This window comes from Notolabrus celidotus, chromosome 14, assembly GCF_009762535.1.
Source record: "Notolabrus celidotus isolate fNotCel1 chromosome 14, fNotCel1.pri, whole genome shotgun sequence".
NCBI lineage: Eukaryota > Metazoa > Chordata > Actinopteri > Labriformes > Labridae > Notolabrus > Notolabrus celidotus.
The window spans coordinates 15,064,389-15,136,477 of record NC_048285.1 but is presented as its reverse complement, the minus strand read 5'-3'; the positions used below and the strand labels follow the sequence as shown (position 1 = coordinate 15,136,477).

General features: G+C 39.5%; 1 long non-coding RNA gene across 2 annotated transcripts; it reads left to right on the top strand.

Moving 5' to 3' along the window:
* The first annotated feature begins 13,387 nt into the window (after positions 1-13,387).
* LOC117825570 lies at positions 13,388-62,102 on the top strand. Of its 2 annotated transcripts, none has more exons than XR_004633870.1 (3): positions 13,388-13,576; positions 46,685-46,739; positions 61,770-62,102. It is a non-coding gene; the product is annotated as an uncharacterized LOC117825570 (long non-coding RNA). The 2 variants fall into 2 exon arrangements; XR_004633869.1 differs by lacking the exon at positions 61,770-62,102 and adding an exon at positions 49,087-49,581.
* The last annotated feature ends 9,987 nt before the right edge of the window (positions 62,103-72,089 follow it).

Below are 72,089 nucleotides of genomic sequence, written 5' to 3'. Positions count from 1 at the left end.
ACATAAAGCAACTCCCTTAGCGCTGGCACACACCGCTGCAGGTGTGCATACACACACATACACTCACACACAGCAGGGCATGTTTGTGAGGGTTGGTGACATCCAGTAACTCATCCCAGTCTGATTGGCCTTAGTGGAGGGGCATTGTGGTCAGCAGAATAGAAAGTGCTTACTCCAGACTTTGTCGAGGTTTCTTTTTTGTTGGTTGCAGATATGAGTGACAGGAGGGTTAGCATAGAACCCCATGGGTCACAGAGCCAGAAACAGAAATGATATTGCTTTTACAGTGTGTGTTTCTGTGTGTGATGTAAAAAGAGACACACACACAAAGAGCAAGAAGTGTCAGGTAAACAGAAAATAACAGTGGAAGTCTAATTAATTTGCTGAATTTGTCATGTTTCTCGGGGAAGTAAGAGTGGAAATTAGGAACCTCCATTTGGTGATGTTAAGCTTAGATAAATGGCAATTTTTGCATATCGTACCGTCAACATTCTGAAAAACTACTCATTAGAATAATTTATTCATAAAAGTTGAAAAAATGTCCCTTTGATTCCATGGCTGAATTACAGGGAAAGCGTATTTGTTTGAAGTGGAGTTGTATGAGATACTTGTTAATGATAACAGAAATTAACATTTTTGCCACAGTGTCAACAGGAAGAAGTGAAAGATGCTGAGCTCCTTCCGCAGTTTGATTGCTGTCCCTGGCAACACTTTGCTGTCAGGAAATACCACACTGTTGCTCTGGGATATCAACCAACCAGAATCAAGTTTTGAACATAGCTGGGTAAGATTATGTATTAGCGAAGAATAAATGTTAAAAGTACAGTTTTGAACATTTAACATTTGTGTATGGATCGAAAAAGTTAACACTGTTAAGGATCTTGACTTTTAAGAAAAACTGTCAGTCAGATTTAATCGTAAAAACCAAAGAGAATATCAATCAATCTTTATTCGTATAGCGCAAAATCATAACAAACATTATTTCAAGAAGCTTTTACAAACAGGTCTAGACCACACTATATGTTAAATTATTAACAAAGACGCAACATCAAGACAGGATACGATTCAGTCCCCTCTTGTAGACTGGACTCAATCTTATCTGATCTTAATCCACCATGAGCATTGGACCTCACATTATTTAGCTAGTTTCAGCGTCAAGGAAAAGTGTCCTTTTAACAGGCAGAAACCTCGAGCAGAACCAGACTCATGTTAGACAGCCATCTGCTTCGACTGAGTTCGAGTTGCGAAGAGGGTTAGAGGAGATTGAGAGAGAGAGAGAGAGAGAGAGAGAGAGAGAGAGAGAGAGAGAGAGAGAGAGAGAGAGAGAGAGAGAGAGAGAGAGAGAGATGATAGTGATAAGACAGATGATAGTGATAAGACAGATGATAGTGATAAGACAGATGGTTGTAGTAGTAGTAGTAGTAGTAGCTGTTGCTGCTGGAGTCTGGAATGTCCACAGCAGCAGGACGTCTAGAGTGGCGATCAGAGGAACCTACGAGACAATGGAGCTCAGGGACCCCAGAATGGTCTATGGTTAGTCACTTTAATGGGACAGGGAGAGTTAAAAAAAGTGATGGGGGGGTTGAGATAGGACCCTAGTGTGTCAGTGTGCCAATTCCCCTGGCAGTCTAAGCCTATAGCAGCATAACTAAGAGCTGGTCAAAGCCTGAGCCAGTGCTAACAATAAGCTATATCACCAGTCAGGGTCTGCCTCCCAGACCCTGACTGGTGGATGATTCCAAAGGAGGGGGGCCTGATAACAGAATGTTCTAGATAACTAAAACATAAGTGACATATTTGTTTCCTTAGTCCATGAGTTGGGACAAAACAATCTGAAAACAATTCAATAATTTGCATTAGGGGTGTTTACGTCAGAAACAAGCCACTTGTTAGGGACAGTTCATCATGTCTTTCAAAACTCCTGAATATTTTACCCTTGCCAAAGTACGTCTAGTCTCATTTAGAGTCATGTAATTGGCCCAAAAGTTGAAATATTCATCAGGCTCGTAACATCACCATTTTACTGCAGGGAGAGGATGAGCTCTGGAAAAGCCTTCTGCTTTCCCCTGAAATTCTTCATCTTTAATAGGGGATAACACTTGCTGTGGAACTTAGTGGCTTTTCATGTTTTTGGGAAAATTGTCACGTCATGTTGCTAAACTCTCCAAGCAGCCTAAGCAGTATTTGTGAATTAGAAGAGAAGCAGAGTGGAAATGGTAGACCTGGCCACAGGAAATATTTTAGCGAAGGTGTTATTTTATTATTTTTTTATAGAAAATAAGTCTCCATGAATGTAAATGTGTGAATGTAATTAAACCTGAACCTGAAGCACAGTGTGTGTGTGTGTGTGTGTGTGTGTGTGTGTGTGTGTGTGTGTGTGTGTGTGTGTGTGTGTGTGTGTGTGTGTGTGAGTGTGTGCGTGTGTGTGTGTTGGTTGGGTGATTGTTACTTGGGGGTTATTGCTATGTAATTGCAACCTGGTGCTGACAGTGCTGATTCTTACTGTAATACTTTTATTTATATAGAGAAAACATTTTTTTTAAAGAGCTTTGCATAAAGAATAAAATATACACATTCATACACAAGTACACATCATTAACCATAAAATCCAATTAAATAAAACAACAATACTTTCAAAAGAGCCCACTTCAAGCGCTTCTATACTACATGTCACATTTATCCATTACAAACACTGAAACACTGATGAATCTGAGTATTCATTAGTGTATTAAAACCTCTGACATTATGCTGCGTATGAAGGGGCCAGGATGACAGAACCTTTTCTGTAATTAGTAACATTTTAATGCACCTTCTGTGTTCAAGGGTGGTGGGTAAGAGATGTTGGACCAACACTTACTTTGCCTTAATGGCTGAGCTTCTTCTTTATTTTGCCCCAATTAATAGTTAGAGAGGCCTGAGCGATGCAATTAAATGGCACAGCTGCCAACAAGGTCCAAACAAACAGCAGCCCCCTTTATTGGGGAGAAAACAAGTGACCAGTTTCTTGTCCAAAACAACTACAATGTAAATATATATTTAAAATGTGACAAAAAAAGGTGCAAGGATTTAACAAATACATAAACCATGCAAAGTTGAAAACACACAAACCCAGAAGACATGTGACAAAGAGAGAAAATGCCTTAGAGAGAAGCTCTAAGTGGCAAGGGACTTTGGTGAAACATAGCGTATGAAGTGAACAATAAACAAAGGAGCTTTGGGGCTGGGGGGATAAGGTTACTGGTGGTTGGGGACTGGTTGTTTCTTTACCAGCTTCAGCTTGAGGTGAGCACCCTGCAGCTGACCCTGCCATTGCTGGGACTTCTGGAGCCTGTGGGTCGTGACTGTTCCCTGACCTTCTTCTTATACCTCTCCTGTCTGATGTTTATTTGTCATTGCCTGAATCAGAGTCATGGTTGAAGGGTTGGAGCAACTGTAAATCTCCCAGCTAAACTTAGCCAAGCTAAATGGTTATTGGATTGTACTTTAAAGGTGACATATCATGCAAAATTGACTTTTTAATGGTTCTTTACCTGAAATATGTGTCCCTGGCATGTCTACAAACCCCCCGAGAATGAAAAAAATCCATTCTGCCCCTGTTTTGATTTCTACACCTTTCTGTAAATGTGTGTGAAACGAGCCGTTTCGGACTTCCGTGTTTTTGTTACGTAACAACAATATCCGGTCTGTCACGGAGTCAGAGCTCGGCGCTTGTTCAGCCCATAGACTGTATAAAATAATACTGAATCCCTCCCCCGTTTTTCATTACCTGCACAAATGTGTGGTAACAAGGAGCTTAGGAGGGAGGCATGCTAGTTGTAGGCTGTCTTAATAAACACAAAGGTCGGTTTTACTCCCCACGTCTGCAGATTTGAAGATCTAGTGGATGATTTTTATTTGTCATGGATAAGTGCTAGAGCTAGTTAGCATAGCCACATAGCTATATGTTCGTAGCTGTAGCTGTAGCTGTAGCTGTAGCTGTAGCTGTAGCTGTAGCTGTAGCTGTAGCTGTAGCTGTAGCTGTAGCTGTAGCTGTGTACCAAGACACACGTCGACATACTGACAAATAAAACAACAAGAAACACTAAATCTGTGACCAATCCTTCATAAAAGGTCCTGCTGCCTTTCTGGCAGAGGTCGGTTTTACTCCCCACGTCTGCAGATTTGAAGATCTAGTGGATGATTTTTATTTATCATGGATAAGTGCTAGCGCTAGTTAGCATATCCACATAGCTACATGTTCGTAGCTGTGTACCAAGACACACGTCTACATACTGATAAATAAAACAACAAGAAACACTAAATCTATGACAAATCGTTCAGAAAGGTCCTGCTACAGGCGCCTCTCCGTCAGGATCAGATTCAGAGGGTTGAAGTAACGTGATCTCTGAGCAGCCGTGTGTATTCAGCCAACATGTAAACATTAGATCAACGTGTTGGAGAGCCGAGGCACATCCACTTCCGGAGGGGGCGTGGTCAGAGGGAAAACAGAGTGTTCTGATGAGGAATGAAGAAGAGGACTTTTCAGGCATGCCAAAATCTGATTTCGAAGTGTTTTTTTGAGCATAAACTTTAAAGACATGTTTTGGGGACCTCTTAGACCAATATATATTGATGAAAAAAGCGTGATATGTCACCTTTAAGTGATCACGAGTCTTTCTGATCACGGTCACCCATTTACACATTCAGACACTCATGGAGGAAGCTCTTTTAAGTTGCCCATCATAATTAACGAATCCTGTTCATATGTAGTCACACGCCACTAGCTCTGGCTAGGACACTTTGGCATGTAGACTGTGGGAGGTGGGAGGAAACAGCTAGCCTTCTGCTTGAGAGATGATCAACTTTACTGCTAAGCTACTCCAAAACACATTATCTGACTATCTGATTATAACATATAAGCAAGGGGCAGCCTCCGGTCTTAAAATATAAAGCCCATGTGGAAGTGCTAAAAACTACATGGAGCATCCACACGAGGCTAGCTGCAGAAACACCGGAAACCACATACACACCCATTCTAAAAAGACTATTTTTGCAGCAATAATAAACATGTTTACAGCCTGGTTCAATAAACGGTTTAAGTCTGAGTAGATAATCTCTATCAGCACTGTACAGGGGATACATTTTTTTATAACTTGGTATTTTCGAAGATATGAAACTTATGAGTTTTGCCCAAATAAGGACACGGCCGACTTGATTTATAGGAGGTAACCCTGTAGCTGTTAGCGAAAAGGCCAGCCTCTTTACCTTACACTAGCGAGGACAACTTTTTTTTTTTAAGTTTATTTGATAGGACAGATGAAGACAGACAGGAAATGTGGGGTGTAGAGAGTGGGGGAGGACATGCAGAAAATGGTCACGGCCGGGAGTCGAACCGGTGATCTCTGCGATGGGGATTGTAGCCTCTGTATGTGGGGCGCTTAGACCGCTAGGCCACCAGTAACCCTGGTCAAAGTTTGATTGGGTTAAGCATTTCCATTATGGCACCCACTGACAATTGGCTTTAAAACAGTGCTCAGGAACAGATGGGTGACGTCACAGGTACCAGGTCCATTTTTATACAGTCTATGCATAGAACCCAGTTTGAACAAAATCAGTGGATATAACATTTAAAGTTGAGTCCTCCAGCTCTTGAGCCATTCATTCCCCAATTGCTTGAGGTGCTGTACCACAAAAGACTGAGCTATTCTTAATCATCAATATAAAAAAGTTTGAAACTACTAAAACAATTAAACTCACAAACACCATAATTTATATTCACTACACTGGTACTACTAAATAACTTTGTGAAGAAAGTTTTCAAAGGCTGAATTATTTACTGACATTGATTAAAGTGGAACTGTAATGAAAATGATAGCTACAGTATGTTGAGTGGACTAATAATTACAACTTCCACAATGAGAGGGTTGATGAACGGTAACGGTCATGAAGGTGACGGACAAGTAGGATGATTTATGACGAGAGAACCAACTTGTGGTTACGATAATGATTGCAACAACAAAGCCAACAAACATTAACATCATGGATATGATTATACCGAGGATTATGATTATCGTCCTGATGCCAGTGATGACTGTAATGACAGCAGAGATGATGAGGGCAAAGAGCAGTAACACTTAAGTTGAACTGAAGCAGCGGCTGCCAAGCATTACTCATCTTATAATGTAATGAGAAAGCCTGGTTCTAATGATCAGTGCTTAACCTCTGCACAAGGCAAGGGCAGCAGCAAAGACAAGGACTGACTAACTGAAGCCAGTGCAGAGCTTAGTGACACACTTGAAACAAGCGCAGACGGGCTTCTGTGCATCATTTTTAATGATGCATGTACTGTATGTATTCCTGCATGCAAATAAATTCATGTGCTCTATAAAATTATTATGTTCCCTTCCTCTCCTTGTTGCATGCCTTATTTCTTGCTAAGTTATGTACATCCACATGCCTTAAACATTTAGAGCGAATCTATGTTTTGTTGGTGAGAGCAAGGTTAAAAGATGCAGAGCAGATGGGAAAACCACAGTGCCTCCCATCAGGGACCAATCTTCATCTTCACTTTCTCCCCCTCCACCTTTCCTCTACCCATCCTTCATTTTAACCTTTCTATCTATTCATTCTTCAACATATCTCCATTTACACTGTCAACCTCTCTCCACAAGCGTCTTTGTGTAACCTTTATTTAACCTGGTTAACATTTTTACGATTTGTGTAGCAGTATCCACAAAATGAGGGATGTACAAAGAAACAGAGCAGGAGATGAAAAACCAGAGCAAGCTGTCTGTGCTGATTTGTTTGACATGAACTTTATTATGGGGATGATACAGTACACAGCTAAAATGAGCACTGTGATTTAAATAAACTGGAGTCATCAACCCAGAAAGTGCCTCAAAGTCAGTTTAGTTTTTTTTTTATGATGAATTAAAATTTAAAAAGCTTCATTTTGTGTTGTTTACTTATTTACTCCTTTCAGCAAAGCTCCATTGTATGACAATTTATGAATTCCTTTTTTGTCTTTCTAAATGCCACTAAATGTATTCTTCTGCAAATTTGTTTGGTTTTGTTTTTTTTCTCTATGTGAACAATCAGGAATGATCAACTCTTATTCCCAAGTCACACGTGCACCTTCTGGAGGCCTCCTCCTTTCGTCCAGCTGCCACTCTGCCGTGGTAACGTGTTCTTTCTCTCATGTTCAGAGTGTAACAGCTTGATCAAAAGACTCTCCTGGCATCTGAGAGCTTAAAAAATGAAACTAATAATAAAACACGCCTCTGGAGCAATGTTTCTGTCATAGATAATGTTTAAAAGAAGGACTTTTAACAGCTACATCTGGAGCCAGTGTTTTGGGGCTGTTGCCAGACCATGGGCCCAATCTGGTATTTTTGCAAGGCTACAGTCTGCATCTGGGCCTGTCGAGATCCCAAGAGAGTTCCTGGCTTCTTTGCCTTTAAACGCTGCTGCTGGGTAGTTGGATGGAATCTGAAAACCACATACACACACGCACAGTTTTTGAAGCTATCCATGGTAGATGAATACATGCACACACATCTTTCAATCTGCCTGCAAGGGTAAAAACTGTAGTCTACATAAACCCTTGTCCATGAGTTATTCATTAACAAGGGTTTGAAGCAGCGGATCCCTAACTTTTTCTTCAGGGTCCCCCATTTGGTACGTACATACATACTAACTTATTTATTTGTGATTTATTTATTTGCTAACATTTTTTGCTTAGGGTATGATATCGCAATATTATAAAATGATAAGATCTCCCAGCACCCAACACTCAACTCATGTCTGTGCCTGAGACCACTGACAGATGTTTTTATAACCCACGTACTATGTTCAGAACTCAGTACATCGTAGCTTCTGACTAAATCTGTGATTTGAATTTTCATTTCTCTCCTTTTTACCTGTTCATATATTTTAGACATCTACTTATAATTTACATTTTGAGTTGAGTCCAGTTACAACAGCCGGAAACATGCCGTCTCCTGACATTGGGGTAAAGTTTTTTGGACAACAAAACTAGAGAGAACTTTTATTGTGAAGAGTTCGTCAGAAATGGTCAGGTCAGTTAGTCAGGAGTTTTATTTACAGTTGGACATTTGACCACGTCACAGCTACAGTCACTTTTACTAATCTTGGACTTGCCTGGGACTTCCACCAGATCCCTGTCTGGTCCATCTTTGATCTGCAGCATTCCGGCTCCATGCGCTCTCATCCGTCAACACCAACCAGTTGCGTTTTCGGAACGCAGCGCAGTTCAGGACCGTTGAACAGCTGGAGTCATGTGACTGAGGTTTTCCCGCAGTAATTGCGGCATTAAGGACTATCCAACTCCTCTCCTCATCCATATTGTAGAACTCAATGGAGCGGATCCAGTGGAAGTAATAGATACGTATCAGCTCTGGTGCTGCAACAGATTGGAGACGAACTGGACACAGATCCGGTGGAATTTGGCCTGTTACTTTGCTATGCTACTGTTTTTTACATGCTACTGTGGCTGCAAGTACATTTCCATCATGTGTTCATTCATACCAAAACGTGTGCTCAACTGGAGGTGTACAGCACAGTTTGGGAATCACTGGCTTAAAACTGCAAGGTTACAGCATACCTTACTCCAAGGCACTATTTCTGCCAGCCATTAGAACAACCTGCGGCACACAAACACACACACACACACACACACACACACACACACACACACACACACACACACACACACACACACACACACACACACACACAAGGCTTCATTGAACATTGTCTCCCAGGGTACATCTGACCCCATGGGATGCCTTTGCCTCTTGGCCCTTGGCCCCTTTGCTTGAGCTGTATGAGCCCAGGGAATTAAAGGATGATGGTCCAAGTCTCTTTGATGTGTCTCGCTTTGTCTCATACAGTCATGTCCTATTTCCAGCGGCTGTGAAAGGAAACTAACAGAAGCTTTGTGTTAAAAAAGATGAAAAATCTTGTATCAAAATATCCACGGGATCCATGGGGAAGGGCCAGAGTTTTAAAGATGAGAGGCTGCACGACACAAATCTGCCCAAGACTTGTTGTAAGTTGTAGAAGAAGAGCAACTTATATATATATATATATTTTTTTTTTTTTACCTAATAGATCAGAAAAAAAGATGCACAAATATACCATATCAACTAAATTGAATGAAATAAACTGTCAAACACTAGAGAGCATTATACATCAACTTCAGATTTATGGTAAATGGTTTCAGACGCATCACCTTCTACACATTTCAACCGACTGATTTGTACTCTTCATGAACTTTGAATATTCACACTACTTATTTTTAAACTCCGTTTGTAGGGCATAAAAAAGTGAATCCTTCTACTTAATTTCCATTTGACCCTCACGTACACCCTCAGGCTACATGGCTTGTGGACCAATCTCTCTGTCTGAACACGGATAGAAAGACGGACAAATATCTTAAGCACAGGCCCTGCATTGTGAATCAGCAGAGCTCCCAGAGCTCATATCTCTGCAGTTTGTGGAAGTTGGACTCTTTATCCCCTAGGCCCAGAGATAGGCAAGTTGTGTCTGAGTCACTGCTGGGGGACAGCTGGATAGGATACTGGGAGGATGTGTGTGTGTGTGTGTGTGTGTGTGTGTGTGTGTGTGTGTGTGTGTGTGAGTGAGTGAGTGAGTGAGTGAGTGAGTGAGTGAGTGAGTGAGTGAGTGAGTGAGTGAGTGAGTGTGTGTTTTTGTGCACTTAGGCGTGTGTGTGTTTATGTCCATCCATGACTGGCTTTGAGCCCTCTGGCTAGCTGCAGCTCAATCTGCGGCTGTCACTCTGTATGGAGTGGTGTGGATGATTGACATGTTTGTGTGTATACGTGTGTGAGGTGTGTGCATATATGCTACGTTGTTTACGAGCACCGAGATTGTGTACATCTTATTGTGGGTTTCGTGCAGAAATGGGAAAACTATGTGTGAGTGTGTGTGTGTAGGAAAGAGAGGGAGAGAGAGGGAGAGAGTACCTGCTGCAGGACACAGCAGGACAGCAGTGAGCAGATGGAATGTTTGATCCAGAGCATGGCTGAAGGCAGGATGGGACCCACACACACGCAATGCTCTCTTTCCTGTCACACAAACACACTCAGGAAAACACACCCAGTCCTACATTATGGCATAAAGATAAATACAACCTACAGCAAATGTTTATACAATAACACTAGAAAGTAGCTGCTTCATTCCCAATCGTTCGTCAAACAGTCTTCTGCACCTGTTCTATCAAAATCCTGAAATACAAAAAATTTAAATAATGCATTAGAATCCCTTTTCTCTTTTTTAGTGCCATAAATTACTAAAACAATCATTAAAACAGCCTAGCTCTGTCTTACTGGAGTCTCACAGTGCAACATCATTTCAAACTTTCCACGTTCCAGTCAAAAGTGCTAAGACACATTAGTAGCCCATGTAGAAAAATAACATAAAGCTATATAATAAGCTATAATTGAGTTTGAATACTGCACAGTGGACTGCACAGTGGTGCAGTGCAAAGCTGTTGCCTCACAGCAAGAAGGTTCCTGGTTTGAATCCCGGGTTGCCTTTCTGTGTGGAGTTTGCATGTTCTCCCTGTGCATGTGTGGGTTCTCGCTGGGTACTCCGGCTTCCTCCCACATGCTCATCGGGTTAATTGGTCACTCTAAATTACCTGTAGGTTTGAGTGTGTGCGTGAATAGTTGTCTGTCTCTACATGTTTGGCCTGTGATAGCTTGGCAACCTGTCCAGGTGTACCCAGCCCTCTGCCCAGAGTCAGCTAGGATAGGCTCCAGCCCCCGGCAACCCCAAATGGGATCAGCGGTCAAGATAATGGATGGATGGAATTCTGCACAGTTAGATCTGCCTCAAATCTCATCAATAAGTTGCTATATGTCTCATGAAATGGCAACAAGATCATGAAAGAAAATATGCACCCAAGTCGCTCTTTTCCAGTGTGATAATGGACCTCCAGTAAAAACAAATGCTGCTTTGGTACCCAGTGTCACCGAATACAGTGTCAAACATGTTGTGAACACATTCCACTGAAGTTGTAGTATGCCCTGAGTATAAGAAGCTGCCACTAGTGTAAGTGTTGACACATCTAAAGGACCCATATCCACAGCAGCAATCCAGCTATTTGAGTGTGTATTACAGTGCCGTTAGTATGCATTTGTGTCAGTCTATAATATATACAATATTTTCTTGGCTTTGACATTACTTTGGTTATGTTAGAATACCTTTCACAGATATGACACAAGTAATAACAGATATCCATCATAAGAAAAATAAAAAAACAGCAAGTCAACTAGGATCGAGTTGAAACTGTTGGCTGTAGCTGATCTATTGGCAGCAGGTGTAAAATGATAGCGTGGGAAGTGTGGCACTAGTGTTAAATCACTACCTATCTACATCACCAGTCCACTTGATACATATATATATATTTTTTCTTTAAAGGAAATTGACGTTGGAAATAGCGCTTTTCTAGTCTATGCTACCATTCACAGCTTGTTACATTCACACATCATTTGCACACTGCTGACCATGTCACCGGGAGCAATTTGGGTTCAGTGTCTTGCCCAAGGACACTTCAGTGAAAGACAAACGACCGACTCTACCACTGAGCCACAATCTATCTTACCAAGTAACATTTGCATGCTAACTTCCTCAGACATGAAAAGCATTTTTTAACTCACCATTCAGTGACGACTTGATAAGCTCACCCGCTAATGGAAGTACTTCTGCTTCTGTCACTGATTCTAACTAAGAAGACTAACTGTATTAATTGTCATTTGCGCTATTTATTAACATAGAGCACGGGATAGGTCATGCTTTTGAAAAAAAATGTTGAATAGCTATGTACTTGTATTTTCTGTCTTTTAATCAGGTAACTTAAAATCTCGATATACATTCTTGCTAATTCATGCCAAATTTCTAGAAGTTTTTTACCTCTAAAAGACAATACAGCATTGCAATGCTGAATGTCACACTGTAACAGAATCAAACTGAATATAATTTTGATATTTCTGCAAAGTTGCAGTGGGGGATATTATATATTTCCCATCTGAAAGCAGGGAATTAAGTTCATGGAAAAAGTTTCCCCATCCTGGGGAAATCCCCCAGGAAAGTGATTTCCAAAATACTTCTGAGTTAAATCCCCAAATCATCATGTTCTTGCCTGGGAATAACTATTGTCCTTGCTGCTACATGTGTGAGCGTGTGTGTGTGTGTGTGCTATTCTAATCGGACTGCACTATTTACTGCTTTAATCCATCCATGGTGACAGCACACACTCATGAAAATATTAACATAAAATGTCACAAAACTTATCTTGACAACATTTAAAACAGAAGGTCTTACAAAGTACTGTAAAAAACAATCAAAGTAATGTAATTTCCCATCAGAACATTCTTACTTTTTTCTTGTCTTTTTTTTACACTCATAAAAAGTTGATCCTTTAATTTCCATATTGTGTACCAGGAAACTGTGGAAAAACCTGTGGAAAATCTGTGACTGCTGCACCTGTGAGATATGACAGAAAGTACACCTCTCGGGTCTGCAGTTACACTAGTCGGAGGGATTAGGTCTAATATGAAATTTAAATTGATATTGCAAAGTAGATTTAAGTGCAGGCATTTCTGTTACAGAATGAAATGAGAGGATGCAATTTGGTTACCGTGCAAACCTGAAAATAATAGCTTGAATAAGATTTCACAATAATAAGTTCAGCTTCAATGCTGTAATTAATATCTTCAGAATTCATCAGAACATTGATTTATTTACATCATGTATCTCACTGGCTCACCACATACATACACATACACATCTTGTCTGTGCACATCACATTGACAGATAGAGTATCTCAGGGACTGGATAAAATGTGTTTGGTTCAGATAAGTCAGAAGTATCAGTTTCTCTGCATGTCCTCGCCTGAAACATTCATCTTTCAGAAACACATTGTCAATTTCCATAAAGTACGCCCTCCATTTTCACAGTATGGTAACAGGACAGGGTAAAAGAGGGCAGATTGACTTTTCTTCCTCCGTAATATACTTACTATGACCAGCTATATGCTTTACAGCTGACTTCTTCATGCCACTCCTTCAGGCTTTAAAGCAGTAAAAGTTAATCCAATGTATTGTTTGTTGAACATGTAGAGTTTAACAAGTAAAGTAGCTCCAACAAGTTATCTTTGAATCAAAATATATAATTTCTGATTCATTTCGACATTAAAGGCTTCAACTTCAGTTTCTATTTTCCCTGTTCCCTAAACAGTTGTGTAGTCTGTCAGCCAAGCTAATCAGTGGAGCTCTGCAAGGCAGTGATGAAGGTGTGCGGCTGGGGGTGGGGCTTCAGGTGAACAAAGAGAGAGAAGGTGGAATGTTTGGTGAAGGTTTTTTGGTGGGGAAGGAAGAGAGAAGGCCAGGAGGGGAGAGGAAATTACTTCATGGGCTCATTTGTATTGTGTTTCCTCGACTGCCAATGAAAGGAAAGGGATTATGTTCCCATGCTTTGGAGGACCATGACAACTGGGCCATCAGGAGGACGCTCTGTGCCGGACTAAAGCTGAACTGAAGGGGCAGGACTGGTGAGTCCAATTCTTTTTGGAGGTGTTTCTTTTGCCTGTGCTTTTCTTCCGCAATGCATTGCTTTTTGGTTGGGAGTCAACGACCTTTGGGTTTTTTGAGGACATTTCTGTTGGGACTTTTTTGGGCACTTTGTGAGGCTGCTGTTTTTAGGTGGACAATTTTCTTTCTATGTTTTTGATTTGTTCAGGGTTTTTTGTGAATAAACTGTCCTAGTTTATTGCAGCTGTACTTGTTTACAACTGTTTTATTCACAATTATAACGGGGGTTCAAGAGGTACCAGTAAGGGTCCTTAGGGTTTGCCGATGCCTGTCCAAATATACTGATAAATGACCAGGGGCGTGTCCAGAACTTTTTGACCGGGGTGGCCCAACTGAGGCTCTCACATAGGCAGGTGTGGCCAGTGCATTTACAAATAAATAACATTTACCCTTTCTGTCTTCACAACCTACTTCCATTAAAGTATTAAACTGTTGTTATATTCCCTTTGACTTAAAAAAAAAACATGACAAAGTGGCATAAATCTTCTAATCTTGATTATTGAAAGTCACACTTGAGGGCCCTAATAAAGAAATCTACTGTTAGCCTTTTATCTCATCCTAAATTATAGATTTTAACAGAAACCCCACCTCTGACAAGGCAGACAGCCAATCATAGTTTAGGTTTTTGGTGTTGCCACTGGGGTGGCCAATTGGATTTCAAGGGGTGCCAGTGCCACCCTTGGCCACCCCTCTAGACATGCCACTGTAAATGACAGAACCTTTTGAGCGTAGAACTAGCACAAAGCTTAAATAACAAGTTGATTATTACAGATGGTGGCCCGTTTGGGGAGCTTGCTGTAATTTGAATGGTGTTTGCTCAGAATTCGAAATACATTTTAAGCTGTCTGTTTTTTTAGATTTTGAGATGGCAGGTGTTGAACAGGTTGAGTTAGAGGAAAGAGCAGAGGAGTCAGATCAAGGAGAGTCTAGACAGGACAAGTCACATCCCCCTTTGCAGTCTGGCCTTTTGTCACCTTCAGAGAACCTGTTGCAGAAATATCTTTCCTCTTGAGTTAAATGTACTTGGACGAAGAAGAGGGAGGAGATAAAGAAAATGAAGAGGAGGATGGCAGTGTGAACGTCACGGTGACAAGCTGCATTGATGTTGACAAAGCTTAAATAAAAAGCTGATTGTTACAATGCTCATGGTGGATTACAATGAGATAAGACTGAGTCCTGTCAGTAGGAAGGGACTGGATTTGATCCTGTCTTGATGTTGGGTCTTTGTTAATAATTGAACATAGAGTATGGTCTAGACCTGCTATATTTGTAAAAGCATTTTTTTCTAATATTAATACACAACAACCGAGAATTGAAGGCCTGCAAACATAAATATAATCAAAGACAGAGACAAGAAAATCACAAATTACTGTACAAATGGGTGAAGCATTACAAAAGTTACATCTTCAAAGTTACAACCAAAATGGTTTAAGAACCTACAAATAAATGAAATGTGAACTAGGAATTTCAACCCATCATGATTCAGTCACTGAGTTATATAACAAAAGATGTGGCTCATTTAGTCCTAAGCATAAGTAAGTGGGGAAAAACTTTTGCAAGTTAGACAGTGTGTGTAAGGACCGTAGTGTGAATCTCTTGAAATCTGTTCTTCTTTTCAATCTTTTATTATACATGCTATTCAGCCACACAGAAGCATCCACTGAAAATAATGCGTATCTAATAGAAAGGGTTTGCAGTGAAATTGCACAGTACAGAGCATGCTGTTTGGATAAGACGATTCAAAAAAACTTTCTGAAGAATCAGAGTAATAGGATTAAGATGATAAAAGCTTCTTTGAAAATAATGCATCACAGTTGCCGAAGATTTGGCCAAGTAGTAAATGTGGATTTACAGTAAGGCTGGGAATGTATCGCCCCTACCAATTCCCTAGTCTTGGGACAGGGGTTCATTTGGTGGCCCTGAAACACTCTGTTTGTGTTAAATTAATACACCAAAGAAAGTTGAAAAAAAGGCTTTAAAGCATTTACTCCAACATGTTTTCTGTTTTACGCGCTGGGCATATTCCATTGGCAAAGTCAATGGCAGTTTCAACTGGTGGTTAGGGTTTAGCTTTTTAAATCTGTAATCATAGGCCGACTGGGAAGCCAACAAGTGTTTTAAAAGCCCACTGGGAGTTCCAGCTTTTCTGTCCAACAATTTTGTTTGTCTCTTCAATATATTCATTTTGGCCTCTACATTTATTGGTACAAGTTTTCTTTCATTAAAACATAGCTGCAACATTACAACCTATGAAAATCCAATGTTTCTTTTTGGGGGGGGGGGGCATTTTTGCCTTTAATGGATAGGACAGCTGAAGACAGACAGGAAACGTGGGAAGTAGAGCGTGGGGGAGGACATGCAGCAAATGGTAGAGGCTGGAATCTAACATGCGATCTCTGCAATGAGGGCTATAGCCTCTATATATAGGGCGCATGCTTAGACCACTAGGCCAACGGCCCCCCAATCCAATGTTTCTAAATCAGAGTAACAAGTTATTTTGCCTTTAGTACATTGTATGTTAAATGCTTGACTCTTACACTCTGTTACAACTTGTTTGTAGAGTAAAACACAAAGGGTGGTAATGTAATGGAGGCAAACCTGCATCACTGGTAATCACCAGTGCCAGACGGGCTCCTTCCCTGAGTATGCACATCATGCCTTGAAGACGTAGTGATGGCAGCGCTTTATTAGGAATTTAAGGTTAAATGTGCTCTATTAATTTAAGGATTAATATTAGCTACCTTTTATTTGGATAAAGTACAATCCAATAAGTCCACAGTAAGTTCTACAGGACTGTTTTTCATACGACCATCGTTATTATCATCACTTTTATCATCATTAGTTAAATCCTTATAGCTGAACCACACAATATAGTGAAACAGGTGTAGCAGAGGCACAGTTCCACAGCGGTTCAGTAGTATAACTGGTCGTTCTAAAGTCTGAGGTTGGCGGTTCATCCTTGATCCTTTAATCCACATGTTGAAGTGCAAGACACTGAAGCCAAGTGGCATTCCCAGTGGTGTGTATGTGTATGAATGCGATTAGTTAATACTGATAAACAGTATAGTATCCTCTTACATCAATGTGTGAATGGTGTGTGAATGAGTGAATGTGACATGTAGAGTAAACGCCTTATGCAAGGTCAAAGAGGCTAGGAACAGTGCTACAAGAACAAGTCCATATACCATTGGCCTTCCATTACCATTTACAGTACATTAGGTGGTTTGATTATGGGAAAACTGCCATCAAAAGTTGCCTGTTGCCTAGTTTTAAAGGATATAGTTTTGTATTAGCATGTCGTGTCAATTTTATATAAAGCAGCTGTGTACAGAATTAAAACATGAATGACCCGCAGTGTTCATCCTGAAACAGAAACTACTGCACACTGCCTCGCATGGTATTGTTGTGTTGCATATATTTCTGTCATGTATTTATATGCCTATACAGCTATTCCTATTTATTTTTTTCACTTCATTTCAGTATATTTCATTTGCCTAAACACGCACATGCACAGAAGCAAATTGAAAGGCTGAGAGGGCACATTGTCATCGCAGAGAGTCACTGGGGAAATGGGGACAGTAAGAGACAGTCATTAGGAAAAGCAATATGCTGCTGAAATTGGATCATCGTTCTTGCATAATAAATGCCTTCTGTTTGTTTTTAGGGGGAATATGATCCAGGAGTACACCGCATTCAATTCACGAAAAAGTACGTTAGATATAAATAGATGGAAATACCCTCCATGGTGTTCTGATTGAAAACATATTATGATGTTGAATTGTTGCTTTTTTACCAAGTATAAATCACCTTTCTGTTAAAATAAATTAATATCGTTCATTGCATAAATATTTTCACCTCTGACCTTTGCTGTGACATTTAGGGTAATGTGAGGGTCATAAATTAATGGGATTTAAGCGTGTTGTAACTAATCAATACATGGTTAGACTGCCTAAATGAAGGTTGAAGGACTATTATACCAAATGAACAAACTTGATCAAGTGCCAATCAATATTTTGACTGCTGAATAACAGTCTTAATCTACCTAAAAATAATCTACATGTTGCTCCCCCCAAAACATATTCTGTAAAACCTTTGATTAACGATTTAAGATTACAACAGTGTTATCATTTGCACAAAGCAATTTGAAGTGTACCCTGTTAAACTTCAATATACTGACACTTACATGAACATAAAACAATAATCAGGATCTAACTTTATTCCACTTACTTATCTGTTGATGTTGGCTTTGGTTCGTGTGACAGTTGTTCATTTAACTCTGGCTCAGATCAAATCATGTCACAAAATGGGTTTTCGAATACAAATGGCTATATGAATCAAACAAAAACAATAAAATGTATATATTACTTGAATTATATTGCTAATTTTGACATACTTAAGAATATTACATTGTATTTTTACTGAGTCTGTTCTGCTAAGTGGCACTCAGTGCAACTATATGGCACATCCCTCATTTAGATATTAGGACAGGACTGCCGTTGGCCTATTAGTCCTTGTCCCAGTGGTCCCAGGTACAACTTCCAACTTTACCATTTGCTGTATGCCATCCCCCTTTCTCCATCCTCCCACATTTGTGCCAAAAGCACAACTTAAAAAAAAAAGATTACATGAAAACGTTTGTCAGCTACGTATTTTTAAAATGTAATGTAATTTATATATTTTAAATTATTATTATTATTATTATTAGTAGTAGTAGTAGTAGTAGTAGTAGAAGTAGTAGTAGAAGTAGTAGTAGTATTAGTATTATTATTTTGTATATATAATGTCCTTAACCTGGCATATGGATTTTGAGAGGAGGGTTTTGAGACTGGGGTTCTGATTAGGGTGTGAAAATGGGAGGGTCTTCTTTTTTTTGTATTTTTAATTTATTCTGTTTTCAATACTACCGTTATTGTTTTAATGTACAGCACTTTGTGTTACAATATTATTGTAAAGTGCTTTATAAATAAAGTCTGATTGATAGAGTCTGACTACATACTGCACACCTTCAGGGCTTTTCTACTGACTGCTTTTTTTTTTTTACCGCTTTAGCAACAAGGTAGCACCACACATCAGCACTCTAGTGTAGGCATTCCCTGATCAGTTTGACAGTCAAATGCACCCTTAACTGTGTTGTTTGTCTCCCTATCTTTTTTGTGCAATTTGGCAATTTAAGTCCATTAAGTTGTGTGTGACTGTTGTGAAAAGCCCCAAAATGCACTGGTGATGCCTCATTGTAAGACTGAAAGAGACAAAGTCCAAATAAAGAAAACAGTGTGGTAATAAAAAGGACCAACAACTTTGATAACAGTGGCAGTGAAAACTAAAACATTTGTTTGGAGAACTGAAAAGATGAAGTTTTAAGTTGTTGATAGAATTTTAATGATTTCATATAATGAATTGCTCCTTGTGAACTATTATTCTGCAGAAAATCAGGTCCATCAACATTCCTTTTCCACTAATTGGACAAAACAACAACATTTTCCCAAGAGGAAACCTCCCTGAACATTGTGTCAGCAGCTTTTTTCCAGCTGAGACCTCTGTAAAGCCAACTCCAGCCAGTGCCCCTGTCAACTTCACCATTTGCTGCCAGAGACCCAGCTGGTCCGGCCAGACAGAGCTGTGGATCTCAGAGCAGTGGGAGGCTGCCAACAGACTGCAGCTTCTGCCCTGCAGTAACCCTCTAACGTTCACTACTGTAGGCAATGTCTATCCATCATATGATTCTAATGGAGGGTGTCGATCTTTCCATCATTGATAACAGGGTCCGACATAACCCATGGCCTGATGGCATGGCCAAGGGCCAGTAAAATTTCATGCAGGACAAGTTCATTGGCTCAGTCAGGATCCTTTTCTTTTCTTTTTTCTTTACGACCAATCAGTCTGAGTTGTGCTCAAAAGTTTACATACCCTGGCAGAATTTGTGATTTTTTTTGGCCATTTTCCAGAGAATATGAATGATAAGAGAAAAACTTTTTTCAGTCATGGTTATTTTTATCAAACAACTGTGTTTACTCTTTATATCATAATGACAGCAGAAACTACCCAAGAAATCATCAATTCTGCCAGGGTATGTAAACTTATGAGCACAACTGTATGTACATTGCCAAGACACATGATTGAATGTGGACAAGACATATAATGTAACACCTCACATCGATACAAATCATAAATAATAACCATATTGGTCCCCTGATTTTGCCCTTGAAATACATTGGAAAAAGCTGTATAATCTTTTCAAGGTCTACACTTTTTCAAGCCAACATATGTTCATGAAGGTGCAGTGTGTATAGACTGGCAAACCTAGTGGCTAATCTTCTTTTAAGGGACATTTTGTAACCCACTATGCTAAAGAGTCACATGTCTCAGTAAGTAATAGCACAACACGAACTACAAATCCTATGATACATACATTTGAAAGGGTAAGCAGAAAGTCTGACAGTTTCTCTCTGTTTCAAAAAGAGGCCATTGGAGACCATGACCTTTTAAGGATGTACTTTTTCAGTCTCAGTTTCAAGATTGATACCATTTGAGATCTGATGCCTTGGCGTGTAGAGTATACACTGGGTACAATTTTGGTTGAAATTAAATAGACAGAAAGGTAGAAAGAGATTAACACATTGTGACAGCTGTCATATCTTTTTACAGTAAATGACAGTGTTCCCTGTTGAAGTGAACATGCCTTCAAGGCAAGACACATCCTTAAGATAACAAATAGGATATGACTGCCTGCATATGTTTATATTGAAGGAGTTGCATGCATGTCTTCTCTTTGTTTTCCCACACCAAAGTTGACCCCTGAAAAAAATAAGAGATTGGGGCCAAAGATAAAGTCATCCCATCAAAGTAGATAATGCAAACATCAACCCTTTTGTATGTGCTGTTCTTCGGTATAACATGGTTTGTCATGTATCTTAAAGACCTGGATTTCTTGGAAGAGATTATATTTATTTATGTGACTAAGAAGAAAGAAGGAGACACACTTTGGCAAGATGTGTTAGCCAAACGGCAACCTCAGGCTACAAGAATTGAAGTCAATGCTGAAGTGTTAAAAACTAGTTTTACGAGTGTCCATTTGAGGCTGGAGTACTGGAAACCACATACATACCAATTCAAAAAATCAGATCCTTACAGCAGAAATAAACATGTTTACAGCCTGGTACAAAAAATGAGTTTAGTTGGAATAGCTAATTTCTCAATCGGCACACACTGTATGGTGGGTTAATTTTTCATAAAGCTGCATTGTGAGAGGCACAGCTGACTTGACTGACAGTCGGGAACGATGTAGCTGTTGTCAAGGAGGCTCAAAGCTTGCCTCTTTACCTCAGACTGGCTCAAGAGAAGTTAGATCGAGTTCAGCATTTCCAATATGGCACCAGCCGACAATTGGCTTCAAAACAGTGATTCAGAAACAAATGGGTGACGTCACGGATACTACTTCCATTATTTATTCAGTCTATGGTGTTCGCTCACATTATTAGAGATTGAAATGACACGATGCCAAATCTTCAACAATCTAATCTGCCAACACATATTGGCTGTAATGTATGTTCACTTCTAAAGTTGATTTGATTTTGTTTAAAGGTGTGCTACATAGATCCGTGCTTGGTCCTGTCCATTTATCTATTTAAATATTTCCTCTTTGTATATTTAAAACACGTCAAGTCTGATAGTTGCCATGAACTAGGGAAGCTGCACTGTACAATGGATATGGATCAAATGCAGATCAAAAACAAACTAATTGGAACTTTTCCAAATTTAGATAATGCAGACATTTCGCAAAGCTCAAATGTTAGTAATCTCTGTCATGTTTGATTCTGATTTATCTTATATTATAAAAAGGGCATAGTAAAGACTGCATAGTATTTCAACATTTTGACAAGAACCATTCAATAAGTTTGTGTTGTTTTGCTCAAATACCTTTGTCTTATTGTGGCTGGATGACTGTATCAAAACTTTGCTTAATCAACCTGAGAAAATTACAACTTGTTCAATACACTACCTAGGATATTAACAGAACCTTCAAAATGTAACCATACTAAACTAGTTAATACTTCTTATTATTTCTTCTTTCAATTGGCTCAACGCTATGTTGTAGTACTCAAACCCGGGATCCATGATTCCACTAGGACTTGGATTGTTGAATGCATAAGTACTGGTATGGTGAGGGACATAGATTTCTTCCTTTTTTTGCGTTAGTTTTTTAACTTTTTTGTCACACATTTCTAATAATTGCTTTATTCAAGCAAGGGCTGGCATGTGTGTTCACCTGTGCAGCCAACACTTGCTGCCATGATGCCCCACAGTTTGGGAATCACTGCAGTAGAGTGTAAGTTTATTAGACAGCTTTATTAGGGATCCCACCTCATCAGGAGCGATGAGATCGTTTCCCCATTAAGAGAGGCGTGGTACTTATTCACGCATGACACACAGCTCTATAATTTAATTGATAGTGTAAATCTTCAGACATGCCAACATGATCAGTCAGAATGAAATGTTAATAAATTAAACACGATTTCTACCCATGTAAAGGGTCCCAAACAATCTGTCACGGTTCATACAGTAAATAGTTTGGAGTACAACTGCCATCCTCCCAATAACAAATTATAATGTTATTAATGAGGATTCTTAATGTATCTTCTGCAAGGTTTCTTAGGTCACAAAAAGCTTACAATCCCTCACTTCAGCAAGAACATACAGACAGAACAACTGGATCACACATGCCTTTCTAAAACAGGGGTAGAGTAATAATAGTTTCTTTGCAATTTTTTTTCCTTTTAAAATATCAATAGATGACAGGGCTTTCTTTCGTGAGTTTTGTTTGTACCATTTGTCCTTTTATTATTACAATCTATTTTTTCTACATGGGGCCCTCCTTCCATTTCTCCCACTGCGACACTTCGAATTTCATTCATATTACTGACCTGCAAAATGCAGTTAAAGGCAGACGGATCACACACACTCACTCAGAACATTGGCAGAACTTCTTAGTAGAATTGACTTACCTGAAATGACTTTACTTGACAAATGCAAGCTAATCATGAGAATTAAATTTCACAGGGATTAATCAGGATTGTACTATATTAAAAAAATAAAACGCAGGAAGCACCAAAGAAGAAGAAGTGGTTGATAATATGATATACTGGTCCTAAAATGACAGGGGGAGAAGATGCATGGTGTAGACAGCACCACTAATCAGCATATATAATCAATTGCTCTGGAAACTTAATGAAATCCTGAAATGTCAAGGAAAGTAGAACTAATTTAAGGATTATAGCATTGGCTTCCAGTGGTAGAGCATGAAATAAAAGAAGCCTGGAATGAGTCATGAGCTCTGCCATATAGGTGCTTAGATTTCACCTTTTAGGCAGGCCCTGTGGCCTGTGAATGTCGTGCATTAATTTGGGCATGAATGTGTACGTGTGTTAGTGTGTGTCTCAGTGAGGATTAATGTGTGTTGGTCTGTTGAGGTGTGAAAATGTCATCCTGTAGGAGCCAACGCATCAGTGAGAGCAGGTGTGTTGTGACAGACAGGTGTGACATTTAACTTTAGATTTTATACCAGAAACTCCATCCATCTCTGTCTCACACACTTTTTTACCTGCACATACTGAGATCCACACACAGAAGCCCTGACACAAACACGCATATACATACACAGAAGCATAAAAAAAAAAAAGATGTTGACTCTCATATTAATCCTCTTTTATTGATCCTTTAAGATCTTGTTTAAAGCCAGCTGAATGTATTCTAATTCTGAATAACCATGAATGATCACTACAATATCCACTTCCTCTTCAAGTTAACAGGCAAGATTTGTGTTGTCAGTCAAAAGACGTCCTGCTGCTGTGGACGTTCCAGACTCCATCAGCAACTACTACTACTGCTAATATCCGTCTCATCACTATCATCTCTCTGTCTCTCTCTGTCCGTCTCTCTCTCTCTCTCTCTCTCTCTCTCTCTCTCTCTCTCTCTCTCTCTCTCTCTCACTCTCTCTCTTTTATTCTCTCTCTCTGGCTGTCTAACATGAGTCTGATTCTGCTTGAGAACTCTGCCTGTTAAAAGGACATTTTCCCTTGCTGCTGTAACTAGCTAAGTACTGCGCAGGGCAATGCTCATGGTGGATTAAGTTGAGATAAAATCAACTCCTGTCAGTAAAAAGGGACTGGATCTTATCCTGTCCTGATGTCGGGTCTTTGTTAATGACTTAAAAAAGAGCACGGTCTAGACCTGCTATATTTCAAAAGTTTGTTGTGATTTGGCGCTATACAAATAAAGATTGATTGATTGAAACTGAATGTACGCGTACACTGGACCATGTCTGTTTGAACAGTGAGTTAAAATGCAAAATTATGCTACTGATGGCAAATACTTACTGAGAGGAGAAATCAGATCAGCCCATCCAAGCTGAGGCATCTGATTTTCTCAATGCCAACCTGCACTGAGCACATAAATAATGTTTGCTCAAGTTTAGTTCTGGTTCTGTTTGCTTGATTTTGGTTCTTGTTTCTGTTTGCTTGAGTTTGGTTCTGGTTCTGTTTGCTTGAGTTTGATTCTGGTTCTGTTTGCTTGAGTTTGGTTCTGGTTATTTTTGCTTGGGTTTGGTTCTGGTTCTGTAAGCTTGAGTTTGGTTCTGGTCTGTTTGCTTGAGTTTGGTTCTGGTTCTGTTTGCTTGAGTTTGGTTCTGGTTATTTTTGCTTGGGTTTGGTTCTGGTTCTGTAAGCTTGAGTTTGGTTCTGGTCTGTTTGCTTGAGTTTGGTTCTGGTTCTTTTTGCTTGGGTTTGGTTCTGGTTCTGTAAGCTTGAGTTTGGTTCTGGTTCTGTTCTGTGGATGTGTTTTCAGTTTTTTGTTAATTTGTACAATAAAAAAGTTTGATTAAATACTAAACAAAAGTAAGAATGGTTTTGTAACAGAATAAATGCACAAAATTGGGCATTTATAAGGCTTCTCATAAAAACAGTGTACGTACAAGGGTTTTCAACACACAAACCATTAGGTTTTGCAAAGTTAAGGTAAAATATACGGCTACAAAAGATCCTAAATTAAGAGCCGTTCGGGAATCGTAAGAACCGGCTCTTCTTTGGGAGCAAAGTCAAAAGAGCCGGCTCTCTGAAAAAAGCCGAACTTCCCACCACTACATCAGGGGAGGGGAAAAATATATACAGATTCTCTGTAAGGGAGTCCTACCAATATTATACTCTGCATCTACACATGATACACTCTCTGTCAGAGCTTTACAAAATGAGCAGCAGAAGTGAACAGGTGATAAACCTGGCACTCCTCTTTGATCATGACAGTGAAAGAGAGGAGGGTGTGTCTGAAGATGAAGACCATCTTGTGGTCAATTCTGAGTCTGATGATTATGATTATGAACCAAATGAGGAAACAGATATTCATATTCCTCCAAGCAGACATTCACATAAAAAAGGGGAAATACAGTGATCTTCATCCCCAAATATACGTCAGGCAAAACTGTCTGCAGAAGACATTATAAAGACAGAGCCACTAGGATAGCAGTGACTCGTGTAGCAGACATCAAGTCAGCTTTTGAGCAGGTCATGATAAATAGTAAATGGACTTGTACTCGTATATCTCTTTTCCAGTCTTCTGACCACTCAAAGCTCTTTACATTACTTGCTCACACAATGATGGTAGAGGCTGCTTTAGTAAGGGACCATTAGTATTAGCTAATTTTATTCTAGACATTCATATGACGCTGAACAACTGAGGAAGCAATTTGGGGTTCAGTGTCTTGCCCAAGGACACTTCGGCATTTGACTGCAGGAGCTGAGCATTCAGAAGATCCTTCCATTTTAGGCAATATATACCTTCCAAACCAGCTAAATACAGCATCAAAATCTGGGCAGCATGTGACAGAAGAGGTGTCTCCTGTTAATTTATCAACATCACTTCATAAAAAAAATAATTTAATTTAATTAAGCAATAAAAACTTGATAAGGAGCTTTGTATTATGTATAACTAATGGTACATAGTTTGGGAAAGCTCTGGAAAGCTACATAACCGCAGGGATAGTGCACAGTCAATTGCTATTTTTTATTTTTTTTTACCTTGGTTAAGACCTTAGATTCCACCCACTGCACCAAGTTGGCTAATTTAATGGAATTAGTGTGTAAATAAACTAAAATCAATTAAGTTTAATACAAAGTTGATTAACTTCAGCTTTCTAAATCTGTCTGGCACAGACCTTATTCTGTGCATTTCACAAACTTCACATGTGTAAAACTATATGTCTGCCAACGTTAGCTAAATGTGGCAACCCTAGAGACAATTTGTGGATGACATGCCATTAGCAAGGCAGTCACAACATTTCAGCAACGGCAGAGAGACTGCACAGAAAGCCACATAGGCCAATAAGTACACATCCATTTGCAGGCAGAGGTTGTTTTAGTGTGAGGCTCTTCATTGTTTTGCTTTTAGCAATCCAAGCTAGCGAGCAAAGGCACACATTTTGGGGAGGCAGTTGGAGTGGCAAGGCAGTTTTCAGGGGATGCATTTGCCACACTATGGTACATTGGTAGATCTACCACTGAGCAGGTCCAGCTTTCAAGTGGTTTAGCACTGTGCTAATGGATTACACCCCACTCATGAGGTATTCCAGCATGAAACCCATTTGGCAATGGTCATTGGCCAATATTGAGCCCAAGTACAATCAGACTTATAATCTACAGCTCAACCCATCTTATGTATGTGGGTCTTATGTATTTTGCCCAGTTGGGCCCTGCCAAACAGCCAGTGTAATTCTGTGTGCAACTTTATATGAGCGGTTGCCATGGGGCCATTATGGAACCCGTAGACAATCCCACATACAACCCATTTTACAATCCCATTTAGGACACTCTTTTCAGCCCATTTAGGACCCACATGGGCTTCACATACAAATGTTGGCAGGGACTGAATTGCCAGTTTTTTAAATGACATGTTGTAGTCCATACATTGTTGGTTTATAGTCAAATATGGCAACCTAAAATTGTATAAAACTTAAGATAAGTGTCTTCTGTGTTTACTGACAATAAGTTGATGGTTCTCTGAACTACAAACCCAAAATTGTGCAAAGACCATGAATGTTGAAACTGAAAAATTGTATTGCTTCATGAAAAATATATGCTCATTTGAAATGTAATACCAGCAACGTGTTTCAATAAAGTTTTGACATGGATTACACAACATTGAAAAAGTTTTCCAGTGCCAGCCAAAACATGCCTGGAGGAAAATCTCCCAACCAACCACCCAGCTTGTTGCAAAAAAGTCAGCTTCCTAGTTGCATATAATTCTATGGCATGGCAAGTGTACCCATCTGGGAAGGCAACAGTAATGCTGAACAATATAACTTATGCTGCCATCCAGACAATGCATTTTTCAGGGAAGTAATTTCATAAAGCAGCCACAAGATGCCAAACTATCTTTTACTATATTAAAACAGCATGACTCTGTAGTAGAATAAGTTGGTGCTGTCAAACTGGGACTGCCTGTCTGTAGTTCCAGTTTGTCACCTTTTGAACTCATTTGGCGTATCATGACACAGAAAAATACAAAAAAGGAGACCCCGGACTATTGAGCAGCTGATCAGGACAACATTTCACTATCAACACTCCAGAAACTGGTCTCCTCGGTTCCCAAATGTTCACAGTGTTGTTAAAATAGGTTATGTAACACTCTGTTAACATGCCCCTGTCCCAACTGTTCTGAAATGTGTTGCTGGCATCACATTTAAAATAAGCATATGTTTTTCATGAAAAATTATCATTTTTCAGTTGCAACATCTAAAATGTTGTCCATGCACTTAAAATGTCAGCTTTAAATGGTTTGCAGACCATCAAATTCTGTTTTTATCAACATTTTACATACCGTACCAAGTTTTGGGTTATTTGAGGTTGTATAACAGACCACTCCAGTAACAGTGTCTAGCATCCTGGTGTTGAACTGACTGTGGTACTACCTCTGGTGTACAAGCCAAAGCCTTGGTTTGGAATGGGACTGCCCTGGGAGAGGAACAGTAAAGCTGGTTTGGAGTGCTGCCGCTAAGACAGCTAAGCCACTCAGATGCTTCGGCAGCAAACCTGACACCACCATAATGAGAATTATAAAGGGATACCACACAGATCTGGGCTGTTGGGATGAGGGAGGGGGGTGTTACATGTCTATTCGTTTTTATGCTTCACTCATGTAAAATCAATCTGTTTCTTTAAAGGGGAATACAATATGTTTGGTCTAATGTTACTGATGTCTAGTATCTGTTGGGATTCTCACGTACCCACCATCTTTCTGTTTTTTCTTTCTTTCAAAATACTGGAGCAAAGAATAAACTATCTTCCACTTGTAATCCATGAACTGTGTTGGCTGAACCTCAAGGATTCTGAGAAACTCTACTGCTGGTGTCATATTTGAGTGTAGAGTTGTGTCAGGTGTGGCCAAGAAAGGGTGCACAATTGACTACTAATGGCCAGGGGGCTAATAATTTTGGACGTGTCATTTTTACCTTTTCTTGTTTCAATTCATTGCATCATTAAACTATCCTAATCAAACTTAGTGAAAATGTTGTCTTTGTTATTTTGGAAGTAAATAAACTTGGTCAATTTCATGGAGAAATCAAGGGTTTTATCTGATTTCACAAGGGGGGCTAATCATTTTGGCCTCAACTGTAGCATGTGTGTTGCAGAGAGAATGGCCTCTTTAAGTGCAATAGAACCTTGATGTTGCAGTACATATTTTGGCTCACAGTTCTGATACTGTTCCTGCAGGAGCTGAAGAGGATGGTCTGCAAGGTAACTAACTGCATGTGTAATTGAAAAAAAAAAAACTTCAAAATTAGAGCTAACTAAATGCTAACAAAATCTCCTCACAGGCAACTCAGCACTCCGTGCCAAGTACAGCCTTTAGTCAGCACATCACTAAATCTAGAGGGTTAGAGAATGAGTGGAAAATAATAAAAAAAAAATTGAAGCAGAGACATTTTTATTTAAACACTCCACACTTATCCTGCTAGCAATACAAATTTAGCTTTTATTTCTAGAAGGATAAATAATAAGCCATTAAGCACAAATTATCCCAAGATGTTGCCAGGAAAGCAGCTGCACACGATATGACTATCTCCCATGTAGCAGAAAGCTCAGCATGCTGCTGAAGTAGTTAGCCAAATTCATATCAGTCTAAATGAGAAGTGTCGAGGAAAGATAAATGATAGATAAGCATGCTGCTTTTATGAGGTACAGGCATATATATCATTCCATAATCGTTTAAGCTGGCTTTAACTGTTAAGGTCAGGAAAATTATTTCCCTGGGGTTGATGAATTGTTGGAAACTCTTCAAGAAGGTGAAATTTTAAAGTGTTGGAAAAAGAGTGGCCTCAGAGAATCAGAAAAGGTGCTCAGTGGATTAATGTGTGCCTTGAGTTGAGGATGATGGTGTGGATACTTCCCTTGTCATCCTGCTGTTCCTAATACCATTGACTGGGTTTGAAACATTGACATTTAAACTGTCCAAAGTAAAGCCAGAAATCTTTGGGATGTTCCTAGTAACTGGCTGTGGTATAGATCTTAAAGCCAGCCTCCTCCATCATGTCGGATGAAACATACTTAAGTCAAACTAAGAATTAGATACAGTATCTGTCAACTACATTGTTCTCAAACATGCTTTCTGTCATTAAACTAGTAAGTTCCTGTAAAGCTGGCCATTTGAAAAGCATAACAAGATCCTTCTTGGAAGCAAGCGAGATTGTGATACGTAGAGTTCCTTGCAAGTGTTGGAACCTAGAGCTAAACCACTTATTCTCTGAAAAACATTTATTTTCCTACATATTTCTTACAGATTTATATTCACAACAGTAATACTAAATTACTTGTGTTTTGCAAACAGAAGATTTACGAAAATGAAAGATGGAATACGCTGTTTTTGCAGAGGTATCAAATTTGTACAATATTAACATTATTATTTTGACAGGAGAGGAGTTTCAGAAAATTGACAATACCAAATAAAACGTGCATGTTATTTTAATACAGTAAATAACAATATTATAATAATTCTGGGTTTATTCCTGATTAAAATGACTACTTTTTCATATGTACATTATCTGGGTCCTTTTCTCACTTCTTGAAAACACATCTGTTATCTGTTTTCTCACCTAATTGAACCTTTTGCATTTTTAAACTGAGGGGAGAGATTTTCCTCAACATCATGACAGGACATGCAGAGTTCAGTGTTCAGCTCCTATTATCTTTGATGTTTCGGTCGTTAAATTGTCAGCCCACTCACTCACTGTCATAAAATACACGCAGGTCTGCGCACTCCCTGTCGACATTAAACAGGATGCTGCATTATGACAGGTCATAACTAATGTAAGCTAGCAAGCCAGAGGACTAAACCACCAGAAAAAGGGAAGGCTAATATCTTTAACTGCTGCAGAAGAATGTATAACTTGACATATTTAATATTTTCACATTTAAGTGGCTTGCTGCTCTTTTTTCCTTTATGGATTGGGTAGAGTAATATGTTTGATTTCAAACATTACTGATTACTACATTTTAATAAAATTGATATCTAGAATATAAGATTAACATGTTTAAAAGCAAAAAAAATACCGGCTGAACTGAAAAACATGGTTGGACTTAAGAATTATTTTAGGGGTGCTGGGCACGAAAAGGATCCAACAACGCCCATAAATAATCTCAATATTAATCTTGGCTTTCATACCCCCTGAATCTCTGATAAATCTGGATATCAGATAAAATATCCCTTCAATAACTCTGTGGTATGGACTGGTTCGTCCAAATAATGTGCCACATGTCACTGACAAAGATTTCGGCCATGTTGTGTATGGAGGATAGTATGTACTGTGTCGATCAGGTTCCTGAAGACATGTCACAACATGAGGGTTTCTGAGCTGTAGCAATCCACCCACATTACCGTTCAGTGTCTGGTATACTCTACAAATCCTCTGGATTTAATTCAGTTTCCCCAATGGACTCCCTGTCATGTCATTACCAGTTTTACAAAAATGGTGACTCCAACAAATAAGATGGGGGGTCAGTGTCCTGGTCAAATAGTGCGAGTGGCTGCTATTTATAAAGTAGTGTGTCAGTGGGAATATGAATAAACAGAATCCTTATGAACTTGACTATGGTAAGAATATTTCAATTTAAAGTCTGGCACAGTGAAAATGATACTTATATTGATTGTATTTGCCTGAAAAAGACACTTAATGTAGCTGCTGAAATTTCTAAATTGTGTTGGCAATATGTTCCTTTGTCCAGTTGCAGCCTAAACTCTGGGCTTGGTTTTGTTTGAACTTCCTTTTCTATTGGAGTAACTCCTTCACCTGTCTGGAGTATGTTGTTGCTTTCTTACAAAGTTTGTATAACTGTGTTAAGAGTCGAGTTCATTGCTCCAATTTGTGCCATCTAAGCCCTTGGTCCAGCCCCTGGCTAATGATTTTCCCTTTGTATTCATTTACTACTGAAATCCCCTCATACATCTCCAGAGTAAGTGCTTCTCTCTCTTTCCAGGGACTTGAAACCTGCTATTGGTTTGTCACTCTCCAGATTGAAGGACCATCAAAAGGGGGGACTTCAGAATAAAGATTAAGGAAGATGATTGACAAGTTACCAGGAAATAGTCATGACTAAAAAGTGACTGAGGACAGAGAAAAGGCAAAGTCAGGGACTAAGTTTCACCACTATGTAGCAGGTTGGATTGTATGTGTTTACAACCCCTTTATTGAAAACCAGTAGCAAAATGAAAATGGATGGTTTACATAAACTTTAACAGAATAATTTATCAAATATATGACTACAATTCTAACATAACAGCAACAAACGATTTTGGGGATTATGCTTCAGGGGGCCATTTTTTATTAACACATTCAAGTGGTCAATTTCCTGCACAAAGTACACACTTATAAAGTATCCTTCACTTATTTAGATTTGCACAACAGAGCATTGCTTACCACTCTCTGTTGTGTGTTGGGACAAGACTGAGCACAGTATCCCATTACATTTATTCATTTAAACCTCATGGCAGGTTAGATCATGTGCACAGTGTTTGAGGTAAGTAATCATGTTGAGTTGATCAGTGCACGATTGCTACCTATCAAAATAATCCCCGCCATATAATTACATAGGTCCATTCCCTGAAGGTGAGAAGGACGTCAGGCGTTTTTTTCCCCTGCAAGCCTTCTGAAAAGTAATGTTTATTACCTGCAGGAGTTAACCTTTGCAACATATATGATCCATCAAAATAAACGATCAGATGGAACATTAGTTGGCTTTTACATTAAATTCTACAAGGACGGAGCATGTACATTCTTCTGTAGTGGTGTTTGCTGAATAGTGTAAGAAGCAGCTGGTTGTGCATGAGAACGCTTTTAGTCAAACAAACCAAATCAGTGCTGTGTCAGATCTAATTCAAGTCTTTTCCACCTGACTGCATCCTGCATATGCCTGCACTTGGACACATTTAAAGTACTACAATTCTACTGTTGAGCATCATTTATTGAACTTCTCCCCACAGGGGGAGAAAGGATATTTCCTACTTAGCACAGACTAGGTCTCACAAAAAAAGTGAAGTCTCTCGTAATCACAATCAAGCGCTTACGCTCGAGACAAAGTCAACAGCTTCATAAAACTGATACTTGCCTCCAGTGAGCGAGGAACTCATGGTAATTGCTGCTAATAAGTGCAGGTGGCTGCTATGGAGTAAAAATAGGAACCAGATAAAGTGTTCTTTTATAATGCAATCCAAAGGTGAAGAAAATTATGTAAAGCATAAACTGTTCCAAATAAGTCATGGATTATCTTTGCATGTATGTATGTATTTAGTTATTTATTTATTCATACAGTCAGTCAGCCATTCATTTATTTTGGCCAAAAAGTACAGATTGTCCCCTCATTCATTTGTTGGTATTTGTAAAAGATGCCTAAAGTTTATGATGATTTTCACAACATACATTTATTGAAAAAACTACTTTGTTGTGTCACACATACAAATAACTTCTACATCACCACAGGCTATCATCCTCTTTTCACACAGATTATCCCCTTCTATACTTTCTATACTTACAGATTTGCGAGCTTGCCTTAATTTGATGATGTAATCTCTGGTGAAAACAGACAAGTGAATGCCATGTAGCACCCTCAAAAGGACGTAGGCATCACATAATGTGCCATGGGTAATGTCTTTTAGGTACTATAATGTATGAGTCACCAAAAAGAGAAACTGTAATGTAAGGTGGGGTGGGTAATGGTAGTTGATAAGAGGTCCAGGTATGCTGAAAAAGTCCTGAAATGCCTACCGAGTTAAATTATTCTGTGATACTGACACTTAAGAAGTGCTTCACCACAATTCACTGGCCCACTTGAAGCACACAGCTAAACAAATAACCGTTATCAATGTTAATTACCTGGCTTTCTTACACATCACCCCGCTGTGTTGAATACTATACTTGATTCTGATTGGTCAAAACCCCTTGACAATGGTTGTTTTAATTGTCATAGTACCCGGGGTCTTGGGATTCTAGTTTGCATAACCACCCACTCACCATACATATCCCTTACGTATTTGTTTAGTATATAAGAAAGATAGATAAGCTTGCTTTTTAACTCCTCAAATTGGAAAAGGAGAAATCCCTGAAAACCTGTTTTAAAAATTGAATAGATATTGTCCACCTAGCTGTTTTTTTCCTAGGTGTGATCTCCTTTTGGCAGTTGGGAAAATGAAGTGTGATAGAAAACAAATGTCTTTTCATCATTTTTGATAGTGAAATAAATCCTGTCTCAGTGTTTCTAATCCCTTTGAGTGACATAGGAATTGTTTGCAGGACTTTTCAAGAGTTTTTAAGTATACAACTCCTCGGAAATAAAACATTTCCCCATTCCTGTCATTCTCATTCTCTTTTTTTATCTTCTGTCCAATATTGATCTATTCCAATCAGCCTTCTTGAAGAAAGCCTTTGGTGTTTGAGGATGGGAATCCCTCTTTGATTATCTCTGCTGAGTTAAGAATCACTTGTGGGCCCTGATGGCCTACTGACAGTGAGTCATTGTAAACTACCAAATCCAAAGTAACTGAAAAAATGTACTCTGGGATGAAACAACAGAAATATAGAAGTTATGGTTCACACAAAGTTGTGTCGTCTTGTCTATGTCCATCTACTTGCTAGAAAGAGTTTTAACTAGAGGGTCTTTGTGTGTATATGTATAGCATATCTTAAGATCTCATGTCAAACTGCAAAAACAATGTAAGTTAACAACCATAGTCACTGACAGGAAGATCTACAAATGTTGTTGAACCAGTGACCCTTCCTGCTAAAGACTAACAGGTCAAAATGCCTACTTCTTATAGGCATAATAAGATAATAATAGAACACACCTGTGCGTACAAATGATAGAACAATAAAAAAATAGTAGCAACTATTGGTGATACTCACATTTAGGGTGTAATATTTCATTGTATATTTCAAGGATATGAAATTGGCATGGTAGAAATAAAAGTAGATATAGGGGGCACAGAAGATAAAGTATTGAAGAGAGAGCAAAAGAGAGAGAGAGGGTGGGGACAAGAGAATTCTCATTGGAGTTCTATAATTACTTCATGCCATTAGACCTGCAGTCTATAATTAACTACCTATTTGGATTAGCATGAGCAAAGTCACCAGGAGAGGAGGGAGATAGAGAGACAGAGAAAAAACACAGTAGAGAAAAGAGGAAAGTGATAAACAGAAGAGAATGTGGTAAGAAGTGGGAGAGACAGGAGATAAAACATAAATAGAAAAATATATGAAAGAGTGAAAAAGATCAGATTTCACTTACCAATCAGGCATTCAACTATAGTCATCATCATACTGTCTTTCCTGGAGTATGTTTGTTGGTAGAAGAATAACTAAAGGGAATGATATATAGAGTGGATTTTATATACTGTAACTCAATGAAGTTTTGCCGCAAATATAACTGTAATGCTGTTGGTAATGTCATGGAGATGAGATGATGCACTTATAGACGAATAGTTAACCCGCCTTGATTACAATGATCATGCATTAAAGGATGGAGGATTGTTGAAGCATGATGAAAGATGGAAATGTATTAATAATGATCTGTATACGCATTATGTCAGTATTGCTTTGATTGATATGGGCAGTCTTGAGGAAATACATGACTCTAGATGGGTTAAATGATGGAAAAAAGCAAATGGCATAGATGAGTAGTGTTTGGTGCGTAAAAGATTAATGCCAAGAGAAACAATATTCAAGTGCATATAGTTGAGGGAGAATTATATTATGTGCATTAAACTACAGTTCAAGGGCCAGTGAAGAAAATGCACATTTAAACTCATTGCATCGCTCTGGGCTTCTACTGAAAGAGAGAGAATGGGTTAATTGAATATTAAGAACTGTATGGGTGGTTACATAAATCCAGCTTTCACATTACGTCTCATTTAACTAATACTCACTGCATGAATTGCATTACTTCTGCTTGGTAAACAAACTTGATCAGTTTAGAAAGTGAAATAGCTTTCATGGTTTACTGCCAACTATGGTTTGTGGGTGTGTGTGCGTGTGTATGTGTGTGAAAGAGACAGAGGGAGAGAGAAAGAGACAGTCCAAGCAGCAGACACAGAAAGACAGACAGGGAGCGAGGGGCACAGGCATAGACAGAAGGAATTAGTGTGTGTGTTGAGGTGTGACTGCCCTGCTCTACTTGACTAATGAGCTGGTGTTAACTCAGAGGAAGTCAGAGCTCATTCTGGCTATGCTTGACCCCAGTGCTAACACTAACGCTGTGTGACAGCTACATATACACTGACTGCCACCATCAACCCCAACTCTATTCATTAACTCCCTTGGCCTGAGCGTGAGTATGACTTTGTGTGTGTGTGTGAATGCATGTGTGGATGTCTCTTACTAAAAAGTATATCCAGCCAATTCATTTCATTTTTTTCATTTCACAGCAAGTCTTTAAAAGTTCCTTGTCATATTAAATCAAGATGAGGATTCCTAATGGGTCATTCTTTTGTTCACAGTTAATACAGATGCTAGGGCTGTCAGACGATCACATTTTTTAATCATGATTAATCTTATGATTGTCCATAATTAACTCGACATTAATCGCAAATGAATCACACATTTTTTATCTCTTTTAAATGCAACTTAAAAGGATATTTTTTCAAGATTTTAATACATTTATCAACATGGGAGTGAACAAATAGGCTTGATTTATGCAAATTCATCTATATTATTTGTAACGGCTATTTGACTTTGTCAATTTACTGAAAACGAAACTCAAAATCAAACCGACCACGGGCAGAGGGAACATACACAGGACTCAAAGTTTGCAAATGTCCAGCCAAAAAATACATCATCTTGGTGTTTTATTAAACAAACAAAAAGGCTTCTTACAAACAATTGGTAGCATTTTCGAGCTCTCACTTATCCCGGTCAAAGCCATTCACCTTCCCTGGTGTCCACCCCTGCCATGTCACCCATTTCAAAACTACCAACCTATCAAATTTAGCACTGAAATATATTAATAACATTAGAGTACTACACATAATCATAAATATATAGAAATAATCAAATATATGAAACAATGGAAAAAGCTCCAACATTATTATTGCAACAATCCAAAACAATGACAACAATGTCAAGAAAATGATCCAGAATCACTTCAAAGGTAATGCATGCTTAAGTAAAATGCTGAAAGCAAATCATGGCAAACTCAAGCCCATCAAGCAAGAACAGATGGACTTGAATGTGACATTATTTAGTAATAGTAAACACAATGTACAGTCATGGCCAAAAGTTTTGAGAATGACACAAATATTACATTTTCACAAAGTCTGCTGCTTCAGGGTTTTTAGGTGTTTTTGTCAGATGTTTCTATGATATAATGAAATACAATTAGAAGCATTTCATAAGTATCAAAAGCTTTTATTGAGAATTACACAGAATTCATGCAATAAGTCAATATTTGCAGTGTTGACCCTTCTTTTTCAAGACCTCGGCAATTCTCCCTAGCATGCTGTCAATCAACTTCTGGACCAAATCCTGACTGATGGCAGTCCATTCTTGCATAATCAATGCTTGGAGTTTGTCAGAATTTGTGGGTTTTTGATTGTCCACCCGCCTCTTGAGGATTGACCACAAGTTCTCAATGGGATTAAGATCTGGGGAGTTTCCTGGCCAAGGGCCCAAAGTCTTAATGTTTTGTTCCCCGAGCCATTTTGTTATGACTTTAGCTTTATGGCAAGGTGCTCCATCATGCTGGAAAAGGCATTCTTCATCACCAAACTGCCCTTGGATGGTTGGGAGAAGTTGCTCTCGGAGGACCTTCTGGTACTATTCTTTATTCACGGCTGTGTTTTTAGGCAAGATTGTGAGAGAGCCCACTCCCTTGACCGAAAAGCAACCCCACACATGAATGGTCTCAGGATGCTTCACTGTTGGCAAGAGACAGGACTGATGGTAGCGCTCACCTCGTCTTCTCCGAACAAGCCTTCCTCCAGATGCCCCAAACAATCGGAAAGGGGATTCATCAGAGAAAATGACTTTACCCCAGTCCTCAGCAGTCCAGTCCCTGTACCTTCTGCAGAGTATCAGTCTGTCCCTGATGTTTTTACTGGAGAGAAGTGGCTTCTTTGCTGCCCTCCTTGACACCAGGCCTTCCTCCAAAAGTCTTCGCCTCACTGTGCGTGCAGATGCACTCACACCTGCCTGCTGCCATTCCTGAGCAAGCTCTGCACTGGTGGTGGCCCGATCCCGCAGCTGTAACACCTTCAGGAGACGGTCCTGGTGCTTGCTGGACTTTCTTGGGCGCCCTGGAGCCTGTTTGGCAACAATTGAACCTCTCTCCTTGAAGTTCTTGATACTTCGATAGACGGTTGACTGAGGTGCAATCTTACTCGCTGCTATAAACTTCCCTGTTAGGCCCTTTTTGTGCAATGCAATGATGGCTGCACGTGTTTCCTTGCAGGTAACCATGGCTAACAGATGAGGAACAATGGTGTCATGCACCATCTTCCTTTTAAAGTGTCCAGTCACTCAATCATGACAGATTGATCGCCAGCCTTGTCCTCATCAACACCCACACCTGTGTTAATGTGTGTGACACCTGTGTGTCATGGAAATTATGTTAGCTGGTCCTTTTGTGGCAGGGCTGAAATGCAGTGGAAATGTGTTTTTGGTGATAAAGTTCATTTTCAAGGCAAAGAGGGACTTTGCAATTAATTGCAGTTGAGCTGATCACTCCTCATAACATTCTGGAGAATATGCAAATTGCCATTATAAAAACTGAAACAGCAGACTTTATGAAAATGTAATATTTGTGTCATTCTCAAAACTTTTGGCCATGACTGTAGTGTCCAACTTTACACTGAGGTTAAATATACATCCCCTTTTTTAATCATCCCTGAATCCTTCGCACTAGAACTAATGAATATCATACAAGGTAATTGTGTCTAACCTCACATGGGAGAAATAATGACCAAGCGAGATAGTTTGCAACAGAGATGCCAGGACAACTTTGGCGAGAAGGTGGGCTCTCAGGATCAGCTGTATGCTCGGCCAACAAGTGGTATATTAGACATGATGTACAACGATGATAACACATTTCACATCAACAATAAATGCAATTACTTTTTTCTTGCGGAGGGAACCATCTGGCTGGGCTTTGAAGCTGAACTTTCCATTCAAAAGTCCAATTCCTTCATCAAATTTTCAAGGAGGTTTGTTTCTGATTGCTATCCACAAATTTACTGCTGCACCGCTTCCTGATTTCCCATAGGGGGCTGAGGTTCACAATCACAGAATGGCGTTAATGCGTCATTTCATAAAGTTTGACAGTCCGAACAGATGCACATAACTTTTAACAGTGTTTGCTGTAAATGCTGATAGAATTAACCATGCTTAAGTATATACGTATGTCACAGTTAATAAACAAATTAATACTAAGTAATATCTTTCACAACACCTTCACTTGTTTGATTACTTTCCATCCCCAGATTTGCAGTTGAAGTTTCATAATTAAAAAAACATGCAATCTGTTGCAACTTTTTTGAGCAAATAAACCTGGAAACAATAATTTTTTTTCTGCTTGATCTGACATATCTCTGGCCCGAAGCTGAAATAAAATATACTACAGATGTGGTTAAGTCCCACACATTTAGAAAAAATACTTCTTTATATTTAACTTCACGTGAGGTCTGACAAATTTGGTTATGGAGTCGAAATGTCACAAAATAGAAAACAGGAGTTTCCCTCTATGCTCGAGAGGTTATATTTTACCACGTTCTTGTCATGAACTTTCAGAGAACTGGCAGGACAGCCTGGGGCTTGAAAATAACTGTGATTCACTGTCTGTTCATAAGACCCCCCATCAAACAACTAGGCACTGAATAGCGGAGGAAATCCCTGAACTAAAGAACTGTAGAGAATACTGAAAGTAAACAAGTTCTTTAGTACCATTGATTGCATTACATCGAGTGGAATATCAATATTTACCACTGACATAAATGGTGGTAAGCACAATATAAGAAATTCCCTTACATATTTTTTTATAGCTAACAAAACCACCAAGGACTGCTTTTGAAATATCCAGAGTTGATTCAACCTTTTTGTAACAACGAAAACTAAATATGACAATGTTCTCAAGAATTTCATTGCCAAAAGGACAGCATTTTTACTAAATTAGATGGCAAGGTGAACCTAACTGCCAGTGATTACAAATGAGTCACTTTAAACCTTTTTTATTGAAGGGGGTACAATGAGAAGTTATCTGTAAGGAAATCCATCAAAATAAATAAACTTTGATTATAAACCTACAGAGAACCGGCAAACTTGAGTGTCGACTGGCTTATAAAGTGAGGACAATCCAGAGCCCAGAGAGAAGTCCAGTGTTTACAAGAGGTAGATATCGTACGCTGTTGTGAATTTGTAGTCATGACTCTGATGGTGTTGTGGGTGGTCTTCTCTAATAACTCTAAGTATTTAATAAATCTGAAATAATTCTCATCGGCCCCAAATCCATCCTCCCCTCCACCCAGAGCTTCTCACTGAGCATTGACAACAACCCAGTCACACCCTCCCCAGTAGTCTTCAACCTTGGCATCATCCTTGTCCCCACTCTCTCCTTCAAACCACACATCAGAAGCATCACCAAAGCGTCCTTCTTCCACCTCTGTAACATTGCGCGCCTCAGAGCCTCTCTCTCTCCTCCTCAGCTGCCGAAACACTCATCCACGCCTTTATATCCTCCAGACTCGATTATTGCAACAGCATCCTTTACGGCCTTCCCTCCACTGACCTAAAACAATCTCCAATATGTCTAGAAGTCAGCTGCCCAGTTTCTCACCCACTCCGGCTCCAGAGCTCACATCACACCCATCCTTCAGCACCTCAGCTGGCTCCCCATACAGCACAGAGTCAACTTCAAGGTCCTGCTCATCCCCTACAAAGCCCTTAATAACCTTGCCCCCTCATACCTGACTGACCTCCTGAAACGCCACTCCACATCTTGCCACTTCAGATCATCAGAAGCCAATCTCCTGTTCCCTATCACCAAGACCAAGAACCACACCTTGGGGGACAGAGCCTTTGCCATCGCTGCCCCAACTCCCTGGAACTCTCTTCCTCAAACATCTGCAACTCTGACTCTTCAATCATTTAAAAACCACCTCAAAACCTTTCTGTTCATAAAAGCCTACAACACATAACCTCTACTGCTGCCCAACCTCGGTCTTTGTTCTGTTTTATTTATTTGCTTTATTTTTTGCACTTTCTTTCAAGTGACTTTGAGTACCCAGAAAAGCGCGACACAAATCCTATCAATTATTACTTGCTGACCTGATGAGCTGCTAGTCATGGTCCATATGGCAGCTTCTTGTGTCTCTGGAGTGAAACAAGCCCCTTAGTTTGAGAGTGCTCTGTCATTGATATTACACTTGTAATACGGGGGTATTAATTCCAAGGCAGACACAGATGTCACAAAAAGACAATTAAACTAAATGACTGCGATTGGTTCAAGATGAAGAAGGGGACATAAAAACAAACTGTGGCAGATAGACAGAAGGGCATTCTGTCAGTCAGTTGTTTGATGATGACTTGTGTCATAACTTTTCCCGTATGGCTTGTATTGTTTCTCTCATCCTCTCCATGGAACAGGGGAACACAAGCTGGGGATATATAACTACCAGTCTATACATATGGGAGCTGTCTGTTCTGGATATCCCCTGGCACATCAAAGCTAAAGAATCAACTGAATCATCTTTCTGCTGCCGAGGCATCAGAAGGATAAGAACTAGAATAGATTTTTCTATATGCAGTGGTTGATGAGGTGTGGCTGCACAGTTCAGCTAAATATGATGTGAAAGGGCATACAACACAAACATTTTTGTAACATTTTAATCATGTAGAACAGTGTAATTCCCATGAGGTGTATTTTTATATTATGAAGTTATAACATAGTGAACGAGATACTGGTTGGATGCACTGGCTGGTTGAAAGAGATTTAATTTTCCTCCTTTTGAAAGATCAGTTAGTTAAAGATCAGTAGGTTGGCAGTTGGATCCCAGCTCCTGCAGTCACATGCCAGTGAGTCCTTGGGCAAGGCACTTGAGTCGTCAGAGATAGACTTAAATAATACAAATGAATACCAGTCTATTTGCCATTTATTCATGGGGAATGTGTGAGATAACCTCTGAATATAAAATCAGACACTTCAGTGTTAATATGATTTGCTGTAGCATAAAAAGTGGCTCACCAAACTATGCCTTTCTAGCTAGATCATAACGCTAATGTTTTTCTCTATGGTGTGGCAGTGCTAGACCAAAGTAGGCTAAAATATTGCTTTCCATATTCAAGCATTTTCTATAGCTTATTACTTGTGAAGTGACCACTTCCTACATGACTTGTTTTCTGGTGTGCTAAAGTTAATAACTTGTGTGCACTGAATAATAACTTGTCTATAAGGTACAAAATTATCCTTTTTGCAGGACTTCAGGGGCTCCATGCAGTTGCTCTTTTGTGTATGGACTCCGTGTTTAAGATGTGATGTTAGCTTAACTTGAAACCTTTAGATGCAGGGTCTATGAGATTGCAAAATTTAACCACCAGGACAACAGTTTCTAAAATCAGCAAATGTTAAACCGAACAAAAATAAGTGTAACATTTCACATTCTAACATTATGAATGTCTCACAAAGAAATGCTTAACAATGTTTGCCCTGAATTACTCCCTCTTCCTTTCCTTTCCAACCCATTCTTTACTTTTTCCTCACCTGCCCAAAAATCCCAACTCAACATTTTTATGCATATTTATTCATAACTGCCCTGCCAATCAAAGACCTGCCACGCAAAGTTCACCAAGAGTGAAATACTGTTAATATACAAACATCTCGAGGCTGCATTTACATAAAGCCCAAAATAATCTCTGGTGTCAACACACACCTGTTTGGTAACACCTCACTCAATTTGGGAAATTACATCCATTTCATGTGGGGTTTTGAAGGCTCTTATTTGAAACAGTGCGCATACTTCAAATTCATTGAAGAAGAATATACCTTAGAAGTGCAGACAGTATGATAATTTAATGGCTGTACAGTATATGCCAGAGCCTCTGAGACCACATTAAATGCGTGATGTGATGGAGGTCAACTTCTTCGACCGAGACTGGCTACTTCACGGATTTCAGCTTTCTACATATTCAATATAAAATCGATGTACTGCACTCATCCTGGGATCGCAGAATACAGGGAATTGCAGGGAAACAGCAAAATACAGCAGATAAGAATATACAGAAAATTGATGCTAAGATTTCTGTTACACAAAAAATAATATAATATACACACATTTATATGTAGAGTGAAATTGTTTTTATTATTATTATTATTATTATTATTATTATTAGTAGTAGTAGTAGTAGTAGTAGTAGTAGTAGTAGAAGTAATAGTTCTATCATTGGATAATTTCCAAAATGTATGTTTTTCCTCTGATTAGTACTTCTCAAGATGCCGACGATGTGGCGTCATTATCCATTCACTTTAAACAGCTGACATAAATTGAGAGCAACTGATAAAAGGGCTCAAAAACCTAAAACCTTTCAGGTTGACAGTAATCTTAAACTCTTTGCAATCCTCCGTCAGTCTCTTTTACTTGACAAATGAATAAAGTTTATCACTGAGGATATATTATCATCTGTTATTTTTTATTTTCTTACAAGGGTAAACTTGTACCAGGTTGCTGTCCTGTGTTCAATTTCTGCAACTGTCTCACAACACCTTTAATGAGCAGTAGGCTCATTAGCTTATGGGCTAGCATAATGAGCATTCAGATTTTCAGAGAAAGCCTTTAATATATTAGCTACCTTACAAAGAAAGTGTACATCACCACTAAGGACTTCAGGTCTGCTCTATTTCTAATGTAAATCTTGGTTTCTCAGATTACTGCTTTACTAAACTTCTTAGCCAAAGAGGAGAATAAATGCAGTAATGTAATTTTTTATTTTTTTTTATTAGAAACCAAGCCAAGGAATTTAGATTTTTTTAATTGATATTAGGCTGTTCACCATCACCCTTATATCACAGTGCTTGTTCTTAAGGGTCAGATGTACAGCATACTATCTCAATAGAAACTTCCCAACACCATGTGCACTTCATTCAGATAAGTGGGTAGCTTAAGAGAAACTGCATTACCAAGTACCTTAAGAATGTTTGGTTCGCTTTTCCAGCGCTGCTACAGGGAATTAATCACTTCAGTTAGTTATATTAAGATGGGGTGGGACTTGTCACCCAGGTAACCAAGAGGACATATATCAGAAGATCATCATACGGTACATGATAGTCAATTTGTGGGAACACATATTTGTGTGTTGCTGCTGACTGTTATAATAGCTACTAGGAAAAATGCATGTGGTAAAAAGGAACACCCAAAAATGTGAATGTGATGTACATTGTTTTTGGAAATATCAATTATAATATTAAACTAACTCCAATATTGTATTATTAAATTTGTTTTTTTTACAAAGGAAAATTAATGATGATCTCAACTATCAAATTGCAATACCTCTTGTATTAAATATTTTTGACCTACTATATAAATTAGAGTGGCACCCAAATATCATGACAAAATCAAATCAGGACAAAAGCATTTGGTCACAGGCCTGTTTAACACGTCTTTTACTTCGGGTATAAAGTCTCAACAAGACTTATTTTTTGTATTATTCCTGTAGATTGATCTTAGATGGGATTTTCTGCTGTTGACTTTGTGATGCAAGTTGCCAATGAGTTTGTTTTTTCCTTTTTACCTTCTCTCTACATTGTGGACTGGCACTCAGGTTTTTCTTGACTGATTTCCTACCTCACAGCCACTAGTTAGGGTGTGAACCTCTGGCTTGATGCCACACTTGTAAGTTACTTTGTGATACTGTGTACATTTCACAGAAGGCCTACAAAACAATTGGCGTATGCCCCTTAAGGCCTCTGACACCCACTGAGGTGGCTTTGTTATCTCAGAACTTCAGTCACAATGTGCAACACTTTTTATTACCAGTACTTATATATTTTTGTTGCTATCACCTTCTGTTTTGCTTTTCCTCTTGTAACCTTCTAACTCACTATCCCTTGGCTTCCACAAAAGCATGTACACAGCCACGCACTTGTGCATGTCCACACATACTGAACAGACAACTTTCAAAGTAGCATAACACCTCTTTTATCTCTATCCCTTATTCATTCCTCTGTCCTCACCCTCATCCTCCAATCTCTCCCATTGCCCCTGTGCCTGCTGTTCATCCATGTGTGATTGATGGAGGGGTGCATCCATCCCTTCCTCCGCCACTCGGCACTCGTCTGTCCCCGAAGCCCCGCCATCCTTCTCTTTTACCTGCCGTCACCAGATGGCTCACCACCTGCCTCCAACAGTCAACAAAAGCTGCAATTACCCTTCATGTCCAACAAAGGGAAACTCACTCTACAACAAAAAGACAGTGCACCAGCACGCACGCACACACACACAGACACACACACACACACACACACACGCACACAGATGACGAGATAAGAAGCATACACGGAATAGTAAAACTGACCATGCACAGTTTCACAAAGTTGCTCACATTAACATGTGCTTGTATTTTTCATGAAAATTCAGTCTGACTTAAACAATTTGTCTTTAAACTGAAAACTGCATCCATGCATCATACATGTCGGATTATTAATTGATGAAATAATACACCCATTTACAGCCTACGTCATCGAAGAGGTGTGTGCACGGAAGTGGCATTTATTGGCAGCGTCTGGTTGTTCTGTGGTTGGTTGTCAGAATCAATACTCCACCACGGATTCAAGCTCTCCAGAATACAGACAGGATTACGACTGTTTCCGAGCAACCAGTGTTTTGGTGTTAAGAGTGACCGTGCTAACTGGTGACATTCAACCAAGCGTGTCAGTGACTGTGGCGATTACAACAGCTTTTGAAACATTAAAAGAGTCCCACCCGAATGCATCCTAGTTTATTGTGTATTGCTATATAAAAATAAACTCATCAGTACTTGGCTGACAGTCACCAGTTAACAGGGTCACACCATACACTGAAACACCAGCAGAGTCTTTAGCTGCAAGGTATTAAACCTCTTCTTTATCCAACCTTGGTTCAATCAGGTTTGACTGTAACAAAATAATATGAACTGCCAAACATCTGAACCCAGTTATTGCCACGAAAAAATAATTTTTCCCTTCCAATGAGAGGCACAGCTGCCTGCGGTAACGCTGCAGCTGATGGCTAGGAGGCTCCTCTTTACGTCACACTGGCTCGACAGAAGCAATATGGCTGCCGCCGACGATTGGTCTCAAAGCAGCTCTACAGGAACAGATGGGTGACGTCACAGATACTACGTCCATATTTTATACAGTCTATGGTGTAGATACAAACAAACGTACAGCCCAGGCAGAGCCCCTCACTCTGCCGCTGCGTTTATGTTGCGTTGTAACACTCTTGACTTGCTCTTTCCTGACACCGCCTTCCACTCCACTGTGCTTCCTTTGCCGCCGTTCTTAAACTGTTTCTTTTCCAGATGGACTGTTCTTTTCTTGATCTTTACAGCTGTTTTTTCTGGCTCCGTCTCACTGTATCTCTTGTTACTCTGCGCCATCCTTTCCTCTGTCTCATCTCCTCCTGTGCCATCCTCTCTCCACCTTTCACTTGCTCGTATGCGTGGAGTCTCACCTCTTTGCCACACCAATCGCCACATTCATTGGCCCTGGCAAAAGTGAATCAACTAAAATGAGCGCTTCACAGGTGCAGTACATTAATATGGTTATTTTGCAGCCAGAAGTAAAAACAAACAAATTTCACAAAGACGACACAGTTCAACCTAAGATCGTGCAATAAAAAACAAGAATAAAATCACACCTTAAAAATAAACTTGGTGATTATAACAAGCAGATAAAAACCCCTCAAAATCATGCATGATAAAACCAAACCCATTTATAATTGTTTTTTACCTCCACCGTGTGACATGTACATGCTGTTTTTTTCACTAAAGACGTCCCTCATCTCACTATCTGTCCACTGTGTTTGCATCCACTCCCTCATTTTGATAAAGATTAAAAAAAAAACAAGAGAAAGCCACTGAAAGCCCTTCTACTTGTTTTAAAGAGGACTTCACGTGGACATGGTCTGACATGATACATCACAGAGTCTGTCATTCAAGCTTACATGCACTCACACAAGTGCACAGACACAAAGGAACATGCACAATTTCCACAGACACCTTCGCAGTTGAGTTAATGATGGGTAGAGGAAGCAAGATTTGTTAGAACTACAGGCCTCTGTCTTTATACCTTAATGATGGTTATTATTCTGTCATGCTGTGACTTTCACCATGCAAACACGTTACTGGCCGCAAGATACCTCCTCCTATACACCATAATTACACATGATTGATTATGCATGCGCGTGTATGTCTCTGTGTCGTGGTGTGTGCAGGCAGTTCCCTATTGCTGCTGATAATTACAGTGATGACTGACAGCTGTAATAAACAGAATCACTGCTACATCTACCACGTTCTTTTGCCCTAGGCTGCCGGAAATCAAGGGGATAAAAAAAGCAAAAATGGAAAGAGCGCCGAAGAAGGTATGATAGATCTTTCTTTTTTTCATCCTAGCCTTTTGTTATTGAAGTGGAAATGAAAAATAAAAGCGGTGGGACCATTGTTCAATATGAAATGCATAATACATTTTACCATTTATTCAGATCACCTGCCTGTCCTTCCCTCTCCTCACAGCTTCTGAAAAATGTTCATGATCCCAAATGCTCACAGGGCTCTGCTTGCGGCATAAGGCCAATGTAGAGAACATGTTCAATACATATTTTTTTATATTGTTAAAAAGGGGAAACTTTTAGTCGGTCTTTAGAAATAGGATCAAGTTTTAATTTTATCTTCAAAGTGTTCTGTTGCTGTAAGTTTCCAACTTCTCATCGATGTAGGAATGTAGTTTAATTTGACATTGTTGCTATTCTTTCTCAACTTTATTTCTATTCTTCTTGCACATACATCCATATGGAGTGTATCTCAACAAGTGACCATGCATACATAATATAATATAATATAATGTAATATAGTTTTTACTTTATTTACCTCTAATGGACTTGAGCAATCAGAGCAAAATATGTCAATGGGAGCTAAAAGACCACAGAAGAGTCTTTGCACTTATTTTCTGTTTGAGTCTTGCCCTAGCATAAATACATTCTCTCACTGGTTCTGACAAAATTAACAGCTCATTCCAAAATTGATTGAAGTTATGAATGCCAGCATATTTTTTAGTTTTGGCAAGAATAGAATAGAATAGAATGCCTTTATTGTCATTGCGTGACTTGCATACAATGAAATTAGGAACCAGACTGGAGAGCAGAGAGCCGCTGCACCCGTACGCGCCGCCATCTTGAATTTATAAGAACATTTTAAAAAAATGACATACTGTACATTTACTGGCTCAATGAGACTTATTTCTTAAATTCATCTCTTCCCTCCAAACAGGGTATTCATTTCAAATCTTTAGCTAAATAAATCAGCGTCTTCTAAATATATACCTTAGTTATACCTATTAGATCGGTCGGATCCTCAGTATTCTGGTCCTCTGTCTGAGCAGAGGTTTTTTTTTTTCTCCAGTCCTCGAGCCAACATGAAAGTCAGTTCTTTCACTGCTTTTCAGATATTTAAACACAATGCACATAACCATAACCTCATTACTAATACTTTCTGCTCCATGACATACAGGGCATGCTATTTCCTCAACACTGAACTTTTACTAAATTGTAAAAGTTACCATGTGCAGTATGTTGGCATAAATGAAGTTAAGGTGTTAACTTAAATTCGGGTGCAGAACCACGCCTAAACCATACCCTCAATCACCTGACAAGCCTACTTAAATGTAGCCAGCCTACTCCAACTGTTTGTCTGTGGTTCTTCAAAGAAAGACAGACCATGTTTCAAGCATCACCGATCAGATTTTGAGACAAAAGAAAAAGCGACTAACTCACCATAGAGCTTCATCTGTACACCTCCAATGATGATCCATACGATGAACTTTCCATACAGAGTATTCCTTCACTCAGGGAAGGGCAGTCAGACCACAGCCAGGAGTTGCAGCAGCGCCGCTTGCACTCCGTGGACAGCCTGCCCCACCCGCGTCACACCCATTCATGCTCCCTGAATGAGGTATCGCCATCTCCAAGAAGAGTACTTTGCTTTGAAACCAAGGTTTTTTGTTGGTGGTTTGGTCATTGATGGTGTGGAAATCTGTGGTTAAGGTGTAATCAACACTGTAAACAAAAAGACAGCGTTGTTTTGTCAAGACCAAGATTCAAAGTTCTCAAAATTCAACTCAACTAAAGAACAGGAGCAAAAATATATGCTCAGGGGTGACTTTATCTTTTCCTCACTCTGGAAACATAAATCTGTGAATTATGAACTGAAGCACAGCGATGTAAAAATCAGAACCAGAATCATAAATTATTTATTAATCCTGCAGAGGGAAATGTGGGTAAAGGTGGGACAAGAAGGAAATGAGGGCAGGAAAAGGGAAGGAGTGAAATACGTCCTTATTGTACATAGGAGTGAGAAGAGCAGAAAATGATGCACAGCAGCTACATCCATCACTCTGTGTGGTCACCGTACACAAACACAGTCACACAAACATGTTGGATTAGGTACAGTTGTTATTAGACCCCTATGAAATTTTAAGTAGTTTTCAAAAAAATCCCAAGTGCGGTTAAACAGATCAATGAATTTTTAACACAGCTTTTCCAAACATCTTAGTTTTATTTTGGATGCTTACATTATTTTACTTTGCACACAGAAACAAAATTATTTCACAAAAAAAAAAAAATACCAGGGTCAAAATTATTAGCCCCCCCCTGATGCTAACAGTCAGTTGTGTACCCTTTTTGCTGGATAACATAATGCAGTCGTTTGTTGTAGTTTGTAACAAGTCTCTGACACATCTCCTGAAGAATCCCAGCCCATTCTTCTTTGGCAAATCCTTCCAAGCTCCTCCAGATTTGATGGTCTTCTGGCATGGACCCTGGTCTTCAGTTCACCCCACAGAGTTTCGATGGGATTCAAGTCAGGACTTTGTGCAGGCCAGTCAATAACATTGTGTGGCGTGGTCCTTGCTAGTGAATATAAGAGCAGCCAGGGGACTAGTTGTCACCTATACCAATACCTGTAGCACTTTGTTGTGAGATGCGGTACTATACTCCACATATCAGTGTAGCTGGATAAACATGCTAAGTGTTTTTGAAATTTCAAGAGTATAACAATTCCCTGTGTACTATTGAAAGGAGAAGATACTAGCAACTCCCAAATGTTTCAACAATTTCAGTTCAATGTTGGACCACTTTATTTTGCATTATGTGTCAGAACTTTACTGTACCAAGCAGTGCCTTTCAATAAACTCACTTCTTCATATTCATACTCAAGTGAGCACTGATTTGGCTTTATTGAAAAGTGGATCCCTTATTTGATGCATGGCCTCACGATGGCCCCAGCCGTCATTGAAATGTCCATAAAGAAGTAGAGCAATGAGAATTACAGCGAGGAAAATGAAATGAAAAAACTCCTCGCTCATCCATGCATCAAACCGCCTTCCTTCTCCCTTATTTAGTCTACTCCTGCTTGTGATGGATATTTCAAATATGATTTATTTCCCTCTCATATTTCACATTGCATCTGAATATATATTAATGCAAAGTGATGGTATTGGTTGTTGCTGCATGCAGATGAAAATACACACGCAAGACATGTGAGTGCGAGCGTGCGCGCGCACACACACATGAACACTAGAAGTATTGGAGGAGGATGTGACTCACACAGGGAAGCCAATCAAAGTTAGCTGTCTCCCGGTGCAGCAATCAACAATGACAGGCAGACCAATTATATCAGTTAATCATGTAATAACAATTATTCCAGTCCACAGATCATATACCAACACTACTTTACATATCTTGCCACACATTGAAATGATACCAGGGATACACATGTATCTACCCAATTCAATCAAAAATTGACATGGAATTTCAAAAACTCATAATCTATGCAAAGAGAAGCGATAACAGTTTTTGTTTGATCGTTTTTGTTTTTTTTTAAATCTTTTTTAGGTCGAAATGTCATTCTAGTTCAAAGTTTATATCATTTTTTGAATTAACTTTAAAGGCACTATGCAGACTTTTCTTGTTGATTCTGGTGACCCCTTTGGACAAAATCTGTACTGTTTTTCCAGGAAAAAGACTGCAATACTACTACTACTAGTTTAAGGTTACCATAACAGCCCTGGAATCGTGCTGTATCCCCTTGTCCTAATAAACGCCAGAATAATGTACATATGTGCACTCTTTTGTCCTCAAAGAACTCTGAAGTAGTAAAATTCAGTATAAAGAAAGAATCAATCTTTTTGCTGATAGACTCACTTCACTTTGTTTGTCATGAAAAGGCATCAGTTTAAGATTTACACTAACCCCTGTAACTTAGATTTCAAATATTACTTTAAATATTTTATTTAATAGTCAGATGAAGAATCATTTTTTTTTTTTACCTTTATTTTACCCGGAATATTCCCATTGAGATACAAAGTATCTTTTGCAAGGGAGTCCCGGCCAAGTCAGCAGCATAAAAAGTTTCACAAAGCAAACAAGGTAAAATAATATACAATAACAAGTAACTATTATGTCAATTTATTAATAAGCAGTGTTAAGCAGTAAAACTTGTGCACAAGCTGATCAGATTATCCTTTACCCTAGTTTCAAAATCCTCCAATAGAATTAAATAATCCGGTTTTAGGTGACCTTGTAGCTCAGACCAGGATGAGGAAGCAAAAACATTAAAAGCACTTTTACCAAAGAGCGAGTCAGAGGAATGACAAAAACACAATTTTCATGGGACTGAACATTACAGCCACTGACAACTTTAGGAGTCAATAAATACCATAAATAAGACAACAGATCATGGAGTATGACCTTGTAGGGAAAGACATACCAATGCTCCATTCTTCTGTTGCGTAAGGAAGACAAGTATACCATTTTATACAAGATACAGTGATGTGTGCAGTATCCTACAGTTCACTAGAGAGAAACAACAGTCCAACATTTTAAGCATAAAGAATATCACCGTAGTCAATTACAAATACAAAGGTTGCCAGAATTAGCTTCTTTTCAAGCAGCAAAAGAAAAACACTGGTTTTAATTCTGTAAAAGAAACCGAACTTCACCCTCAGGATGATTAAAAGACAGATTTTAATTTAAGAGAAACCCCAAATATTTAAATGTTGGGACACATTCAATCACCTCATTTACAAAAGTAAAAATCTGAGTCATCTTTCACTGTCCTCTTAGACTTCAAGAAGTACATCACCTTAGTCTTGTTGGCATTTAAAACCAGCCTTAGTTCATGAAGATTCAACTGAACTGTATTAAATGCAGCTTGTAGGTTGTTAATTGCACCACCAAACTGTTTTCAGCGAGAACCCATATCAGTTAACCTCTGTAAAAGAATAAAGTGATCAACTGTATCAAAGGCCTTAGATAAATCTAAGACATTAATTTCATTTTGCTGCCACCATGTCTCCCATTTTCTGTTCCATTTGGTCTTCAGTCTGTCATACTTCTGGTTCATACTAATGATTACTTTATGAAATACTGGAGGGGGGGCATAATTGACAGAACTGCAAAATAATTATGATGAGGAAGCATTCTTAATGTCTCTGAGGAGTCATTATCCTATGCCATTATTTATCATTACCCAGCAGACTCTTGTTGTGCAGCCACATGGCAATGGAGAGAACATGTTCAGTAGTATTACCACAGATTTACATTCCCCTCCTCAAGTTTACCAGCGAGTAGTACAGTGTGTACCCAGGTCTTTGCCAAACCCCACTCTCCCCTCTGACAACTCCATTACAACACAATCAAGGGAGGGGGTACAGGAATGGAAAGAATCCCACCAAGCTGAGATGGCAAACAGTAATTCTACAGAGCAAATTAAACTTAGAATCCAATTCCATGGACAGATTTGATATGTTTCTCAGACCAGCTGCAGAAATTAACCAGCAGCAAGCAGAATTGCCAATCAGGAACACAAAGTATTGTGAGCAATATTTGCAGAGCATCAATAGTATTCATGGAGGTTGCACAATGAACATGCTGTCAGTGTTTCTGGTTTATTGGATATGTGAAGCGAACTCTTGTCGTACAAATTGTATATGGGTTTCATTCTTGTATATCATATTGGCATATATTACATTTTACTGTAGAATGCAAATCTTGATCTATGTGTATCAGAATGCGGTATATATTTCATTTTCAACCTCTACCTGCCTACTCTGAAAAATGTTGAAATATATTTTTATTCCAATTTTAACTTTAAATTGCCACTGGATTGCAACAAGATATTCTGATCTACTCCAGTGATTGTTTTGCATGTTGATTTATACTGTAGTGGTTAAGAAACTGTAAGATATCCAAGCTGTAAGATGTGGCTCATCCTTAAGTCTTGTCATATAGAACATGACAACATTTTTAACTCCCTGTATAATGCGCCATGTCTCATGGTTGAAGAAAGGTCAAAGATAACAAATTAATTGGTTTAACTTTCTGTATGGACTAGGGGTGACCCCAAATAGTTGAATATTCAACGATTCGTTCTAACAAGCCTTAGTCGAGTGCCAATCTCAGAGTCGAATATTTGCATATGAAATGTGGATCATTCCATTCAAACCATGGGGATGCTCAATGTCTAATTCTACATTATTTTCCTGTTTCCCGTAAAAATAGTGTCTCATATATCCTATTTTTATATAAATATAAACTTATTTAATGTAATTCTGAGAACAGCTCTTGAAGTGTTAAATCTCCTTAAAGTGGTAATTAAATCTCCCCTGGTAATTAAAGGTGGATCATTTAGCAGGGACCTGTGGAGCAGACGTACCTCAGCTGGTCTTTAAATCTTTCTACGTTCATGGTAGCTCAAAATGTCAGGAAATAAAACTTCAGTTGATCCTAAAAAATAGTGATGAAGATGAAGAGCAGCTTCATGAAGAGGGCTGTGAGATCAAGGATTACCGGACCACACAAAAACTGTACGGGGCCAAACGAACGAGCAGGAATACCCAAAGCTGTCCGAAGCCTTGAAAACAATCCAGAGCATCCCATCCACCTCCACGACATCAGAGAGGATATTCCCAAAGACAGGATTTACAGTCAACAAAGCAAGGAGCGCACTTCTGCCCGTACACATGATGGTTTTCCTCGCGTACAATTTGAAAAGACTCAAGCGGACAAAGACGCGATGAAAGACAGTTTTAAAAGGTACTGTTAAGGTATTTAAAAACCCTCTAGCTGGTTCAGGTTTGATTTTCAACATTATAAACATGTTTAGCCTTAAGTTGGACAAACTACCCTCTGCAGCACTGCTCTCCGCTGTGCGAACACTGTTTAAATATCTCCTGATTCCTTATTCTATAACGGCGCTTTGTTCGATGTTTAACGGATGGTGGACTTATTTGAGTTTTCTCTCCATCATCCCCTCGTTGTTTTTGCAATATAGATTAAAACAATCTAAGTTTTATACTTATAATATTCTGTTGTCCCTTTTACTTTAAGCTATGAGTCTCTTAATTGTAAAGGGTTATGCGTAATATTGTCATGCGGTCACCATCATGCAGACTTTGGGTCAATAAGGAAAAACAACAAACATTCGACTATTCGTCGACTATGGGCAAAATCTGATGAATCAGATTCGACTAAGCAAATCCTTAGTCGTGCTCACCCCTAGTATGGACTAAAGTGAAATTAACAATCAACAATTTTGAGGATGGGAAATGTTGTTATTGAGTTGTTATTGCCTTGATGTGCTGCATTGGTTTAATATTGCTCACTATTTCTAGAGGTATTTATTAAAGCTGGGGTTGGTAGTCTCGGAAAACTGGCATGAATTTCAACGTAGCATTTCCTCATGACTCCGTCTAACCCCTCCCCTCCTCCCCTCGGAGGTCCTCCAAAACGACGCCCCTGCTCACATGCACGAGCGCCGCTGACTTGCGACCATATGATGGCGACTGATTCAAAACCGGTCCTCACCAAAACATTATCATTGTGAAAGTTAAAAACACAAACAAACATGGCTATTGTAAGTACTCACAACTGTCATACTAGCATTATACAGTTGTACTGGTGACACAATTTCAGGAGAAAAGTTATAACACATATAATACTGTAACAGCTCTACTGTTTGTTAAACGTGTTCAGTCTAGATGTTCTTAATTCCTACAGTGTTGACAGTCAGTGAAGACATCAGGAGACTGAGGTGTAGAGTGTGTGAGGCGAGCGGGAAAGAGGAGAAGTTTTTCATTCATTCAAACATTGATTGTTGCTTTGTTGGGTGATGTGATCACGGCCGACAGTGACCGGTTAGTAAAGCTCAACGTGTTCACGAATCGGCTCTTCATCCCTACAGCGTCCAGACGGACGCTACAGTACATCTACATTTTCTATAGGACTTACTAAATGTCATTAATTCTTTTGCTTGTCAGAGCCCCCGTGGTGAGAGCTAGACTTTGATCCAGACTACAGTCCTGAGCAAAGCACCTCATCGGGTCAGAGGGGACAGGCCTGAGGTCGAGCGAGAGGGGCGCGCCGGGGAAATGTACGCGCAGGAGGCGGGCAGAACGGCAGGACGGGATTTGAATGGTTTAAAATGTTGGCACCCAAAAAACGGTGATTGGTTGGTGTTTTCCCAGGTTTACTCCGGCTGTAGATAGCAGCTTTTTCGCTCTTATTTAGGAACACATTATGTATTGATTGCCATCGGGACATAAAGATCATTTTAACCAGTATGACAAAAAGTGTATCTAAATCTGACTACCAACCCCAGCTTTAATTTACTTACTTTACATTATTATTATTATTAGTAGTAGTAGTAGTCAAAGATGTTCAAATCCTTAAAGCAAAGCCAATCAAATGGACCCTGTAAATTTGAACTGGTCTTTCCTTGAAACAACTTGAACCATCAGCGTGTCATATAGTCACTCTGTAATTTCCTTTTAGTAATAGCTATTGATGAGCCTGATTTCTGAGTGAAATATAAAAATATCATAGTAGGGGTAACTTTGACCTAGTGCAGGGGCTCCCAAATTTTTCAGCCAAGGATACCCAAAATATTGGTGTCAAAGACTTGCGACCCCCACTGTCCTTTCAAGTGATCAAATGTTGTTTCATGCTACATTAAGTATTATACTTATAAAAAAGATTGTATTTGCAAGGTTTTATTTTGTATTTGAATTGCTATTTTTGTTGATGTTTTTACAACAATGGCTAAAATATGACATTAAAGAAGACACCATGCGACTTCCCATTGGGAACCCCTGGCCTAGTGGTCCAAACAAGCCCCATATATGCAAGCTATAGCCCTCGTCACAGAGGTCGCTGGTTCAACTTCCAGTCTTGACCATTTGCGGCGTGTCTTCCCCTACTCTCTACTACCCCCATTTCCTGTCTCTCTTGAAACACTATAATGCAAATTGTGCGTGCGCGCGCGTGTGCGTGCATGCGCGTGCGTGCATGCGCGTGCGTCTTTTGTCAGTGTGCATGCAGTAGTGGCTTAGTATGGAAACTCATTGCTTTTCCACCCTATTTGCATTTGGAGTTTAAATTCAATTAGTTATCCATTGTTTTCAACTAATGAATCAGTTGAAGTCAATTAAATCCACTCAAAGGCTCAGTAATTGTATAACACTGCCTCAGGTAATTATGTCATATAAAATACAGTGTCTGTCACCTGAAGTGACAGTGTGTGTTTGTGTGTGTGTGGTCAAAGCTGGTTGTAGATGTGGAAGCGTTGCTGTATGCAGGTGTGACATTGTGTGCTCATGGAAGAGCACATTTGCCTATCATTGATCTGGATGTTTTCAAGCTGTGAGTTGTATGCTTGTATGATCTCCAATGAATGTGACTGTATGTGTGTTGCTAAATTCTCCAACGTGCTAGTGGAGCGTTGTGTGCCAAGAGGAACAGACGCCATGAGAAACCAGGGCTCACTGCAGGAGACAGCATATTTAATAATCCATGCAGCTGGCCTGTGTATGCATTCAAACATACGTGCTGTTTAGTGCATGTTTAGAGTGTGTGTACAATCATCCAGGTGGTTAGCTTTGGCTTTGTGGCAGAGCAGAATTGCTTCGCCTCCTGGTAAGTACACACATTTTGCCCTTGGGAGAGTGGCAGAGAAATGTGACTGAAAATGACATGATTGAATCAGGCATGAGACGATACTTGAAGTTTTGCTCTGTGGAGCTGTAAGGAGGTAATAGTACAGGATGACAAGGTTTGGACTCGGCAATTTAGTGCAACAACCAGAGAGCCTATTTCAAACTTATTCAAGACTTTCTGACTAAATGAAATGATGAAACAGGTTTGAAAGGGTATCTTTTTTATCATTCTGACTGACAGTTTTTCTTCTGCTGGTTTATTCAGAGGGGATTTTGAGATTCTTTATAATTTCAGACCTTGATCTAACAAGGCTGACATTTAGTCTTTTGAAGGTGTTGTTTGCTGTCTACAATATTTAAAGCTTTAAATAGAGGTGCAAAATGTAACTTAAGAGACATAATAACATCAAACCACTGTTAGGGTTCCTGAGAGAGCCGCATTAGTAAAGTTGCTTAGTGGATGGTAATGTCTGTCAGTTTGTCACCGGGTCATTACTCTGTTTACAACTGAAATGTCTCAACAGCTTTGGTATGGCGATAAAGTTGCTGTGAGAATGAATTACAATGACTTCGGCAATCATCGGACTCTTCTTTTGGCACCAGCAGCATGTTAAAGCAATTTTTTCTATTAACCTAAAACAAATACAACTATTGGGCAATCTACTTGTAAAATTTAGATTTAGGCAACTAGTTAATATACATTAAAGCAAGCTTTATTACACTGAAGCTACCCCAAAGAGAAATGTAGCGAGTTTAGCTACAGCAACATCACAAAAGGAGTGCCAGAAAACAGTTCATGCATACAGGCTTCTAATTGAGACAGGCCTTTGTTTGAACCTTTTTAAAAGCCTAACTCAAAGGCATTTTTATGGTATGCTAACTGAAAAGCTATTTTATTCCGAAAATAGCACCTTTTCTGCACAGCACAGTTGAATTTATTTATTTGTCTCTCTTGTAAAGCGTCTTTGAGTTATTTAAAAGCGCTATATAAAACTTAGGTATTATTATTATTATTAACACTTATGGTATATTTTTATTTTATTTTATAGGTCTTATTAGATAATTGTAGCTTGGTTACACAGTACAATAAGACTGTGAACATGGTGATTATACATTCAGCATAACACATTAAACATGTCAGTAACACCCTGGCATTATCATTTAGCTTAAAATCCAAACAATGATACAATGATAAAGCTATTATGATTGTAGAACCTTAAAGAGCTTCAGCCTCAAAACAGCTCTTTGTTAAAACAAAGCAGGTGGCTATATCGATGAAGCAACACTATAAATGATCCAGAACTTGCAGTTTGATTAACAGATTCACAAATTTGACGGTTTATAACAGACAACAGACCCATTCAAAACACAACCTGAGAATGATTTTTCCTGTAACAATGATGGTCAGAGGGTGAACAGAGAGCATACTGAATTCCTCTTTCAAAGTAACCTGTCATTAGTGTGTGCTTGCATTGATGGAATGGTCCCTCCGCAGCTGTGATCTGTAAAAGTTGAACCAGGTTCAGCTCTTTTTTTTGCCAGATTACATAGTGATTTGGTTTTCTGCATAGTTGTACTCATCAGCTGCTGTGGTTTTCAAACAGTGCTTCACTGGATCTGATCGCCCTTTATCTTTCTGTTTTCTGCAATTGATTCAGCTTGAGACCAATTATGAGATTTTTTTGGGTTGCTCTCTTTTAACTGATAATCAAAATGTTAATCTGGTCTTTCTTAAACAACACAGGCTTAAGCCTGTAATTAAAAGGTCTATTTCTTTCTGACCAAAAACTATTTCTAAAATTGAATTTCCAACCTTAGAACAGAAATTTACACGGCATACAACAGGGAGAGATTTGATATCACAAAGGGCATTGCAGGCCATCGCGCCTTTATTTCATTACCAGCAGTAATGCATTCCAGTGCAAGTCTAATGTGAGAGAAAATTCCCTGTAATCCAATTCTGCCAGCGCATGTGATCTTATCAACCTTCATTTACACACCTTGAACATCTGTTACAAGAATTCACAGACACACGTGCACATACATCTGCTACATAAGAAGTGGAGCTGTTATGCATTTGCTTTCAGTCCATGGAGGTTCACATAAGAGCTGCCTGCAGGGAAGAATATCTGACTGATGTTTAATATGATGAGCAAAGTGGTGTGTCAGGATGTAAGAAAGGGTTAGAAGAGGTACTAAAAACAGCCCAACCCCAGTGGCCAAGACCTTAATGATCTCAGCTGACCACAAGACTTCCACAGAAAAACAATAATAATTAGGGGTGGGCAGCAGATTGATACAAGGTCTGCATGTGAGAATTTGAGTTTGTGCTTGTGGGTGTTTGTGTGTTGTACTTGCTTTTGTAGGAGTGTTTGCCTCAGGGGATATAAATCAATGTGTCACGTAATTGCTTGAGTGACCTTTGCTGATAAGAGACGCTAGCCTTTTGAAATCTCTATCTGTCTCTGTCACTTTGGCCATCTTCACCTTTCAACCACTGCTTTCTCTCTGTCACATGCTCTCACATCATTATACTCACACGCACACACAAACTCACTGGGCTTGAAATTGATTTCCTTGGTGTTCACAAATGCAAATTATAATTCTGACCGCTAACCAATCACCTTTCTAATTTTCCCTTTTTTTCAGGGCCATATAAATCATCAGCAAGACACTAAGTTATCTCAACATAACTCTTAAAGTATGATGTTTACTGGCTGTGGATTTGTGGCAACAGCTTTGTTTGTGAAGTAGTTTAAAATTTCCCAAATATAACAGTCCCTAATTTATGATGGAAAGACTGGCAGAATTGTTATGAGAGGTAAAATCATGACTTTTTGTGTCTGTCCTCTAAGCTTATTATCAGGCTCCAGATGTTTGAAACAAGAGTCAGAAGTTTGGGTCATAATCATGCATACAAACGATGGTTTTGAGGAAATTCATGTAGGACAATGATCTGATAGGGCCACAGTGTCCGCTGGCGCATGCTCTTTGGCTTGCTCTCGTCTTTGTCAACGCTAGGTCAAAGATACAGATGAATGTTTCCAGGTCTGTGACATGTTTTTAACTGGCCTCCTAAATAATGGCTGATCTCAATTAAATTCCAGTAAATGTGAGTTTTGTCTAAAACACGAGTTCCTGGACACCCTTAATGGGAGTTAGGCAGAACCGTCAATCAGTGAGAGAACATTTACATTTTACAGAAGAAGAATGTCTACTTCAACATTATCCAATTAGTATATGTTGAAGTCGTTTGCTATTTTAACAGTGCGCCTGGTAGTCTGGAAGTACCTGTCAGCCTTCATTAAAAATGTATCTTTTAATGTATTGGTAGCTGTCTGTGCGGGCAATCAGTCTATATTTGGCCATATACTTCCTGGCTGCAAGGCACAGGCCAAATGGGTGTCCATGTGAGTCCTGAAACTTTTGCCAGTGAGCTGACCTGAGGCTCCTGTCCCAAGAACTCCTTAGCATAGCCCTTAACATAGATAGCTCTGTGAGCGTCCAATCTCTAACAAGATTGGTTCTTTCTGTACACACCAGCACAGTTAAACAACAGCACAGCTTACTGTCTACATGGCAATTTTCAATTAAGTTGCTTCTTTGAAAAATTACCTTTTCAAAAGGCGTACACTAGATTAATAAAGAGGACAAAGAAGCTTGGACTGGACCAATCAACTTTACAAATTTAGCTGTAGGCAGGTGACCAAAGACAAGTTTACACCAGTGGCAACTCCCACTCCTGGTTCGGCTAACTGGATGTGGTGTGAGTAATGACCTATACTGCTTTGCCATTTTGCTTTTATAAAATGACGACAACAAAGCATTATGAAAGGTATAGGTGTACAAGACCTAAAATAAAATCTGTCTAAAAAATGCAAACAGCGTGAAAGTAGCCGCAGCCACTACCTTCAAAAAGTATTCTCACCAGTCGCCACTGGTTGATATTTGGTAAGGATTGAACCTGTCATCATGCAGGGGAAAGCTGATAACTTGGTGGTTTGGTGAAGTGAGAAATTATCAGGTCAGACTTGCAAAGCAGTTACGACAGCCTTTTGGTGGTTAACTAGAACAAGGTTGGCAAATGGTGGTTTAATTAGATAAACAAATAAATTCCGTTGTCTGATCTTGTTTTTATCACTTGAGACTTTTATCTAAGATTAAATTGGTTTTATCTTTTAATGATTTTGAGAGAGTTATACCTGCTTTTATTTTGACTCGACTAGACTACTGCAATGCACTTTATGTCAGCGTTAACCAGTCCTCCCTGGCACGCCTTCAGCTAGTTCAGAATGCTGCTGCTAGGCTTTTAACTGGCACCTGTAAGCGAGAGCACATAACCCCCATCCTCGCCTCCCTCCACTGGCTCCCTGTTCATTTTAGGATTCATTTTAAGATTTTATTGTTTGTTTTTAAATCTTTAAATGGAATCGCCCCACAGTACATCACTGACCTCCTGCAAAGCTACACCCCTGCGAGGTCTTTGAGGTCTACAGGTCAGCAGCTTTTTGTGGTCCCTAAGACCAGGCTGAAAACCAGGGGTGGCCGTGCCTTCTCAGCAGTGGCCCCCAAACTGTGGAACGAGCTGTTTTTTTAAATGTGCTTTCTAAATAAAGTGGATTGGATTGGAAATGGTGGGAGCAAGAAGACCTTATTTACTACTCTCTTCAAATGAGTGAAATCTTTGATATTCATTTTCCACTAGAGTGCAGTTCATATCACTATATTCACACATTTAATTTCCTTTTTTTATTCACAGCTTTAAAAACACACAGTATATCATATTTCCTCGCTTTTGATGGGGACTGACTGATTCATTCACATGTAATTCACTTTAAAAGCCAGGCAAAGTGCACAGGCAGGCAGCACAACTACACTAATTTCTGTCACTGAAATTGTGCTGCCTTTTTAACTCTCCAATTTATGCAGTTAAAAGAATAATTGCATCTTTTGATTTTTTTTTTTTTACCCTAATTCAGAAAGGCAGCCTTGACTAAGACCACTGCTCTCCATTTAATGACGGCCCTGTTCAATTGACAACACACTCTGATGCAAAACCTCCAAATGCAGTATGCAGAACGCAATCAGAAGATTGAACAAGAGTTAAAACATTTACTCTGGAGCAGTTACACGCATCATAATGACTTTTTTCCCCCTGAATGTGTTATTTTATTTCTGTAATGCCAGCTTTTGAAAGCTGAGCCCAATCTTCTAACAACATGGATAATGCATACCCACAGCATATCTCTGGCTTGATGCCTTCCTTTCCCCATATACATATATATCATCACTTCTCTCACTCTTATCTGCCAATGTATCTAAATCCCCTGTGTAGATCTGTCTCCAATCCACCTATCTCCTGTCTTTTTTTTTCTTCTCATGTGCCTGACGGTTTTGTCGTTTACAGCGGCGTGTCATGTTAAACCTCGCCCCTGCTGTGCCAGGAGCCTGAAGAGAAGGAAGCAAAAATGGAAGAGTAGGAGAAATGAACAGAGGAGTGATTTGTTGTTCCAGGTAGTTGCTCCTTTGGGAGGTGTAATGGCCAAGGGCTCTTCAAAGCATCTCCCATCTGTCATAAATGTTCGCTGCAGATGGACACATACAACGGCTCACTGCTGAGCCGGGCTGCAGCTGTGTGTCAGAGATCGTGCCAGCGTTTGAGCATGTGACTAAAGATCTTTGTCTGCTGGAGAGTCTCTGCATGTTAGCTGTTGTCAGACTGTGTAGGGCTAACTGTGTGTTTGAGCAGTCATAAACTGACAATGTTTGATCTTTTTTGCGTTATTCTATAAAAGTTCAAATGTTACGTTTGTGTTTAAACCCTTTTTTTGTATGGTACTATGTGTAGGGTGTACTTTTGTCCATTCATGTAAGTGCATGTTGACTGTCTGGAACACCTGCTGTAATAGCCAGTAGCATTCCTAGGGGTGTTTTGTGTGGCACCTCCAACTCCCTCACCCACATCATTGGACACCCTAGGTGCCACACAATGAGCTATGGTTGGCAATGATTGACTCTGCCCAGTCAGAGGCAAGACTTGAGTGCAAAACAACTGATTCCTGGGTTTTCCTGAGCTCCTTTGTCATGAAGGTCCTTGTAGGTTGTAGCCATAGAAAGCCTGCTGTCATGCCATTAATATTTTGCCTCCATCATACAAAGTATGAACTTCATGCTTTGTTGGTTCTGATGATACATTTTTCCAGTATTCTGGCATCGTGGGCATCAATCTTGATTTTTTTCATCTGACTATACATTGAGTGGTTGTTCACCCACATTTTTTGAGACCATTGAACCCCATTGGATTTCTTATTCTGAGGAGGATGTAAGAGGTATTTTTACTAGTTCCTCCCTACTGGATGATGAAACACTGACCGTCTCCCCAAAGAACTCAGATTGGAAAGTACTTTTTGCTGAAACACCTCAAAAAGAACTTTATTAGACATCACCTTAACACTATTACTATCTATTACAATCTGGCTACTGGAGAAAAGTATTTATCCCATGCAGAGGTGACACATTACATTTACACTTCCCATTGTTATTAGCATTTTCAATACAATACAATTTTATATACAGTACTACTCCAAGTTACTCACTACTCACTAGTTGAGTAGTTATTCCTGAGGTACTGATTTACTCTTACTCAAGTATTTCTACAAGTACTCTCATTTCTACTTGAGTAATCAACATTATAAAGTAACAGTACTTTTACTTGAGTACCGTTTTGATTTACTCCACCACTGATCCAATGATGACTTCAAAACTACACGGGAAGCCATTTTAATTACATGTTATTCTGACTTGATGCTCTTGTTAATTAAAGAAGCCCAAAGGACATTCATCCAACAAATGTTTGATGAGATTAGCAGGAAACTTGTAGACCTGGACAGTGATCCAGTAATGGCTCTCCTAGAGGTTAAAATAAATGATGATTTAAACAAATTTCTACAAACCAGGGTTCCTGGAAAACCTGGAAAACCTGGAAAACAGTTGACCAGTTTTCCAGTACTGGAAAACACCTGGAAAATGGGCTCTTTTGACTCTACTCTGCTTTTTTGCAAAAAACTAATGGTTTGTGTGTTGAAAACCCTTTTACTACGGTGTTTTTATGGGAAGCCTTATAATTGCCCAATTGTGTGCATTTATTCTGTTACAAAATAATTCTCACCCTAATCCTAGGGTTATGATTAGGGTTAGGGTTGTGATTAGGGTTAGGGTTGGGGTTAGGGTTAGGGTTGTGATTAGGGTTGGGGTTAGGGTTGTGATTAGGGTTAGAGTTGTGATTAGGGTTAGGGTTGGGGTTAGGGTTGTGATTAGGGTTGGGGTTAGGGTTAGGGTTGTGGTTAGGGTTAGAGTTGTGATTAGGGTTAGGGTTGTGGTTAGGGTTAGAGTTGTGATTAGGGTTGGGGTTAGGGTTGTGATTAGGGTTGGGGTTAGGGTTGTGATTAGGGTTAGGGTTGTGATTAGGGTTGGGGTTAGGGTTGTGATTAGGGTTAGAGTTGTGATTAGGGTTAGGGTTATGGTTAGGGTTGTGATTAGGGTTAGGGTTAGAGTTGTGATTAGGGTTAGGGTTGTGATTAGGATTGGGGTTAGGGTTGTGATTAGGGTTGGGGTTAGGGTTGTGATTAGGGTTAGAGTTGTGATTAGGGTTAGGGTTGTGATTAGGGTTAGGGTTGTGATTAGGGTTGGGGTTAGGGTTAGAGTTGTGATTAGGGTTAGGGTTGTGATTAGGGTTAGGGTTGGGGTTAGGGTTAGGGTTGTGGTTAGGGTTAGAGTTGTGATTAGGGTTAGGGTTGTGATTAGGGTTGTGGTTAGGGTTAGAGTTGTGATTAGGGTTGGGGTTAGGGTTGTGATTAGGGTTAGGGTTGGGGTTAGGGTTAGGGTTGTGATTAGGGTTAGGGTTGTGATTAGGGTTAGGGTTGTGATTAGGGTTAGGGTTGTGATTAGGGTTGGGGTTAGGGTTAGAGTTGTGATTAGGGTTAGGGTTGTGATTAGGGTTGGGGTTAGGGTTGTGGTTAGGGTTAGAGTTGTGATTAGGGTTAGAGTTGTGGTTGGGGTTAGGGTTGTGATAAGGGTTAGGGTTGGGGTTAGGGTTAGGGTTGTGATTAGGGTTAGGGTTGTGATTAGGGTTGGGGTTAGGGTTGTGATTAGGGTTAGAGTTGTGATTAGGGTTATGGTTAGGGTTGTGATTAAGGTTAGGGTTAGAATTGTGATTAGGGTTAGGGTTGTGATAAGGATTGGGGTTAGGGTTGTGATAAGGATTGGGGTTAGGGTTGTGATTAGGGTTGGGGTTAGGGTTAGGGTTGTGATTAGGGTTAGGGTTGTGATTAGGGTTAGGGTTGTGATTAGGGTTAGGGTTGTGATTAGGGTTGGGGTTAGGGTTAGGGTTTTAATTAAGGTTAGGGTTGTGATTAGGGTTAGGGTTGTGATTAGGGTTGGGGTTGTGATTAGGGTTGGGGTTAGGGTTAGGGTTGTGATTAGGGTTAGAGTTGTGATTAGGGTTAGGGTTGTGATTAGGGTTAGGGTTGTGATTAGGGTTGGTGTTAGGGTTAGGGTTGTAATTAGGGTTAGGGTTGTGATTAGGGTTAGGGTTGTGATTAGGGTTAGGGTTGTGATTAGGGTTGTGGTTAGGGTTAGAGTTGTGATTAGGGTTGTGATTAGGGTTAGGGTTAGGGTTGTGATTAGGGTTAGAGTTGTGATTAGGGTTAGGGTTGTGATTAGGATTGGGGTTAGGGTTGTAATTAGGGTTGGGGTTAGGGTTGGGGTTGTGATTAGGGTTGGGGTTAGGGTTAGGGTTGTGATTAGGGTTAGGGTTGTGATTAGGGTTAGGGTTGTGATTAGGGTTGTGATTAGGGTTAGGGTTGTGATTAGGTTTGCGTTGTGATTAGGGTTGGGGTTGTGATTAGGGTTAGGGTTGTGATCAGGGTTAGGGTTGTGATTAGGGTTAGGGTTGTGATTAGGGTTAGAGTTGTGATTAGGGTTAGGGTTGTGATTAGGGTTATGGTTGTGATTAGGGTTAGGGTTGTGATTAGGGTTAGGGTTGTGATTAGGGTTAGAGTTGTGATTAGGGTTAGGGTTGTGATTAGGGTTATGGTTGTGATTAGGGTTAGGGTTGTAATTAGGGTTAGGGTTGTGATTAGGGTTAGGGCTGTGATTAGGGTTAGGGTAAGGATTAGGGTTAGGTTTAGAACCAGAACTAAATTTAAGCATACAGAACCAGAACCAAACTCATGCAAACAGAACCAGAACCGAACCAGAACCCTACTAGAACCGAACCAGAACCAAACCGAACCAGAACCAAACCAGACCCGAACCAGAACCGTACCAGAACTTAACCAGAACCGAACCAGAATCGTACCAGAACCGAACCAGACTTGAACCAGAATCGTACCAGAACCGAACCAAACCAGAACCGAACCAGACCCGAACCAGAACCGTACCAGAACTGAACCAGAACCGAACCAGAACCATACCAGAACCGAACCAGAACCGAACCAGACTTGAACCAGAACCGAACCAGACCCGAACCAGAACCGAACCAGAACCGTACCAGAACTGAACCGGAATTGAACCAGAACCATACCAGAACCATACCAGAACCGTTCCAGAACCGAAGCAGAACCGAGTCAGACTTGAACCAGAATCAAACCAGAACAGAACAGAACCATACCAGAACAGAACCAGAACCGAACTCAAGCAAACTGAACCAGAATCAACTCAGGTAAACAGAAACAGAACCAACTCAAGCAAACATAACCAGAACCAAACTCAAGCAAACAGAACCAGAACCAGAACCAAAGTCAAGCAAACAGAACCAGAAACAAACTCAAGCAAACATTATTAACGTCCTCAGGTTGGCATTGAGAAAAATCAGATGCCTCAGCTTGGATGGGCTGATCCGATTTCTCCTCTCAGTGAGTATTTGCCTGGTCTTCAAGAAGACTCTCTCTGAAGGAACAGATGAAGCCAGGATACACAGCCATCACCTGTATCCTATATCCTCACGTATGATTGGCCACATGGCCGCCATTCTGACCAATCAAAACAAAGTACTGCTGTGAGCAGAGCTGGGGCTGAGCACTGTGAGAGCTAAGCAGTGAAAGGAAAAAACTGGGAGCAGGCTCTCTCTCGATGCGAGCCGGCTCTTCTGATACACTATAAAGCATCGGCTCTCAGAGCCGCAGCTTTTGATCATGACACATCACTAATGTGCTTAATCTGTGTTACAATTATGAGGGGGCCATGGACAATTTTCTCACCTGTAAGGGGTCCCTGGTTCCAAAAAGTTTGAGAACCCCTGCTGTAGCTAGTAGGAGTGCAAACTCCCAATAGTGAAAACAAACAGAACAAAAAGAGCGACACAGCTGCACAGAAACTCCACATTGTAGACATCGCTGATCATAATAGACATCGCCATGCAAGAAGACAGTTTACATTTTTTTAAATCTCTGAGAGATCTTCAAATACAGAGTGTGTCTTTACACTGGTGCGATTTTTTCAGAGTTTACGGTAGCTCAAATAAAAAACGTGACACTTGCTTTGTTTTATATCGACCACTTAGCAGGATGAATATCATGATTAAGCAGGTATATTTTGAGTCTGAGTTGAGTTGAGAAACATTTGTGGCCATTTTTGTCATTCAGATCTATTTAGGTCATTAATGCACAGATCCTCTGATCATTATTATTATTAAATAATTTCAGTAAGGCAGCTTCCTGATTCCTTTGCTGGCTCTTTTGTTTTTTTCTTAGCTCGTTTTATATTTTTTGAGAAAAGAGAAAGCTGAGATGAGTTGCCCATCATTGTTACTTGGTTGCACTAATAAAGTGAAGTGCTGTACAGCTGTGGTTGCATTATTCTATTATCAATTTGCCATCATTTTAAAGTATGTAAGAGATGATTTCATTGATAACCATAGACTACATCTTTCAATGTAGACTTCTACTGAGAGGAACATATTAAACTATTTAGGAACTAAATTAGGAACTAAATTTAGACTGTCATACCAGCTTGATCATCAATGAAAATGTCCTGGAAATGTCCTGGAAAATTATCTCTGGAAAAGAGTGGGAACCCTGACAAACATAGAAACAAAAAAAGAAGCCGTTGTAAACTCAACCAACATGATGAGAAAGACTAGGACAACAAGGTGTATTCCTGGCAAATATCTACAGCTAAACATCATTGAAAACCCACTTTCACAAGTGAGGAAGATGATTCTGGTGCACCACGTACTTCAACAAAAAAATGGCAAACACTAATTTCATCTCTCTTCTACATCACACAATTGCTTGTGACTCTGGGTGTAGTCGCATCACCCTCAGACATTCACAACAAAATTTAATTTAAATGACTTCTGACTTTTTCCCTGACCACCTTTTCATCTGATTTTGACGTGAAGGTGATCTTTCACATTTCTAAAGAAATGTGAAGTCGTTGTAAAAATTAACTTTGTCTCCTGCCTTTACCTTATCAAACCCTTTTTGTCACACCTCCTCTGCCCTTTAAACTTAAATCTTATCTTTGCCCGACTGAATATGTTTCAATCAGTCAACTCACGTTGCATTGATCAAAACTTTATTTCATTAGAATAAAATTGTGTTTGGCATCTAGGTTCCAAACCTTATCACTCCTTGCAGAATTACTTTGAATGCGGAAATTTAGGAGTGATGACACAAGATCTTAAACCCCCTATAGTTGGAGCCTGCAGGTGGATGCAGGACAACAGTGGAATGGACAAAGCAAAGGCAGAGTGGAAATCTGTCAGATTATCTGTCTGAATCATATTTTTTTTTGTTTCTGGATAAACTAAGGCTGAGCTATGGGGGGGCTTGTTTCAGTCTGTCTTATTCACATGGGATTCCATCCATCTCTCTCTTTCTGCAACTCCATCCATCCCACCCTCCAAGCCCATTGCTATGGCAGCAGATGGCTGTTCAACATGCGTCTGGTTCTGCTCAAGGTTTTTGTTTGTTTAAAGGAAGTTTTCCTTATCACTGTTACTTGCTGAATGATTCCAAGTGTTTTGCTCATGGATTTCTGTTCAGTCTCTGTAAACAACAGAACAACAGCTATCCTGAGTGAAGCTGTAACTTTAAGAGCTCCCACTGGTGATTGGCTGCTCTATAAGCCTTAAAGCCTGGCTCCTTCATTAAAACAGATGGATCAAAGGTCAAATTAGAAAACTTACATTCACATCAAATACCTTTTTTCCAACATGCTTCCTGTCATAGGAATGTTTTTTTTTATGCTGCCTTATATCCAAGAGTTAGTTAATCTGATAGGCTTAGTTGTAATTAGTAGGTTGATGTTAAAAAATGGCTGAATGACTGCATTGACACACTAGCTCGATAGCAGTTAGATTGAGTTCAGCATTTCCAATATGGCTGCCGCCGCCGATTTGCTTCAAAACAGCGCTTCAGAAACAGATGAGAGACGTCAGGCATACTCTGTCCATCCTTATACAGTCTATGGTTGGGACAACTAAGTCAAAAGAATACTGAATGACTGAGGATGGGAGTGGGACACAGTAAGCTGCATTAGAACCTTGTTCTGTATTCCAGCTTAAGTCATCGCTCTGTAGGCCCAGTGTCACTTCGACTGCACTCTAGCCACAGTAGCATCACCAATTTTTCTGTCACAAGTTTCTTTCCTGCTTCCTTTGCCTCCAACTTTGTCACTTTCTCTGTATACGTCTATCACTTGCTCCTCTTTGCCTCCTTCAGTCTTTCTCTCTGTCTGCAGCTCCACCTGATTTCTTTCCTCATTTCACTCCTTATCTGTCTGTCTTTTTTCTGCCCACGGCCTAGTTTTCAGTGCAGCTTAAAAAGACACTGCTACGGTAGTTGTCAAATAATTTGTACCATTTTGCCAGGTTCATATAAGACTCTCTGACTCTTTGGAAAAGAGCACAGAGCTCCTAAAGTATTGTAAGGTTTTGTGACAGTTTGAGTGTTTTTTTTTGTTCTTTTTTATGTTGTCTAGCTACTTGCTACAGCCCTTTATCCTTATCAGGGCTATGTTAGGCTGAGATCTAGCAGCTTGACTGAGGTGAGAGCATAGATTGTATAAATAATGGACGTAGTATCTGTGACGTCACCCATCTGTTCTTGAGCGCTGTTTTGAAGCCAATCGTCGGCGGTAGCCATATTGGAAATGCTGAAAGAGTGTGGCAAAAAGAAGCGGTGTTTGAGCCTCTTAGCCAACAGCTACAGTATGTGCTCCCGCCAGTCAGTTAAGTCAGTCATGTCCTTATTTGGGCAAAAACTTGTAATCTAAAAATCTTCTGAGCCGTTCCGTTAGAAAAAAATGTATCCCCTGTACAGTGTGTGCTGACAGAGAAATTAGCGACGTAGACGGAAGCTGTTTTTTTGAACCAGGCTGTAAAAATGTTTATTAATGCTGCAAAGATAGTCTTTTCTGAACTGGTGTCTGTGGTTTCCGGTGTTTCTGCAGCCAGCCTCAAGCGGATTCTCGATGATTTGCAGTTTATAACACTTCCGCATGGGCTTCATATTTTGAGACCAGAGGCTGACGCTGTGGTGAGAGGTGAAGTGTGTTCCTGGTGACACTATGGACAGATATGTATTTCATTCATACTCAGCCAAGCATTTAACAATTTGATTCGAAAAGCTTCTACATAGGCACAGGAATGTTGCTTGAGTTACAAGCTCACTTGTTGGAAAAAGTAGTGCCATGATAACGATGTTGAATTAATTTCTGCAAACCTATTTAAGATTTCAAACAGCTTTGAACCTACCTGAACAGCAGGGAGTCTTGTTGTCTCAGGTTTACTCCTCAGAATGAAGGTAAATAAAAGAACAGTTTATCATAGAGCTTGTTCCTGACAGCTTCTCACCAGATATCTTTTCCGCACTTTATTTTACGTCATCCCAAAATTGTATAATACAAACCGTAAAGACCTGCATAATAGATGGTCTGGAAAAGATAACTCCATCTTCCTCCATTTATTCATTTAACATCACAAGTCAGAGTACACCGAGGTGTGTGCAGGTTTTCTGTAAATAGTTGATGAGGTCTCATTGTAATTTGTGTGAATATTTCATGCATAGGAAAGATGCAGGCAAACAAGGACTGACAGCCAGAATCACAACCTGCTTTCTGCGCCTTTCAGGGTCGCACACATACACACACATAACCTTGCACATAGTAACTGAGAAATAATGTACGGTAATGATATTCATTCACATACACCTGCATATAAATACAAATGCATACATACAAGATCGCCTGAAGGATGTGCTCTAAATGAAGTCCATTAAGTTAGTTTTGGTGACAGTATTACATTGAGTTGGTCATGTGTCATGGGAGTTGAGTGCTGCTGTAAGGCTTGTTACACTGGCATGGGTTTCGGGTAGTTGTGTTTTACTTTCTAACACTTTCTTGATATGTGACCCTGAAACAGGAACACAAGAAGTTTCTGCCCCTTATAACTTTAAAGAACACCTTTAAAACAAGCCATAACACAGGAAACTGCCCACAGGATGGTGTTAAACATAAGAGTGCATAAAAGATGAAATAGTACATCATCAAGGAACTTCAGTGCCAAGGTTCATACAATTACTAACAAAGGCTAGATGTCCATTGATTTCCTCCTAGTGTGATTCAAATGCCAATCAATGGAGCAGAAGTGTTCTGAAGTACTGTTTCTTTTGTTGACTCATTTGAGCTTGTGTTTGCTGAGAGCAGATATTTCAAAACCGAATGGAAGACATTAAACAAAGACATGTATCATGCGTGGGTCTGTTTGTGTGTGTGTGGTTATTCTGGAGTAGTATTGATCAGTTTGGGTATTTTTTTTATGTGTATCTGCATTTTTCAAAGCTAGTTTAAGACAGTTCTATTTTGCCTCTGACAGTGTTGTTGTTGAGTTGCTAAACAGCTAGTCCACATTGAGTATTGAGTCTGATCAATAAAGAAGAATTTGGGTAGAGTCAGAGTCCAAGTCCCCCATTACCTCAGCCCAAGTCAAAGTGGAGCCTGTATTATAAATGTTATTATTTACACTATTGACAATTTACAATTTATGAACCAAACTGACTGTTTGAGACCTCTATGAGTGGAGAACACATTTAATTTGTTAGCATTAGATTCGGACTGATCCTGTTGGTGTGTCTGGGGTTTAAACTATGATTGAAGTTATAGTTCTGTGTGCCATGCATTAAAGAGTACTAACGAGGTCAAACCAATGGTATCACAGCACCCCCGAACTTAAATCCCTCCACTGGCTCCCTGTCACTCATAGAATCCAGTTCAAAATTCTCACACTTACTTATCAATCCTTACACGGCCAGGCTCCAGAATATTTGTCAGAACTCATTCACCCTTACCAGCCACCTTGCCCACTCAGGTGAAACATGTTACACTTTTTAACTGTTCCACGTACACACTTCACCCTTCGTGGTGACAGAGCTTTCCAGGCCGTTGCTCCTTGACTGTGGAATGCTCTACCAATATCCCTGCACTCCAAATAATCTGCAGATGCTTTCAAGTCTTTATTAAAAACACACTTGTTCAAGCAGGCATTTAGTTGATTTTTGCCCAACTCTTAATGCTTTAAAGAATCATGTAACCACTGCACTTTTTTTTGCCTTTGCTGCCTATCGGTTTTGTTTTATTTATTTTCCTGTACGTCTTGTCTTTATAAAGAATTTTGTGACTTTTGTCTGTGAAAAGCGCTATATAAATAAAATGTACTTACTTACTT